This window comes from Cryptomeria japonica, chromosome 6 (genome assembly GCF_030272615.1).
Source record: "Cryptomeria japonica chromosome 6, Sugi_1.0, whole genome shotgun sequence".
Lineage (NCBI taxonomy): Eukaryota > Viridiplantae > Streptophyta > Pinopsida > Cupressales > Cupressaceae > Cryptomeria > Cryptomeria japonica.
In genome coordinates, this window is record NC_081410.1 from 40,786,723 (window position 1) to 40,858,811 (window position 72,089).

Here is a 72,089-nt window from a genome sequence, read left to right on the forward strand (position 1 = left end):
AAAGTATTGCAACACACACAAGATTAAATTGTTAAGGGACTTTAATGCAAGAACAAAAAGAATACCAATCTCCTCATATCAATACAACCCATTGTGATTAGAGGAAGATGAAAATCAGAGGTAGAAAAGGGTATCTCAAGATTCAAAAGGTGGTATTTTGTCTTTCAAAGCAAATTTGTTGGGCATTTGTGCCCTTCATGACTTGATTGGTTGTAACGACATAAACACATGGTCAAACTTGGGGACTTTCACATGTCGTACCTACAATGGACAAAGCATAGTGGACTACATCATTTGCTCACAAAGTGTTATACCAATGATAATGGAGGTGAGAATGGGGAACTACCCTATAGAGTTGAAATTTGATCATAGTCCTCTTTACATAGATATTAAAATGAAAAAAGTTGACCAACAAAGAACTAGTCCTTTACCATGTGAAAGAGTGGAATCTCAAGATAAAATTCCTCAGACTCATGAGAACCAAGATATATTTTAAAAAGTTTTTGAAAAATGGTTACATGAAATAAAAAATACTAGCAACCCCATCATAAATCAAAACATAATAAACAACGATAATTTAACGACAATCATTCACAAGACTTTCATAGCATGCAAATAACTAAGGGAAAAAGAAAAAATAAATCTTCAACAAATATGTGGTGTGATGAAGAGTGTAAGGCAACAAAAAGGAGGTTGAAAATATTAGGAAGGGAACATGCAAATATAAATATATAAAAAAGTGAGATAAAAAATTATACATGATAGTAAGAAAGAGGGGGACAATTTCTTTGGGAAGCACAACTCATGGGGTTTTTGGAGGAAAATGTAGCATACTAGAACACTCATTGAGAATAGTATCATAGATACCCAATGATTAGATTATGCTAATATTGTATGAAAGAGACCAAGATGAAATCTTTCCTCTGGTAATTAATGGTAAAGCCAAAATTTTCCCCATGGAGGATATCAAAGTAGGAATTAAAGCATTGATGATGAGCAAGGCTCAGGGCATAGAGGGGTTACAAGAAAATACTTGAAATGGGGTTTAGAACTCTTGGAGTTGTATATCAAAAGGATTTTCAACAAGGTCATTCAACATGGTTTCCCAACAAATTGGACAACAAATATTATTATTCCTCTCCACAAGAGTGGTGATGTCAACAACCCATCAAATTATCACACCATAATGATTAATATTCTCTTTAGTAAGCTCTCTAAAAGCATTGTGGAATGAAGAATCAACCTTTGGAATGAGAAGGTTGTTAAAAGGGTAAAAGGGCAAGTTGATTTTAGACCAAAGCATTCTACAATTGACCATTACATTACTCTCATGCACACGGTTGAAAAAGTTTGGGATAAAGAGGGGAATGAAGTTTTTTGCTATTTCATTGACTTCAAAAGGCATTTAACATAGTGCCTACAAACAAAATTTTGGATAAAATAGAAGAGATTCGAATATAAAAAAGTATCAACGCCTCCGTTCTACATTGCTAGCCATGCAACATTTTCATAAGGGTCTTTGCATTTTCAAAAGGGTTCCAATTTTAGGGCTATGTTTCCATAAACATCTTTAGAGGAAGAGGGTGACATTCGTTGTAACATTCGCACTTGCAGAGCTTTTCACAGAGCACAAATGGAGTATTTGTCACACAACTACAAAATTTGGGTACCTGTTTGTGATTGGGAGCTACCATTCTCAGGGTCCATTGGAAAGGAACAACTTGGGCAAATGTTCAAAACTCACTATTATCAATTCAAAAAGGGTGTGAAAAGGGTAATTGGGGATGAAATTATTTGCCCCAGAGAAAGAAGGGTAATCTTTCCGTCCCAAATCATTTCCATTTTCCTCTCTAATGCCTTTGATTTGCTCCAGTCGTTTCCTTTACTTCAAATGATTTCTGAAAAGTTTATTAAGGAGGTTTTTTTACAAGATAATAAGCTCCTCAGAGTTGTGCAAGCTTATGATTTGTGGAAAGGTCAAGGGAAAATTGGTGGTCTGTTCTCGCGCCATTTCTTGCTGAATGATAGTGCCTATATCGTTGTCTATGATGCCATTAAAGTTTCGCTGGAGGTGTAAAATTCAAACAATCTCCACTAGGCTCTTTAGAGGCAGAGGTCAGTGGTTGGAGAAGACATTACTGACCAGATTTGAAGGAAGGTGAATGCACTACTGGTCCTACTTGCACACGAGCATGATGAACCGATTTCGGCTGTTATTCCTAGTCCTCCAGCTCAAATTCCCGCAGCCCAGGCTCATGTTGCTCTGGTCATCCTTGCACAAGATAATGTCAATTTTTCACATGTTGTTCCAGAGGGCAATGATCAGCATATTGTCCCTGCTCTAGTTCCCGAGGGTGATGGTTGAAGCAATTTTCCAGTTCCTCCTTTTCCTCTGTCTGCTCAAATTCCTAATCTAAACATCCCCCCTGCATCCACAATTGGTAGTTGGAGATCTTGATGAGTAGCAGGGTGAAAATGACTTTCAAGCTGATGAGATGGAGGAAGGAGATGGTTTTTATTACAATTTTGTCACGTTCACGATGCTACTAGGGGTCTTTGTTAATTTGCAGTATATTTGCTCCATATGTTTGTATAGTTTTTCATACTTCATATTTTGGTAGTCAAAGGGTGCTAGTTTTCTGAATGTACAAACCCTCTTGTGCATTTTTCTAGCTATCAAGAGCCAACACTGCTCTATTGTTGTATTTTGTAATCAGTATTATGTATTTTGTAATCCGTATTTTATATATATTTATATATATATATATATATACATATATATATATGTATATATATATATATATACATATATATATGTATGTATATATATGTGTATATATGTATGTATGTGTATATATATGTATTATATGTACATATGTATATATGTGTGTGCGTATGTATATATATGTGTATATATGTCTATATGTAGATATATATGTGTGTATATATGTATCTATATATATGTGTATATATGTATATATGTATCTATATATGTGTATATATGTATATATGTCAGGTTCATAGGGAAGTTGTCCATAGGTTCGAGCCAAAATTAGAATAAGTTTTTGGATGATTTATCCGACTTTTGTGGAAGTGACAAAATGTCTCCCACTTTGTTCGAGTTATACATAGACAATTTAGAAGAGTGGTAAGAAAAAAGAGGAGGTGAGAGTTGTTGCTATATGTAGATGACTTTACCTTAAAGACAAAATCGACAAATAGTCTACAAGAATATCTAAAAGCTCTAGAGCTATTTAGTCAAGAAGTGGGAATGCAAGCGAACATTAACAAAACCAATGTCATGATCTTTGCTTTGAAAAGAGCTAGGAAACAAATAAATCTTGAGTTTGAGGGAAGCTCTTTGTAGGTAGTAAATGACTAAAAGTATTTGGACCCTCATTTTTGCAACAATCTCAATTGGGAGGCTTGTATTGTAGGACAAAAAGAATATAAAGAGCATGAAAAACTCCATACTTGCTTAAAAAGAAATGTAAATCAAATGAGTTGTATCATGGCCACTTTTTCACTAGTGAACAATGACACAATCTTTAATTTTTTTCTTAAACAAAACGATTTGATTAAAATATTGTTCATGGTCAACATGTCATGTTAGGATACTCTTTCATTTTTCTTCTTGATTATTTATCAAAAGTTAAAATAACATTATCAATATGATAAGATCTATATTTAAAGAATCAATTAGTAATTTAGTTTTAAACTAATATGACTTAAAGATTACTTCTATTCACTTAATTCAATGTAATAATTTAATTAATTTAGTTGGCTAATCTCTTTTTAAAAAAATAAAATAAAAGTTTATAAACTAATCACAATTATTTATTTGTGACAATATTTAATACTTAATATCATTAAATTAGATAAGAAATAAACATTTCTAATTTCAACTTAATAATCCTAAACGTCTACATAAGAATTAATTATACTGAAAATAATTTAAAATAAACATTTGCTAAATTTTTAAAAAGGTTCAAATATGCAATTTAAAATTGTTTAAGGATTTTTTTTTTCAAAAGAAAAAATCAATTGAAAATAGAAAATTATTTAATAAAACATAAATAATATAAACTAATGCTTATTATGGAAACTATATCTAACCAAATCACTCATACTTGAAGTAAGATTTGTTAAGATAAGTTAACAATATTGAATATTCTTTATTATACTTACATACGATTACATACATAATATAAACTAATGCTTATTATGGAAACTATATCTAACCAAATCACTCATAGTTGAAGTAAGATTTGTTAAGATAAGTTAACAATATTGAATATTCTTTATTATACTTACATATAATTTCCTTTTAAAATAGAACTATAAAAAATTACTCCAACAATTCATATTAATTACAAAATTAAGAAAACAATACATCTATTACTAGCCATTGATCTAATTCAATCTAAGCCATTGAATGTTAGGGCAACAAGTAAACCTAACTAAAAGATAGATACTTAAGAAAGTCTTTATTTTTCTTTCAACATTTCATTTGGTGGTAGCTAAAAACAAAGAAGGTAAGAAGAGATTCTTGGTATTCACATATGAATGAGCATTTGCACTTAACCCATTATAGATTTTAAATTTTTATGCTTTATGAATTTATTTGAATGTATTTTGTATGGTAACCTAAATTTTATTCATTTGATTATTCAAGATTTTATATGGAGGGCTTTTTGAATCAACTTTTTAGCCAAATGAATTTTTGAGAGAAGGGGGCTAGATTTTGATCTTTATCTCAAAGATTCAAATGGGTTTCTACAGTTAATTATTATTATTTATTATAAGCTTGTTGGAACAAATAAATTTGTAGCAGGTATTTTATTTTCAACGACCTGTCACAATGTTGGAACAAATAAATTTGTAGCAGGCATTTTATTTTCAACGACCTGTCACAATGTTATAAATTTGTAGCAGGTATTTTATTCTCAACGACCTGTTATGATGTTGGAACAAATAAATTTGTAGCAGGTATTTTATTTTCAAGGACCTGCAACAATGTTGGAACAATAATGACCCTCGACAATGTCAGAACAAATAAATTTGTAGGACTTGCCACAATGGAGGACTTGGGAATTTAAAAAAAAAACCCAAAGATTAGTTGATTTTGTTTTTTATATTTAAAATGAGACATCTATTAAATTGGAATGATATTTTAGCCAAATCCTTTTGTTTAAGAAAAAAATTTGAAGGCTCTACCATTGTTCACTAATGAAAAAGTGAGCATGACACTATGGGTCTGGAAAACAACAATCAATAATCCATAACAAAAGAAGCAAAACCGAGGTTGTGGCCATCACATAGAAAGAAAGAAAGAAAGAAAGAATTTAAACGTCCACGAGGCCAAGAATAGCCTATGGGACAACCTCTCCAATTTGAACCAACTTCTGAAGAGCAGCCTATGCAAGTCAATGATGAGTGCACCCAACTTCTCTATATGTTCCTTGCTGAATAAATTATACCATGTGTTATCAGCTAAGATATTGACAAACTTATCCTTGTTGTCTTTAAGTGCTTCACACTCCAATGACAAACTTATCCCTATTGTCTTTAAGTGTTTCACACTCCAAAATAAAATGTTTTTCAGTTTCCACCCTCCCGGTGTTGCAAAACAAACAAACTCTTTCTTCCCAAATCTCTTTTGGCCTTTTCCACTGCTCAGTCTCACATCGAAATTGGTGATAGTTGGTTCTAAGCTGAGTAGTGAGGATTTTAGCTCTCCAGGATATATTAGCCCTTATATAGACTTTTTGGAGATGATCATTAAAAAAAAGGAAGATTGAGAAGAACAAGCAATTTTTTGCAGATAGGGGGATATATTAGCCCCTATATAGACTTTTTGGAGATGATCATTAAAAAAAGGAAGATTGAGAAGAACGAGCAATTTTTTGCAGATAGGGGTGGTTGAGACTGAAGGACACTTCATCCTTGATTGCTCAACATATAAGAATATTAGTATTTATTGGATAGTCTCACAAAGTTTCACAATATTGTAGGTTTCTTAATTGAAAGACATTAAAAGAAACCTAAAAAAAAATTCACAATATTATAAATTTCTTAATCAAGACGCACAATAAAAAAATCAATATTATAAGAACTCTGAATATAGATTAACTATGGCTCTCTTAATCCCTTAACTAAAATTCATTCATTATACTCAATAAAAACTTTGAATCATTATTACCCTAAAATCGTACACGCAGAAGACGAAGTGGCACAAATCAATTGCTTAAAACCGAGGGTTTCCCTATCGGAAGATAGTGGGTTCAAATCCTCTCAATATCGCTAAAAGTTACTGGTTCTTGTCATACGATCGACAAGGCAACGTGTGGAAAAGCAAATTTTCATCTAGGTAATTACCATTTCACTGTAGTCTCTCCAGAAAGCATAAATATTAGTTATTGTTTAAATTAACAACTTATGAAAGCGACTCTGGAAATAGGAAGCTTATGAATTTGAACGCAACAAATCTTTTACCAGTCTTGTGTTTTAGAAAAACACAAATTCGGTTTCTCCGCAAGTACTTCTCCTTGCCTGATTTAATCTCATGTCCTAAACAAATCCGTTCGAAGCCAAGGGAATTCGAACTCGAGACCTTGGGAAAATATAAACAAAGAATTAAGACCTAGATTACGACCATGCCAAACATGACAAATGCTTCCGGCGTGTCTGAAAATACAATGGCCATAACTGTAGTAGAGTCCAACGGAACGCCTTCTAAAGCGACTTCCGTTGAAATCGAAGCTTCTGAGTCGCCGCCTCTTAAAACTGGGAGTGAAACTCTTTTGAAGTATTTGAAGTGCTTCCGGGAAATACAATCGCCGGAAAATTTACCCGCTGTCTTACCTAAAACGAAAGGCGAAGGCCTGCCGTATGCTCCAGAAGGGTTCCCCGGACCCGAGGACAAGTGGATTTGGAAGGTTGGGAAGAGGACGAATTCCAAAGGCTACTTGAATGACAGGATGCTGATTTTGCCGAAATCTTTGCAAAAAGGCCAGAAGAAGATCTTGTTTACCAGCAAGGGCGCCGTGGAAAAGTATATGAGGAAATTCTTTCCAGAGGTCGATCTGCAGACATTTTTTGCTTCATTTGTCTGGCCAATGCGGCTCGCTGTTCAGCCCAAGAATAATGGCGGGGAAGGTTAGTTGTTTTTTGGACTTTTTTCTCATTTTGTTGCATTTTGTTTCATTTTGTTTGGCTTTGGAGGGCCTATATGACATTATGATTTAGTCTGGTTGCTAAGACTGTTTTGTGCTGTGTTAAATTGAAATGTGAATTGGTCGCTCTTATACATTTGTCCAAATTAGGAGCAGTCATTAGGAGTTTTCTCTTTTTTTTGCTTTTATTTGACTTTGGACGGCCTGCAAAATCCGAATCGGCGAGCCTCATAGAATTGCACTTTCCTAGTAGTTATTAGGAGTTGTCTCATTTTTCTGGATTATTTGGCTTTGTAAGTGCCGTCTTATCATATAAGATTTGAATCTGGTTGTTGTCAAATAAGTTCACATATGTTTTTCTTTTGAGGGCCTTACTGCATTGCATTTTAATGTGTTTCCTTATTTCATTTTTATTATGAAATTGCGATTATAGTCTAGTTGGTGAGACTGTTAGTTGCTTGATTGCATTCTAGTTTTGGTTTGGTCACGTGACTGTGGGCTGCCATATTCCTTTGAGATTTGAATGTGGTTGCTTTTATATAAATGCACACTTTAGTAGTTATTCAAAGTTTTATCATTTTGCTTTAACTTGGCTTCATGGTTTCCTATTGTAGTGGCTTTATGAGCTTGGAATTGAAATTGAGCACTCGAAAGGAATCTTAATTCAGAGTTTGATTGCCTTAACAAACAAAAAAATGTTTCCATGGAAGCTTGAACCAGGGGGTTTCTTAATACACCGCTTTAAGAAAATATAGACAAAGATTGTCTACCAGCATATCGGAACATAGGCATATGGAAACTGACAGAAAACATGATCAACATCTGCCCCTATCCAAAGGGAAAAACAGTTGGAGTGTGCATCTTCAACTCTGCAGTAGGAAGGATACCCTGTAGAGCCTTGTGTTGTGCTAGAGATAGTTGCAACTGAAGGTTCATTGCTAGAGCTGTTGCTTGTGCAGCACTCTGTACTTCACCTCTATGGGGATTGATTAGAATGAGTAATTGATTTGCCTTTAAAATCACTTGACTGTTTGATAGTGATGCTTTCTTGGAATAATTGTTCAGTAGCCCTACGCCACCATGTTACATAATTCTTACTTATAGATGGCTTTCTTTATATGTACCAGTTAGTTATGCATTTCACTTATTTGGTGCGCTTAAGTTAAATTGTCTTGAAGTGTTGACTCTTATAACAAAATTCTCACTTTGATTTTAGTCATTTTTCCATACAGAATTTATTTGATTGTTTGCAGAACCAAGCACAAAATGGACAGTGAGGAATGCACCATTCTCAACAATCATGTAACCTTTCCATATATATTTATCAAAGAGAGAAAATACTTTGATAAGGAATAGTGAGATCTATATACCATAAATTTTGAGAAGTGCGAATTGTTGTTTGCTGCTCTGGATCCACCATAAAATATGCCAAAACTGTGAAGCAACATTTATCATAAAGTGGAACTTTTGGATAGCTTTCCAACTATTTAATTGAGTTAAATAAAAAAATTGTATGACAAAGTTATGGCCTTTAGAAAATTGCTTAATAATATTTCTAAAATGCAAAAAAAATTCTAATTAAATAATCACAAATCTAATATGAACAGTCAACCTTAGTCATGAATGCTTCAAGTGGCGGCTTCTGATCCTTGGAATGTAGATCAAGTCACTGTCTAAAAAACCTGTGAGTTACTCCAAAATTTTTCCATTTTGTGGATGTGAACAAATTTTTCAACAATTTTCCATTCTAAGCAAGAACTATTTTATTTCTTTATGTTTTTTTAACATTATTTTGTAAGTTATTTAATTTTTTAATTTATTTATAATATGTTGAGTTATCGTATCTGAGTCTGCGACAAAATTTTGGCTTGTCCACTCTGAGTTGTTGTTTGATGGATACTTTTTTTTCTCTAATTGCCTGCTGGTTGTGTATAAGTAATAGTTTTGATTTTTGCACCTTGTTGGCACTTGGTTTGTCAGATTTTCAACAGTTGAGTGGCAGTCACAGAGTATGATGCTGATTGGTTCACAAAACACAAAGAAAACAGAAGATGATTGACTAGATTCAAACTACCAACATCTAAGTTCCATGATTACCAAAAGTATAAGATTTTATGAAAAAATGGAGAAAAAATCAGATTCAAAAAAAAAAATGCCAAAAAATGTATAGAAAGAGACAAAGTACTTTTTTATGAAAGCTAAGGGCATTTCCAGAGCAAAGAGATATAAAGAGCAAATAAAATAGAGAGTTTAACCCATGAATTGTAGAAAATAGGATTTTGTTGTTTATATTCATATTGCTGATTACATTGCATTGCATACTTCATGGTACATAAATTTTAATTAGATGGGTACAGTTGACAAAATTTCAATTACAATATAGTTTGTACAAAGTCAACCTATAGTTCCAAAAAATCAAATGTAGCCAATGACTCTTGCTACTACAAAGAGAGCTATGCTCGAGGGCTGCATGTCCTAATGATGAAGCTCTTGGTTTAGAGCCTCTCTCCCAAGTCATTCAACCTCACGACTATCCAAGTTGGCCAGATCCTCAGACTCAAGAAAGTTATTAAAAAGACAGTTTTTCTTTGCTGAGCAGACATCATAAATTACAAAACTTGTAATATCTAGAATAGTGTCTAAGAGAACTATATTAATAGCGTGAAAGGGAAATTGCATGAAGAAGGAAGCAGTTGCAAATTTCAACTTGATAGGTTTTGAATCAAATAGCTGAGGATAGAGTATTAGAAAATGCTTTTAAAATAGAATCATACATCTCAAAAAACTATAAATCATATCGTAAAATCCTAACTTTTTGCCTTTCTTTTATATTTGAAATATCAGACATATGACTTTATAGTTTTCTTGTTTTTGCAATGGTAATGATAATTGTTTGGGCATGTTTATATTGTAAAATTCTTTGCATGTAAACTCATAAACATATGAAGAATAAATAACTTGTATAACAGAAATAACAGTGATTTTCTTTATTTAATTTTCTGCTACAAATTTACAAAGACACTGGACTGAATTCTGATCTGTTACAATTGCTACAGCATTCTAAGAACTTGAATCAGCCACAAGGATCTGAATCACCCAGTATAGACTTGATTTGCAAACAAGATATGTTTCCAGAACATCTGCTAAGTCATTCAAACCTTCAAATAATAGTCACAAGAGCAAATAGAAGTCACCACAATCCCCACGACACTGCTTCCCAACAACCTTCCAAACAATCACCTTCCAAACAATCTTGTTCCATGTGTAAAATCTTCAATGATCAGACCCAAATACACGTGGTCAGCAGAATATTAAATTTCTTGCATGAAATACTCCTACGACTACCATGTAGAAGTCTCACACTTGCGTTAGAGGAGGTATTAGTGGCTAGAATTATGATGCCTCCCTTTTTCAAACCCTTTACCGGTCTTGCCTTCCATGTCTAGAAGAATATGATGCCAAGTGATTAATACAAGAAGTCAATTGCCTAAAATGAAGTCTTCACACGCCACATTCAACCTCATTATTCAATCGCCTGACCAATTTTTTAATCAACGTGGTGTCCAAGATAACCTTAGAAGCACTCCTCAATGCATGGCGTCTCCTTTCCAAATACCTCACTTTTTTTCTTTAGCGCTCAGCCAGGAAGGTCAATAATGGCGTCCCAAAATCTTTTGCATGTAGCTCTCCAAGAATCTCAAAAATTTGTCTAAAGTACAAACTTCACAATTGTCACAAGAGGATTATTAATGGCATTCAAAACTGAAAATATTACCAAATACCCAAAATCTGAACTAATTCAAACAATAACTTATCTTTGAAATCCTCAGCACCTATGCAAACCCTGCTCGGAATTGCCTTTGAATTTGCACCAACAACGAGGGTTTTCGTCCTCGCTGAAAACCTTCAGCACTCCGTTGACCCCTGTATAGAACTACTATGGGGAAGACAGACGGTTTTCATCCTCGCTCAAAACCTTCAGCACTCCGTTGACCCCTTTATAGAACTACTCTGAGGAAGACAGATGGTTTTCGTTCTCAGCTTCAAAAAACTATTGGGGTTTTCGTCTTGCTGATAAGACTTTTGCCACAAGGACAAATCTTCTAATCTCTGTAGAGAAATTATCAAGCTTCTGAATCTTCTATATCCTTCAAATGTTTATAACCATTTTGAGAACTTTCTAGAATTTTCAATTTAAAATCACTTTTATAATATTAATCAACCTTATTGCTCCAAAAAGTGATTTATTTCTTTATTGGATTATTCAGGCCACTATAGTCACTTTATTAAGCGTTCAACATTTAAAACTTTTAATTCTCATTCCAACGAGCTATTATACTAAGGTTCTTTTTAAATCTTTTAAATAAAAATAAGAAAACCTAGTAAAATAATTAACTTATAGCTCATTAATACATTCAAGTTGCAAAAACTGTTGGAAAACATCAGAATCAAAATCTAACTTTTTTTGCTTTGAGTGATATCGATGATGAATAATGAGAATCGGACCTGATTGGGTAAGTTACTATAAATAGATGCTTTCTCCAAGAATCTTGGAGAACATATCAGAAGTCGAAAATCACTATGAAAAGTGTCATAGGAGTTGTCTACACCAACATGAATATATGAGAAAATACATTTGCCCAATATAAATCAACATAGAACTATAATAAAAGCAGCTTCAATTGCAAATAATAATTATGTAACATTGTATATGGTGAGGAATTATAAAACATGAGATGCAGATTCCACTAAGTAGTGGCATGAAGGTTTTAGAATGCAGTAAAACAGAAATAGGAACTATGACACAGATGCAAATAAAACCTGCAGTGAAAAACTGGCGCTAACAATGAAAGCACAGGAGTCTTAACCATCTCTGATTAAAAGACTTCTAATGGTTGGCACAATTGTATAAGGTATGTAAACATGTCAGAGAAGACGTGCAAAAGTTACTTTATTATCCATGTAAGATTACATCTTATGGCTGGCGCAAGAGAATGAGAAAAATAAATGTGTCAGAAAAAATGATGTGCCAGTGGTTGAAAGGGATGTTGATGTGGAAGGTGGGGCTAGGTTGAATGTTAATCGAGATTAAGATCTACAAGGAAGATCATTTCATTTTCTTGTGCAACTAGAGTAATTGATTTTGTTATATTTAAAATTATTGAGTAATGATTGAAGGGGAAATAAAAGATAGAGTGACGATTTGATGGAAAATCACAAGAGGGGACCATACAAAAATAAGAAAAGGGGTGGAAATTTTTTGAGCTTCTAATGTTTTAACATTTGAAGTCAAAAGGGGTGGAAACTTTATTTATTCACTGGAAAATAAGAAAAGAAGCCTGTGTGGGCTAAATCATGAAGGCAGCTCATTGTGTTAAAAGTAAGATCTATTATTTTATAAAGTGAGCCCAACATAAAGTCAAATTCATATATTTACGGGTACATTAAAACAAAAGCTCCTGTGCCCTATGTTGTTTTATGATCAGATGTTAGGGTAAGCAGATGTAAAACAATTTAATCAAATTTGCACAGCATGTACCCTGGGAAAACCCTTCAACATGAGGGAGAAAAACCCATCTACAAGTATCTCTATTATAATTATCAAATAAAAACAGCAAGATGCTTTTACAATGGTCAAATACAAGGACCAATATGAATCACTTCGCTCCTTGAAGCAAGATAGATAACTCGATCTGATCTTGAGAGTCCACGATCTGCTCTAGGTATGCGAATTGTTGTTGAAGACTTGAAGTTATGCAATTTGTGCTTGATGTCATTCAATGCTTATGGGAAGAGATCCGATCCTTATTTATATCCAATTGAAGACACCCTTTCAGCAAGGTTCGGCCTCCTTTGAAACAAGGCGACTTTACACAAGGGTGGCGGACTTTTGCAAAGTCGGCTACTTAATAAAATAAATATATTTTATATAATGAAGCGCTATTTAGGGTCAGCTTAAACAAATATGCAAAGCCAACGACTAATTGCATATTTGGATGTATTTGGCCAAGGAGACTCTCGCTGCTACAATCGTCAACACTCCCTCTTAGCTAGGGAGGAATCCTTCCTGATATCTGTGTCATGGAATGACATCCACCATGGCTACTCCCAGAGAGTGGAATTGAGTTCATCATAGACAAACCATATTCTACGTCCATACAATCTACCGATTACCCCTATTCATCGCTATGTCATGAACAATCACTACCAAATCAGCACAGTTCTCCAATGTCCATCGTACACATCATCAGTCCAACCAAGTCAACGCCAATTCAACTACGGTCCACCTTCAAGTTCATCGACAAGAGAAACATTATCGACGAACATCTGAGATCTCAAATCGATAGCCCAAGTCTCCCCGACGTCCTTTAAGAAACACTGAGACCATGAGCATTGACAAGAGTCATACCGATCTCATTGTCAGCCTTATGGGCAAGAGATCAACCATCGACAAATGTCTCATCGAAGTCACAAGTCACCTCAATGACCAACAAGTCAATAGCAGTCCAAACGATCTCATCGGCAAGAGTCACACTGATGTTCAACAAGAACAGATCCATCGACAGGACTTCAATTGTTGGGCCAACATTCTCAGGTCTTACCGAAGACGAATGTCACACCGACTCCCCAGATCGGCAAGAGTCTTCCCGATAGAACTTATCGGCCAGACTTCTAGCATCGATGTGATTAGAAAACTCACACCGACAATCTAGGTCACACCAAAAGTCCCCGTTAGCAAGAGCGAGTACAAGTCTCACTGATCCGATCACTTCAATCCTTTAGAGTTAAACTACCCGTTGCCAAGACATCTCAAGTGTCTCACCGATTTTGCTCTTCCAAGAGATTTAGGTCAGTAAGTTTGAGGCACTCAACGTGATGACATTCATCATGGCTACTTCCATGTATGAAAATGAGTATGTACACAAGTGCCCATCACGGAGTCACTCAATGTGATGTCGTCATCTCATCATGACGTTCACCATGGCTACTCCCAGAGGGTGAACAAACACAAGTGATGTTGTCATGGAGTCTCTCAACATGACATCCACCATGGCTACTCCTAGAGGGTGGAACAAGGGCTTTCACCTCAAACTTCTCTCTCACAAAGAAGAATGCAATAACAAGGGCTTGTACCTCAAATTTCTCTCTCACAGAGAAGGATGCATTAACAAGGGCTTGCACCTTAAACTTCTCTCTCATAGAGAAGGATGCATTAAAGTACATCTCAAGAAATCACTGATGTTGAGACTCCCTCTCAGCAAGGGCTTCATTCTCTACAATTCCAAGTTTATCTCGAAAATGCACAAACTTCACTTTGGCAAGTGGCTTGGTGAGAATATCAGTTGTCTGATCGTTAGTGCTAATGTACCTTAGCTGAATGGCTTTCCTTAGAATCATATCTTGAATGTAGTGGTATTTGATCTCCACATGTTTCGTTCTGTCATGAAACACATGATTGACAGAAAGCTTCACACAAATTTGATTGTCATAGTGAATGACAGTAGGCTTTATCGATTGTCCAAACAATCCTGCAAGGAGCTTCCGAAGCCACACTACTTCTCGAGCTGCCACACATGCTGCAATATTCTTTGCCTCTGCGGTGCTCAATGCCATTGAAGACTGCTTCCTGCTACACCAAGAAATCATAGTAGACCCCAAACTGAAGCAACAACCAGATGTGCTCATTCTGTCAGTTACACTACCAGCCCAATCAAAATCAGTGTAACCTTGTAGATTCAAATCTGCACTGGAAGTATATCTCAACCCATATCCTACAGTGCCATGCAAGTACCTCAATATATGTTTTGCTGCAACTAGATGAATGTCTTAGGTCACACATAAATTGACAAAGAGCGCTCACTGCATAGCAAATGTCAGGTCTAGTATTGACTAGATACATCAATGAACCAATCAAGTGTCTGTACATGGTAGGATCTACCAAATCTGAACTAGCTGAGACTCACTCAACTTCTTCAAATTTGTCTCCATAGGTGTAGACATGGACTTGCAGTCCATCATTCCAAATCTCTTCAAGATATCTATGGTATAATTCCCTTGATTTAGAATAATCTCATTGGATCTTTGCCATACCTCCAATCCTAGAAAGTAATTCATAAGACCTAGGTCCTTCATTTCAAACTCAGAAGCTAACTCCTTACATTTGTCAATGAGATGATCTTCTCTAGTAATAAATAAATCATCAACATAAAGAACCAATAGAAGAGCCTTGCCATCAATTGCCTCGAAGTAGAGATTTGGATCTGCATCATTCTTGAAGAACCTCAAGCCCATCAAGTATCGATTGATCCTCTCATACCAAGCACGAGGAGCCTGCTTAAGGCCATAGAAAGCCTTCTTTAGTCTGCAAACATGAGACTCCTTCCCATGAATCACAAAACCATCAGGTTGCTCAATGTAAACTTCCTCTTCGATCACACCATTAAGGAATGTTGTCTTCTCGTCCATCTAATGTAGCTTCCATCTCTTTGCTGCTGCAATGGCAATGATAGTTTTGATGGATGTATAGCGAGCAACCGGAGCAAATGTCTCCTCATAATCTATTCCTTTTTTTTGAGAGAACCCTCTAGCCACAAATCTTGCTTTGTACTTTTCAATACTTCCATTAGCTGCATGCTTGATCTTGAAAAGCCATTTGGAAGACACAACTGATTTTCCTTCAGGTCTCAGAACAATGTCCCAGACGTCATTCTTGATAATAGATTGATATTCTTCATCCATATCATCTCTCCATACATGCTGCCTTGAAGCTTCCTCAACATTGGAAGGTTCAGATTCAATGATATCACTCATTGATGCAACATAGCTTGAAAACTTCTGAGGTCTTCTGCTTTCTCTAAATGTGCCTCTAGGAGCTACAAAATTTTCTGCCTCCTGCGTAGTTTTCCTAGCCCAAAGAGGTCTCTTCCGACTTATGACAATACCTCTTGGACCATCAGTAGGTTCCAAGGGCTCAATTTGATCAATAGGCTCTACTGGTTCAGTAGACTCCCTCTGAATCTAAGGAGTATGATCAACATCCATATCTTGAGGAGTCTCCTGATCTTCATTATCTATCTCAATGCATGAACCTTTAGATCTTCTGAATGCAACACCTTCTTCAAATGTATCATCTCTGCTAACCTCTACCTGTTTCTGACTTGGAATGTAAATCCTTTAGGCTTTTGAAGTTTCACTGTAGCCCACAAATATTCCTCTCCTGCTAGAAGGTTCTAACTTGGTTCTTTTATCTTTAGGTACATGAACATACACTGGACAACCAAAGATTCTCAAATGACTAATTTCAGGTTTAACCCCTGTAAAGGCTTCTTCTAGAGTCATATTCTGCAATATCCGATGGGGACACCTAGTTTGAACATATATTGTTGTTCTAGAAGCTTCTGCCCAAAGAAAGGTTTGTAGGTCTTGGTCATGAATCATGGCTTTAGCTGCTTCAACTATGTACCTGTTCTTTCTTTTTGCAACCCCATTTTTTTGTGGGTTGTAAGGAACACAAAACTCCCTCTTAATTCTTGCCTCAATGTAGAAATTACGAAAGCTTGCGGAAGTGTATTCACCTCCATTATTAGACCTTAGGACTTTGATCCTTTTTCCAGACAAGTTTTCTACTTGGCCCTAAAACTCTTTAAATCTTTCTAGGACTTCTTCAGACTCTTTAGACCTCAAAAAGTAAATCCAAGTCTTCCTAGAGTAATCATCTATGAAAATTACATAATATTTGGACCTCATAAATCAGAATGTACAAGATCTAATATTTCTTTTGACCTACTTTCACTACTATGAAATGGACTCTTAGTATTTTTACCCATGGCACAACCTTTACAAGTGCCATCATGCTCATGGCTAGGCTAGGTATGCCTTGAACCATTTTTTCCAATGATGGAAGGGCCCTGTAATGCAAATGAGCAAGTCTTCTATGCCATAGCTCACTGGAACTGAAAGAGTTATGTAGAAGTGCTTGAATTGGACGGATGGACAGCTTGTATAGACTCTCATGTCGGTTGCCAATCACACGTGCTTTCTTGATGCTAGAGTTCTTTGGCTAAGCAAGAAGTTTCCCTTTTGAAAATGCAACTTGATAACCTTTGTCTTCCAAGGCTGAAATGGATACAAGGTTCCTCTTGATTCCTGGCACGAACAAGACATCACTTAGATGGAGGGGGATGCTAGATTCTAAGTTGAGAGAGATGGCTCCACAACCTTCCACAGAGCAGCATGCATCATCTCTAATTATCACTTGAAGATTGGTCTTCATTTCCACCAAATCTGAAAGATGTTCCCTATAACCTGTGATGTGTCGAGAAGTGCCACTATCAATCACCCAAGCGCTCTGTCGGTTGGAACATTGCTTGATAGAGCAAAGATGAATAGAAACCCTTCTTTGTTGTTTCTAGATTCCTTTTGAGGAGATACTTCACCAACATCCGCCATAGAAGCATGTTGCTTTGGCCTTGTCGAACAATCTCTTGCATAGTGGCCATACTTGTCACAGCTGAAACACTGGATGTGGGAGAGGTCTTTCTTCTTCTTAGAATCAGGTGTAGAATCTGATCTTCTATCTCTGTTTCTCTTGAAGTTGCCTTTCTCCCATCTCTTCCTTTCTTCTTTGTAGTTTGAGTGGCTAGAATATGATTGTCTTCATTGTGAGAGCTTCGGCCATTTCCTCTTGCAACCAACCTAGATTCTTCTTGGATACAATTAGCACGAAGACGATCAAACTTGGGCAATTTGGATCTCTCACTAATACTTTGAATAAATGGTTTCCAAGATTGAGGGAGACCATTTAGTGCCAACATGACTAGATCTTTATCTACAACTTGATCTTCAATGGCGCATAATTGATTCCTCAACTCAGTAATCTTCATGAAGAATGATATGACTGTTTCTCCTTTCGCCATTTTGATTTGATGAAGTTGTTGCCTTAGAGCAAGGGCTCTACTAGTGTTGTTGATCTCATAAAGTCCTTCCAAGGTTTTGAACATATCTCTAGCAGTTATCATCTTGGAAATAAGTGGCACTAAATGATCCTTCACTGAATTAATCAAGATCTTCTTGGCCTTTATGCCATTCTTCTTTATTTGAAGTTTCTCAGTTTCATCAGTTGGTTCAGATATTTCATCCTTTTCTACGAACTCAAGAAGATCATTTTCTTCTAGTGCAATAAGGACTCTATATTTCCACAAAGTGAAGTTTGATGCACCTTCAAGCCTATCCTCAACCTTGAGTCCGTTAACCATTTTCGATTGCTAAGGATTACTCCTTAGGATGAGAGTAGAGAACTTCGCTGCTTTAGAGAAATCTGATCAAGATCTTCTTAAACCCGCTCTGATACCATGTTATTTTATGATCAGATTTTAGGGTAAGCAGATGTAAAACAATTTAATCAAATTTGCACAGCTTGTAACCTGGGAAAACCCTCCAACATGAGGGAGAAAAACCCAGCAACAAGTATCTCTATTATAATTATCAAATAAGAACAGCAAGATGCTTTTACAATGGTCAAATACGAGGACCAATATGAATCGCTTCACTCCTTGAAGCAAGATAGATAACTCGATCTGATCTTGAGAGTCCACGATCTACTCTAGGTATGCAAATTGTTGTTGAAGTTATGCGATCTGTGCTTGATGTCATTCAATGCTTATGGGAAGAGATCCGATCCTTATTTATATCCAATCGAAGACACCCTTTCGCCAAGGGTCGACCTCCTTTGAAACAAGGCGACTTTACACAAGGGTGGCAGACTTTTGCAAAGTCGGCCACTTGATAAAATAAATAGATTTTATATAATGAAGCGCTATTTAGGGTCGGCTTAAACAAATATGCAAAGCCAATGACTAATTGCATATTTGGATGTAGTCGGCCAAGGAGACTCACGTCGCTACAATCGTCAACACCCTAGTCCCATAAATAAAAGAACTGTCGCCCTAAAATAAAATGAAGTTCTTGAAAGAAGGAAGACTTGAGCAGGAAAGAGAAGTATGGCAGCCAAGGAAAGGGGTAACTTTGTGTTTTGAAAGAGCAGTTTCTGGATTAGGTTGTGTAGTAGTTTTTGCATCTAATCTAGAAATTGCTTTTTCAAATCTAATGGATTATGAAAATTTGATGTCTTCAAATAACTTTGAGTTTCAATTGGAGATTGAGAAGGTGGTGTATAATACTCATCACCCAATCTGACAATTAAGTATGGCTGCTTTCAAGCAGTAATGGGCAGTATCAAGATTTTGCAGTTTTGTACTGTTTAGGTCAAGAATTTTTCAAGTGTTCATGCAATTTTTTATTTTTTTTAAATCGCAGGGATTTTTAGCCTGGCCTGCACCAGGAGAGGCCACTAGAGGGACCTCTTCCCTAAACCCAACAACGTTCCTCCTTCACCATTGCTCACCCTACTCTCTCCATTTCTCCCTGCTACTAACTTTCTACTACTGCTCTCCTCTTCTTCAACTCTTCCACCATCTTCTATTTTTTCCTCCTACCTCTCTCTTCTTCATCCTTCTCTCTCGTCTCCCAACTTCCTTCCTACTCCTCCATCCTACTTGCTACTAACTTTCCTTCCCTCCGTTCATCCTCCTCTTCTACTTTCGCTCTTTGTCTTCTTTGTTTGCTCTTCTCCCAACTACTCCAGCCACCCCCTCCTCCAACACTTCTTTCCTTTTCTCTTCCACACTCCCTTCTCCTTCCTACCTTTATTTGCCTTTATTACTTGACTTCGTCCAACTTCCTCCTGCCAACTCCTCTCAACCTGATTGGCTCCCTCTGCTGCTCCATCCTCCATTTTTTGCGCCATCCAGCTCACCCCCATTGTGTTTGCTCATTTGCTCCCATGCATCCGTACGACCTCCTACACTCCTTGAGGGCCGACACCATCCTATTTTTACACCTCTCGGCTCCAACGTTGCGCCTTCTACCTCCGGTTACCTCCATTGTTCTTGCCACAGGGATTTCTCTACTAGGTCCGCCAAGCTCTCTGTGCTCCCTCCAACAACCACCACTGTCGCCAACCATGCCCAGTGTTCATGCAATTTTTATGAGAGATTACGGGTATTTGTTTATTTTGGCAGTTTTCCTTCTCACTCTTTCTTTGGAATCCCTCTTCTCTTATTCTCCCCTTTTTGGATTCCCTATAATATGGAGTTCATGTGTAAAAGGAAGGTTAGAAGGAATTTGCAGGCCCATGCTTTTGGAGCTATATTTGTATTTTTCATATTGTGCATTTAGTTTAAGGAATATAATATTCTTGTTTATGCCTATAGAGATTTGTATGCTCTTATTTTCTCTTTTGCTTTCATTCTAGTAGCCTTCATGTGTCCTAAGATGCTCTAATCTTCATGAACTATGAGTGTTTTGAATTAGTCGATCAATATGTAGGGTTGTAATGATTTTCTCCTTCATCTAGTTGTTCAAATATTTTGTCTTCTTTTGTATTGTGAAGGTTAAGTCATATCTTTTGTTGACTATTGCTATGCACATTGCTAGGATGGAAGTAATCATCTCATCTAGTAACCGTTCTTTGGCCATTTACTTAAATTAGTTACATTTATGCATTTTCTTAAGTTTTCCATTTCCATTTTCCCCTCAAGTGAATTTTGAGAACTCATGCAAAATTCCACAAGGAGTTGGCTTCACAATCTTGGAGGTTGTCTTGTGAGTTGCATTCCATGCTTGATGTCCTCACGAGTGCAAGTTTATAGTGAGTGTAAACTTGGACATCAGTAGTCCACTTTTTTTTCAAGAAATGACTAATTGATCAAATCTTTGCTGAATTATTGAATCCCCAAGGGGAGGGAGAGAACTCCTGTCTAGTAAGCTACAAGGTTTGTGCTTTGAGAAAAAGATTTGTTTGTTTGTGTGTGTGAGAGAGAGAGAGAGAGAGAGAGAGAGATAATACTCAAATAACACTAGCATTTGAGTAATCAATGATAGATGAGACACAACTCCTATGTTCTAAGAGTTTTGAGTTTGTTGGGAAAAATTGTTTTTTATTTTTTCAGAGTCTTGGGATAGTGAAACATGGGGAGGGGTATTGGGGATGGGGGACCAAGGACCTAGTTGCGGGGACAGTGGCACACACATATATGGTACTTAAAAAATAGTTATAAAAATTGTGTAAGGAATAACAAATGAATCTCTGAAATGCTTAAACATGTTGCATTGAACAATGAAAATGTTTAATTAGTATATTTATATTCTATTCAAATGATAACTACTTTCAAGATTCAAATACAATTGCCTAAAGTTTTCACCTAGCTCCTCATCACTAGAATTTTGAGACTTCTCAAGGTTTGTCCCAAATCATCATCAATCTAGGCTGGCTCCTCTAGCATTACATCCTATTTGGTTGTTAGACTCTCCATGTACATAAATAAGTGTGTTGTGGTCAATGAGACACAAGGTGCTATTTACCTCTATAGGTTTCTTTGCCCTCTTGTAGATAAGTTTTTTCCTCTTAACAAGGTGGATGAAGCAATATGTAGACTAATTCCTCTCAATAGTTGAAAAACTAGAAACTTGGGACAACAAATAAATGGCTAGTGTGGTTGTCAAAGAATTAGGACCATGTATAGCCACCATAAAATTGGATCCTCTCGTGTCATTGTCTCCCTATCCACCTTGGCCCCTTTTGGATATCCTCGAAGAGTGGCAGATTTTTCCACTTAATGCAAATGATGTTGGCCTATGTAGAATCATTCATCTTCTCCATGGCCTTCATGAAGCTCACCTTTACCTCAACATCTTGTGTAGAGTTAACTTTGTTAGGCCTTTGCATGTATCACTTTGGGTTCAATGTATAGGCAATCATGTGCAAGAGAGTTTTGAGCTTCTCCCATGGGGGATGAATGATTGGCTGAGTATGTTAATTGTGGAATCACGATGTGGGATCTTTTTCTTGATCAATGGTCTTCATTTGGCCAAGCATACTATCAATGCGCACTCATACACTCTCCAAGGCTAGGTGCTTTAGTGTCCCCATGTCTGATGACGCTGAAGATTGTAATAATGATGGTAACAATGTATCTTGCATAAACCCAAAAAGTGTCACTCTTCACCACCTCCTTCACCCTCATTCTCTACTATTACTTAGAATCAAGCCACCAATTCAACCTTGTTGTTATGACCATTAGTTGCAGTGCTTCTTGCAATTTAAGCATCCTTTGCAAGATAATGAAGTATGATGCATATCTAGTCTCTATAGTTTTTAAGAACTCCTGCTTTGAGAAAGTTCCGAAGAGTGCATATGAAGTGTAGTTGTTGTACATAAACATTGGCACATGTTTAGCAGCATTAACTACCTCTTTGATCCATCTGATTTTGCCCATCTGCTTGAGTGCATTATTCATGACATGCACTCAAGGAGTCCACCAAATATGCTTGTAGGCCACTTCAATCAATTTCCATGTAGCTTTGCACACATGTGACATCCTTCACTACTTGTATCACATTTTCTAGCCTTGTTGGGATTAGGTGCTATTCTCCTTGCAAATCCTAGACAAGTTGTAATAGTTTTATTTAATATTGTTGGTAAATAATTGTTATGTCTCAAAAACATGGAGAGGGTTGACTTGGATGCTCCTCATTTATTAATTATTTATGGTCACATGTAAATGTAGTGGCATTTAAGTTGGAGTTATTGTATTGAGAATTCGGTAAGATCAGGATATGTAGAAAGATGCAATAACATCTTCAATAATTTGATCTTATGACAGATTTGGCCAATCTTCTCATGGAGTGTCTAGGATTGTGATCTTGATCAATTTGACGAGAATCTATGTTGTTTATGGTGTATGAGGTGGATGTAAGGTGCAAAAAAAAGAGTTACTATTTAGGGGTTGTTGATTGTTTTGGTGAGGTGTGAGATAGTCCACGAGGACTTGGATGCCTAGTTTTGGGTGTGTAGTATTGGCCACTTGTTTCGGAATACAATTTATGGTATGTTGTATTCATCTCTTTTATATATTGGTGCCTTGGAATGATAGTATTATTAGGTTGTTTTGTAGGTCATTCGAGCATTGTTATGTTGTTGGAGTACAAAGGAATAAGCTGATGTATTGTAACTTATTTATATCATTAATACAGTCGTGGGTTTCTTTGGGTGTGTAGATTTTTCTTGAAAAGGTTTCTTCATGTAAATATTTTGTGTTATGTTTTGCATCTTCTTAATGGTTGATATCCATTTCCATTTATTATCTATCATTTCTTATTGTGTTTGGTTGTATTAAGATAAACCTATCTCATTGTATGGTTACATTTTGTTTTTACTAACCCAACCTCTTCAATTACATCTCTATGTATTTGAAATTGAAAAATAGCATCCTTGTAGTTTCTTGAAGGATTGATAGCCCAATGAAGTAATGGCCCTCTTTACATGCAACCATGATGTTGATGAGTGAATGATGTATAATGCTCGTCTACCCATCCACGAGTATGTTGTATCCTCTAGTGTCTTGCTTTTAATCATGGAGTGGTTCCCATTTGAGATAACATTTTGTTCTCAATTCTGTCTCCCTTGGTGGCACATATGATGGTCTTGCTCTTATTATTTTTGCCACAACCTCCTTATAATAAGGAGAGTGAGCCACATGGAATGGAATGCCATTGGCAAAGAAGAATTTGCTAATGGCATCATTTGCTTCATCCTTGCTTTGCTCATCAAAGATTCTATGATTGTGTTTGCAACATCATTACTAATAGTCGTTTTATGTTCCTCTTAGGCTCTACTACTCTTGAACTAGATGGAAAAGTAGTATGAATTCTTGGATCTTGGGAAGCCGTAATACTAGCAGGAGTAGACTCCTCAATGGTATAGTAGGTACAAGAGTTTGGTCATCACTACAACCCCAGATTTATTTCAGTTCTTTCTTCAAGTGACAATTCCTTACATACAACTACACCTTTGCCTCAAATATGGAGGTTCTCATTCACTCATATAATGCTGCCCTGAAATTCAACTTTAAAAAAATTAAATTTACATAGCCGAGTGTACCATGTTGCTCTAGGGCTTGCTCATATTTTTGTTACAAATTGTTTTAAAGGGAACTTTTTTATAAAAGGAAACATTGGCAAATTATTTTAATAACATGGAAGGGGAATTAAAAGAAGCACTATCCATAGAACTAGTTGCTTGACCCCCTCCCCCACATCTATACTTAGAAGAGTCTTAGATTCAACTCCCATAGTCTTTGCCTCTTGCTAACCCTCCTCATCACTCATGCTATGAGAATAGAACTCATACCGACATTGCAAGAAATGAAATTTTTGCTTACTATACATGTCACAATGTCATTCATTTATGCATGGGCTCAAGACACACGGATTTTCTTTATATTTTTCTTATGGTTGATTGATGAATAGGTCATACTTGCTCTTCTTGTTTCCATTACTCTCACGCATCTTAATGCTCTCACTTGACTTATGAAGACTTGGCAAATGCTCTCACTCTCCTTGTTGCTCTCACTCTTGCAGCTTGCTGTTGCATCTTTCAGCCTTGCTCAATGTTGTTGAAATTTGGGAGTGATTTGGAGTGAGGCTGAGATCTTTATTTGTAGTTTTTGTGACTGCTTAGGGTGATGTTGGAGCCCATAAGCCACATCAGGGTTAGGGTTATTGGTACAAGCAGTTTTTTTTATAATTTTTATAATTTATAATTTTTTAAATTTGCACTTTTTGAGTTGAATGATATGAGGGATGTGAATGAGTCCCTTGAGGGTCCTAGGGATGTTTTGATGTTACCTTGCAGTCTTCAAAGCAAGAGGGTGCGCTAGAAATACCCCTCTTTGAAGGAGACATCCCTCGGTATGGCAAATGGATGTTTCCTTGCAGCTTCTGCACGTGACAAGATTTTTTGGAGGATACTTTTCTGCAGAACACTAGTTTTTTAGAGCTGTTTGTGTGTGTGTGTGTGTGTGTGTGTGTGTGTGAGAGAGAGAGAGAGAGAGAGAGAGAGAGAGAGAGGTCCAACATTTGAATAGTCATTAGTAGAACTCCCATTTTGTAAGCTACAAGGTTGTGTTTGGCGAAAAAAATTGAAGCATGATTTAAAACTTTGAATTAATTTTCATAATAATGTCATATGGATAAATTTAGCATTTTAATGATTTTATTTAGAAAAAGGAATACATCACTTATAAACCATGATACGTTGATCAAGGTTAGAACATTAAAAACTGAGATACTGGTTTTTGGGGAAAAAGGCTAGGTCCGGGTCCTAGTTCTTGCCTGGTCCTGGTCTGAGCCTGGTTCTATTTGGGTTCCACACAAGACCCATAGAGAACTCGGCCAACTGGGCAGGACCCGGGTGGAACCCAGGGAGAACCCAGGCGGACCCGGGAGAACCAATGGCAGGACCCAGGGAGAACCCAGGGAGAACCCAGGTGGACCTGAGAGAACCAAGGCCCGTGAGTTCCCAAATACAGGGCCCATGGGTCATAGAAGTAAAAAAAACAACTATGTATCATTTATTTGTTATCATTTATGTATCATTGTATGGGAAGTTACATTGTATGTTTCATATTTGTATGTTTGAACATATATATATATATGTGTGTGTGTGTGTGTGTGGGTGGGTGTACGGACGTACCCGTATTCGTACCCAATATTTTATTTTTTTTGCCGAATCCGTGAATCTGTATCCGTATCCGTACTCGAATTGGTAACTTAGATTAAAAACATGTAAAATCACAATTTTGAAGATTACTTCTTTTCTCAATAAATAATATAATAATTGATGATAGAATTACCATTTTATAAGCAACAAGGTTTGTGTTTGTTGAAAATTTTGAAACACTGATCAGTAAAACCTGGAAAGGTTTTCATAGTTAAGTTAGCTGAATATAAATTGGCATTTTTATCTTATTTGCAGAAAACGAAATAAATCCACAAGATTGTTTAAACTTAGAATGGATAAATATTACGAAATAGATCGGAAAACTATAATAAGATGTTAAAACTTATAAATCATGGTAAGTTGATCGAAATTAGAACCTTAAAAACATGTAAAGTCACAATTCTGAAGATTATTTCTATTCTTATTAAGTGTTGGTCCAGACTTTACACTATTCAAGAGTAATCTCAAGCTTTCGATGGCCTTTTCCCTTTGTTTTGTAGTGATATTTTTTGAAATGTTCAAGAGCACGTGGCTGAGTATTACCATTTTTAGAATCACCACCAAATTAATCAGAAATAAGTCAGGACCATCTACATCTTTTGTGTATTTTGGGATGGGTAAGGTAAGGGAGCCTTTGTCACAATTGCAAACTATTGTGAAAATAGACAAGGTTTTTCAAACTTCTAGATAATTGTAAAATTGAATGTGGTCAAATCATCTGATACTCATTTCACAAGCTGGTGAATTTGATCCATGGGTCAATATTATGTTGGCAGAGCAGCGAGGTTCAGCATTATCTGACTCCACCATATGTATTCAAGAGCATTAACACTGCTACTATACCAAGCACCCCTTTTTTTGACTTGTAATTGCAACATTGTTTCTGAATTTATTATTAGTGTCAGATCTAATTCACACCTCCCAATGGCTTCGATATTAGCTTGCCTTTAAGGCTTTATCTATACGCAATAGTTTAGGCTAAAATAACAAGTGGCTGCATGCAAAGAGTTGGGTATCATTTTCTATCTCTAATATATTTTTCTCATACCCTGATGTAGTCGACTCTCACATTATTGAACTTAAAAAAATTGAATTGCTATTTAGAAACGTTCTATGCTCTCACAAAGAATACAGACACAAGAGTTTCAACATCAACAATGTAAAGCATTACAAGAAATGTTTTAAACTCTTTTCAAATCTCTGTCTTACTCTCTCAAAGTGTTGTTCTGAACGATCTTTCTTTTGGACTTTTAGAAAGAGTTATTATATTAGATTTGTTTTCTCTTCAACCACTTTTTTCAAATCAATGTGAAATGAGGCACATTTTATTTCACAAGATTAAGTCCTTTGATGAGTGACGTGGTTTCAATCTTATGTAATTTGCAATTACACCCTCCTTTCTGAATCTCCTCATGCGCCCTTTAGAAATCTAGCCAAGTTTTGATGCATCAAACCAAGAGAATGGTCTGCACATGGGTTCTAATTTATATCGGGGTGCTTCTCTATAATTTTGTTTGTAGCTTCCTAAAATTTGTGGTAGTATCAATAGCAACTAGAATCATATCCACTTTACCCACTTCAAGAATGAATTCCTCTAAGATATTGAAAATATATTTAGTTGTTTTCTTTTGGTTCAGTGTCAATTAGCTTTGAGAACTCTACACCTTGAGGGCAACCTGGCAAAACCTTAACCAGTGGCCTCTTAAACACTTCAGATCATCAACCACTCAATGTGGTGCTAGGTCATTTTCTCTTGACTTATTGAAAGAGTTGTTCTTGCTTTAGCATTTGAAGTGGGAGGTGCATAGCTTTTGCCAAATTTGGCAACCCACTGAATTGCTTTCTTAAAAATGTGGAATCTTGGCTACAGTAAAAAGAATGGAACTTGAATAAGACAAATCATCCAATGCAACATTCACATTATATTGTATTGATTCCCAAAGGTTGTTCAATGTTCCTCTTCGTGATCCACCTATCACAGCCTTGGAGATATTTTGTCATGCCCCCACCTAAACGTTCCTCATTAAATTAAATGACCATTGATTCCAGCAGATTTTAAAATATTAACAAAATCAATTACAAATTCTAGGCGGCAATTAGAAGGCAGTCGATCTACAATTAGATATTATAATGCAGCAATTACTTGTATAGTTTTGATTTCTCAAAACAAAGAATAAATAATAATTAATTAACTAGAGGTCAAGAGGTAACTGAATGGTTATGACCATCAAAGAAGAGAGCTATATAAGAAGTTAAATCAAAGGGAAGGAAGAGCAATGCGATTTAGAGATGGTGCCAAAAATAGGAGATGCTAGCATAAAAAAGTACTTAATTAAGATTACATTAAAAGCTTATGGCAGTGATTAAGATTAGAAGGGGTATGACTCCTTCGAATGTGAAAGGTTGTGACTCACTCACATATAAGTTGTAAAAGGGAGATCATTGTGAAGAAATGTATCAAGCAATCAGTTTGGAAAATATGAAGTGACTTGCAAATAACCAATTACAGTCAAAGAGGATGAAACCCCTCTAAAGTTTAAAAAGAGATTCGAGGACGAAAACCCTTATTTCTCATATAAAGTTTTGGACGAAAACCCAAATTTTGACCAGCCAAGGAGGATGAAAACCCTCCAAGTCAAATTGAGAGTTTTAAGTACAAAACCCCCTAAATTCTCTTAGCAAGTTAAGAACAAAAACCCTTAATCTTGCTATTGCTGAGTTAGGGATGAAAACCCCTGATCCAGGCAGATCTGAAAGCACTTCCAAAGTAGACATACAAGAGGAAATCATCAAGTTTGGAGGAGAATTACATCAAAAAATCAAGATAAATTTTATTTTTGAAATTATTGTATAAGTTATAAATTTAAATATTATAATGAAATTTCATCATTTTAGAATATATATATTTATAAATATAATGCAATTGTCATTTTAAGTTGGAATTATCGTTTCAGGGCATAAATCAGAATTTTTTTAGAAAGGAACATAACATATTTGAAGAGGAAGACATAAAAGGTGTGGTAAATGTAGACTTTTCCTCTTGAATTTTGCCCTTTTTGTTCCGATTCCTGTTTTTCTGTGGCCCAAGAGGCTTTGCCTTTTTCTAAAGTACCTCTAATTTTGAATGGACACTTTTGCATGCAATAACACCTCGTGCACGTCAGCGCGAGAGGCCAATTAGGTGGTCCATTGCTATTGTTATATTGTTATATCACCCACGACTATACAAGTGACTTTTGATATGATTATTGTCACATGTTTGTTTGTAACTTTCCAACTCTCTAGCATTGATACTGGGGGTGCTGGAATGCAGAGAATGACATGTAGCATGGGGAAAAAAAGCACTAGATTTTAGCACCTTAAATTAGCTTTACAGGAAAAGATTATAGGCATCTTCTTTTGAGATTTTAAATATGATTAACCTTATCTTGGCCTGTGTGAAATTTGCATTTCCATTAAATCTTTTTATGTACTTCCATCTTAATTCAAATTTGTCCAACAGTTTACAACTCTTGCCTTATCAAGGTAAAGTCCTAGCGAGAGAAGGGTTCTATTGTGTATTCCTCTTGCTATTGCTGGTGGAGAAAGTTCATTCCACTAGTAAGTCTTGCAAGTCTTTTACTTCTACTGTTGTTAATTGCTGTGGATCAAATTTTTCTTTCAGATCCTACTAAGTAGACAAATTTTTTGGCATATTAAATATATTTTTTGAATTTTTTATTTTTGCAGGTATGAGTAATATAGTGTTTTATGACTCAGAAATAGGCTAGAGGATGAAAAGCCCAAAATGCTGGATTTTACATAAAACACTGTAACTTCTACATACTAACTCATTGGAAATAGTCATCATGGTGATGATTGAGTGTAAACAAATACGCACATATTGTGAAATCCCACTAAAAACATTTAAATACTTGTAGTCATGTTTTAGTTTGTGTCGCCGTTTAATTACATTTATCTAACATATGCAAGGATGTAGATAAATAGTAACATTTTTTTAGCAATACAAAGAGCGAAGTGTAAGTTGTAGAAGCTTATTTCTTGCATTGAAGAATATATGATATTTTAAAATTTAGCACAATTATTTGTTTGCTGCAGAGATGATTGGTTCTTCTGCAAAGCGTCTGAGAAATTCAGACATTAGTGTTCATGGAAGGACACCTGGCATGAGGGTTTGTAATGCTGGTAATGCAAAGTGCTGCTTGGAAACTGGAAAAGGAAAATTTTCTAAATCCATGGATTGTGACATATGCTGTGTTGAGCATGGCTTTTGCCGTGAATGCTCTTGTATTCTTTGTGGCAAGTGTGTTGATCATGATTTGGATGAGTATTACTTTATCCAGTGCCAAGAGAAGCTGAGTGAAGAGTTCATTTGTGGGCATGTAGCCCACATGGAATGTGCTATTATTTGTCAGACAGGAGGAGTTGTGAGGAGTATTGGTTTAGATGTTGAGTATTATTGTAGGCGCTGCGACAAGAAAACAGATCTACTGAAGCATGTTTTAGGTTTGATTACCACACCAGGATCTGGCAAATTGAGGTCAGATGTTGAAAAAAGTTTGAATTTAGCTCTACGTCTTATTCAAGGTACACAGCAGGCGAGGTGCAAAAGCCTTGAGAATTTTATACTGAAAGGTGTAAAGAAGGTATGCTTGTAGTTCATAATTTCATTTGTTGTATCTTGTCATGGCTAGTTTGTGATACAGAACTCTTAGATTGTAAATTAATTAGTGTATATAACAATACATTCTAGTTCTTAAACTATTTGCATTATTGAGGGGTTCATAAATCAATAATATTGGATACACTTGACCATGTTGGTCTGATCTATATAAACCAAGACAAGAATCTTCAATTTCATTCATTACTTGATACATATCTGGTGCTGATGATATTTTATTCGAAGGGGCATTCTTCTTATGTTTCTATGAGGGACTTGTGATTTACATTGATTAGTTGTATATCATTGAGAAACAAGCTATAGGTTTGTTTAAGCAGCATAGCCATTAACATTGATTTATTGCAGCTTCAGAGTGGAGCAGAACTACAAGATATCTTTGGGGATGCCCAATATAATTCAGGGACAGTGAATGCGGGTTAGTAATTTTGAAACACTTGAAATTATCTTTTTGTTCTTTCGCTTTTTAGCAGTCACTACAAGAAGGATGTTTTTGCTGCAGAATATATTTACCTAGTGTTTTGGTGTATCAAATGTTGGCCCTCAATTTAAAAGTGCAAGTCATGGGCAAATCAGGGGGCAAATCAGGGTTTTGAACCTGCAACCATCATCCATGTCTTTCAATGGCACTTAACACAATGCATATAAGAGAATTAAAACTAATTAATTAGTATTTCTGTTCTAAGATTTTTTTTTTGCAGCATATTGATGACTGCAATTACTAATTAATAAATGTAATTGTTCTTTTTTGGACTATGGATATAAATCATTTGGACTGACCTTTTTTGCATAGCTTAGGCAACACAAGGGTCATTGATTCTATATTCCCAAAGAGAATTTTTTGTTTTAATTTGATCAGGTTATCCCCAAAATAATACTTTTAGCTCCACATATAAAGCTTGAGCAACTTGATGCCCAAGGTTGCACAAGGTTCTAGGGAATTCAGAGCGGTGGCCAATTGTAAGGCTCCCAAAGTGGAAAACTCAAAGGAAGCCCTAAGTCTATCAAATTAAAATGTTTTCCACCTCATTCAAATTCAAAAGTTCCAAATGCATTCATCTCTTGAAAACAATGTATAAGACTAATTTTAAAATCATGGCCATCCGTCTATTCACTACATGGAGTGAAGGTGAGACCTTTCAGTGCCAGGAGAGGCAAACATTGAATAAAAGTGTGTTGAACCCAAAATTGTACCATTGACATGATGCCACCACTCAAGGATTCCATCAATTAAAAATCAGTCAGCATTCAAAATCAGCACCTAAATTTATGAAATATAGTAAAAAAACTAAGTTACTGGGTTTGCCGGCTGCCTGGCCTGCTCTGGGTCTGCTTCGCTCCGGGTCCGGGGTACTGGTCCGGTTCCCATACAGGTCCAGCAAATTTTTTGCGAGGGGAACGACTTCTTGTCCCGTGAGTATCCATGTACCTGTGGGTCACCTAGCATAACATAGCTTGCTAGTCTGTTGATTCCAGGGCTTCTCTTGCTCTTATTCCCATGGATCATCTAGCATAATGCACCTTTTTAGACACGTAGATTCCATATGAATCACCATGATCATCTAGCATAACATAACTTGCTAGTTTGATCCCTTAGAAAAATATGAGTATGATCTTGAAGTGTTGGTCAACTAGTATAGTGAGGTTGACTTGTTTGATCATTGAGAACTGGTAATCTAACTTAACACATCTTGTTACTATGATTGTCATTGTTGGTTACCTATCATAATAAAGTTTTCTAGTGTAATCATTTGTTAATACACAAATCACTCAACATAATACACCTTGTTGTTCAATAGAATCTATTCCTCTTTCAATGGATCACCTAGCATAATACAACATTTTAGCCAATAGAATCCATGCCTATAACGAACCCAAACCCCAACCGGTGCCCGAACGCGAACTGGCAACTTAGTAAAAAAAAAATCAGAAAAGGAGGTGCTACCCTATCTTGATTGTCTAGATTTAGACATTCAAAGCAGGGGAAAGCCTATATATATATATATATATATATTGTTTTTATACAAAACGAACCCAAACCCTTTTCAAAATTTTGTCGAATGGGCGAACCGGGTTCTCAAACCCGAACCGGTGCCCAAACCTGAACCATCAACTTAGTTAAAAAAATATCAGAAAAGGAGGTGCTACCCTATCTTGATCGTCTAGATTTAGAGATTCAACGCAGGGGAAAGCCTTTTTAGGCTATTTTGTAGTGTTCATTGCCTCTTGAAAAAAAAGAAAGATTAGAGTTGCTATAAAAACATATTATTTTATTATTATTTGAGCCCTAAGAGCTGCCTTTGGAGGCCTATAATTGTCTTAAACACATTGTATGAAAGGATAACTGATGCAGACATATGTTTTAGAGATTGTCATTTGAAAGTGGGAGTCAAGTCATTGTGCTTTTGTGTAGTGAAAGATAGCCAATGCTAAGCCTAAGCTCCAGACAAGCAAGGGAAAGCCTTTTTAGGCTGTTTTGTAGTGTTCATTGCCTCTTGAAAAAAAAGAAAGATTAGAGTTGCAATGAAAACATATTATTTTATTATTATTTGAGCCCTAACAGCTGTCTTTGGAGGCCTATAATTGTCTTAAACACATTGTATGAAAGGATAACTGATGCAGACATGTTTTAGAGATTGTCATTTGAAAGTGGGAGTCAAGTCATTGTGCTTTTGTGTAGTGAAAGATGGCCAATGCTAAGCCTAAGCTCCAGAAATTGTCCAATTGTTGAATCAACAATTGTTAAATCCACACATGTAATTCTAATTTCTTGAAGTAAATGAATGTAGATTACTTTAAGTCAGACTTTGTATTGACAAATTGTCTATTTAAATTGTAGCTTTGAATGCAGTCTAATTATTTCCTTCATGAAATTGTGTGGTGTTCATGCTTTAATCATCTTATGTTGATGTAGAAAATTGGTTTGGTCTTTGATTTAGCTTGCAGTCAACATCCATGGTGTTATTTCATTAAACTTTGTTTACAACCAAACACTGGTCTCTAATTTATCTGATGGAAAGTTGTGTTTTTTCATGCTGAGTTGTGTATTTAATTTAAAATTCTTGTTGTAAACCTTGACTATTGACAGTCAAGCATTTCATCCAGGGAAAAAATGTAGTCGATTAGAAATTTACTTTTAATGCAAAATGCCCATATAGTGTGTATAGCTAGTTTTAGGTTTATTTAGATCTCAGGGAGCTTCCCTTTATAACTTAAAGAATGGTTTTACTGTACACACTATTCCATTTTGTAATTGATTATTATATTCATTGCAAAACCTCCATTGAAATGTATGGTGTGCATACTAAAAAATTCTATCAGTTTTATCTCTAGTTAGATCTCAGGGAGCTTCCCCTTATAAATTGAACGATTCTACCATACACATTTTGTGCTGTCTCAAAAGAGATAAATTTAAATGCTAACATCTCCTTGTTTCTTGTTAAGATCCTTAAGAAAGCATTGAAAGACCGCTGTAGTCATTAGAAATGATAACATTAATTTTTGTCATAGAAGTAAGGTGAGCATAGCCAGTCACAATGATGCATGTTTTTGTGCAATCTAATAAATTGGATGATGCCTTGGCTGAAATGGATTGTCAGTGGGATTTGGGCAAGCATTTATATTTTGCTTGAACAATCTATCAAATTCTACCGAGCTTTTACTAGATTATCGATGCTCAACGTAACTCTTGCATCAAAAAATCTTTCCCTGGATACATGTGTGAGATTACAATGGTCAAGTTGTTAGTTTTAGCAATCAGATTAGCAGTATAGAACAGAAAACCAGAATGCAAAGTAAATCATACGCATAACACACATGTACCCTGGGAAAACCTCCCTCTTGGAGGTGAAAAACCCAGCAACAACTATCTCAGATTGTATTATATTAACCACAGAGCAGATTTACAATATAGCCTTCTAGGGCACAAGCACAACTTATCTGAGATTTTGGCAGCTCAAATTTGAGTTTGTTGTCTTTATATGAAGTTTACTTAGCCTTGCAAGATGTTCGCTCAGTTTTGATAGGGTTCGCTGGGCTTTAACTCTACTTTGCTTGCTGAAGATTGCAGATCAGAACGTAAGGGCAGATTGTCGACTAGTAGTTCGCTCACAGCTGGAAGGAGTTCGCTGACCTCTAGATGGGATTCACTGGCACCTATGATTAGCTCGCTGACTTTGTGATTGAATTCGCTGACCTTTGAAGTAGTGCAGATCACATTCGCTATTATCTATATCTTGTGACCTCAAGCCACTTCCTTTATATACATGCCTTTAACCCTTATGTCTAGGTCGGCCTTGGTGCCAAATTACAAATTCAATTTGCAAATTACATAGAACCTACCCCAAGTTACAAGCTACATATTCAATAGGTCCCGACCTATTGAATTACAAGTTACACAATGAATAGGTCTTGCCCCATAACCATTATAAGTCACATAAGTTGAGCGCCCAAATAAGGCCTGCCCTTAACATACACAAGATACATTGATATCTATTTGGGCTCAGCTCAATTACAAGCTATCCAAATTGGGGCTCAGCCCTAATTATATCAATACCATTAATTTTAAGGCCAAGGGCCACATTAAAATTAATTACGCTAGGGATTCAACCTAGCTACATTTCAACACTCCCTCTTAGCTAGGGAGGATCCCCTGAATAATCAAGTTACAACATGACCATGCTTCATGGACTCTTTCCATGATATCGATCATGCATTCCCACAGAGGATGGTTCTAAGATACATCATGGATTCCTTCCATGATATTCACCATGCATGCCTGCGGAGGATGAATTCAATATACATTATGGACTCCTTCCATGATACCCATCATGCATACCTGCAGAGGATGGATCCACCTTGCATTGCTCGCAGAGGGTGGAAGAGGTCTTTCACCTCAACTTCTCCCAGAGAAGAATACAACACCACCTTACGTTGCCCGTAGAGGGTGGAAGAGGTCTTTCACCTCAACTTCTCCTTGAGAAGGATCCAATGTCACCTTGCATTGCTCGCAGAGGGTGGAAGATGCAACTTAGTGCATCACTGGGATTGAGACTCCCTCTCAGCCAAAGCTGTGTTCTCAACAACTCCAAGTCTCTCTCTGAAGTATTCAAACTCACACGAGCTAGAGGCTTGGTGAGAACATCTGCAATCTGCTCATTAGTGCTGACATATTTCAGTTGAATGGCACCTCTTTGTACCATATATAGTGATAATGAGTTTCCACATGTTTTGACCTGTCATGAAACACGGGATTGGCAGACATCTTAATACAACTTTGGTTGTCACAATGAATGACAATGGGTTCCCAAGGTTGTCCGAACAACCCAACAAGAAGCTTGCGAAGCCACACTGCTTCACTTGATGCCACACTTGACGCAATGTACTCAGCTTCTGCAGTACTTAATGCAACTGAGGACTGTTTCCTTCTGGCCTAGGAAATAACAGCAGAACCCGAACTGAAACAAATTCCTGAAGTGCTCTTCCTATTGGTTACACTTCCTGCCCAATCAGAATCAGAGTAGCCTTCAAAGGTGATGACAATGTTGATTGGATACTTCAACCCGTAGCCAACTGTGCCTCAGAAATATCTTAGAATATGCTTGGCTGTAACAAGATGAACATGCTTCGGTTTGTTCATGAATTGGCTGAGGGCACTCATTGCATAACAAATATCTAGTCTAGTGTTAACTAGATTCACCAAGGATCCAATCAGCTGTCTGTACTCCGATGGATCTGCAAAATCAAAGTTAGTTGTAGAAACACTAGAATCCATTATTCAAGATATCAATTCATTGGATCCTTGGCATACTTCTAACTCTAGAGAGTAATGCATTAGGCCTAGTTTTATTCCAAATTCTGAAACTAACTCTTTTTAGATAGAAATCGTATGTAAATCAGAATTAGCATTTCAACATTAAACCGATAGGATCAGCATCATGCTTACAAAAAATCCTAAGCTTATAGAATGTTGTCAATTCTTTCATCAAAACATTTTACTGAGGATTGTAGGGAACATAGAACTCTCTCTTAATCCTTAATATAAAGCTGTGACAACCATATCTTAAGAATCCACTAAGGAAAGCAACCATCATGAGTTTTCATAAGTCAGAATGAGAAATGCTAATTTTTCTTTTCCCTTACTTTCACTTTCTACGAAAAGGATCCATAGCACAATCATTATGAACATGGCATGCCTTCAACCATCTTCTCAAGTGAAGGAATGAGCTGAAAGCTTGTATAGGCTCTCATGTCTATTCCCAAGCTCCCTCTGAAGCTTGAAGCATGATAGTTCAAGACTATCTTGAAGAGAACCATCAATCAATCATGATTCAACATCCCACACAACATAACATGAAAATTCATGAATGATTCAAATATAAGAAATCTTATCTCTTTATTGGCTAGACTCCCACACAATCCACCAACGTTCTTAAGCTGTTCCATTTTCAAGCTCATGGATCTCCGATGGCTGCGTGGCCTTTGGCCCTTGCCATCGCATATCATCTTCCTTCAGCTCAGCGACGACGTATTGGAGTTACACGCAAGGGTCACTTGGAACTTCACCCTTCAACACTATGAATTTCCTTAATTCAAATTTGGTGGCTCTCTCTAGTTGATGAATTCAATGTTCGAGTCAATATATCCACTGACTTCTCAATGAGAGCAAACTGTACATTGCTAGTCCAAGGAATATGAAGATGCTCACAGTCATCAATCGCTCTTCCTAAATGAGGTCCCTGTGATATAATATGATCAATTCGAATACCTTCAATCGTAGTATAAAACTACACAACATTCTGTAAATTGTTGAACAAATAACAGTAAGATAACCATGCCTGTGCAAAGAACTGAAAAATGTCATATGTTGATCACATCTGATCATATTATTGTATTATTGAATTGCAAAAATAATGACTGATCAGAAGAACTAAAACAAGTGTATGTCTTCAGAAAAATAGTGTACATAAGCCAAGTTGTCTTTCCAGCCAATGCGTAAAACTAATCAGAAGGAATATAGGATAATTATGTAAGCACCAACCACTCAATTGAAGAGACACATTGCATAGTTGAGCACAAACATATGATTGATAAATACCAAAAAAAAGAACTGAGGCCACAAAATCTCCATGGTGGGAGCGGCCACATCATTCTAACTGGATAATGTTTGTTCAATGGATTAGATACTTCTATTCTGCATTGTTCTTAGGTTTCGTCATCAAGAAATTGAACAAAGTATCAAGTATATTCAGCTTTAATAAAAAGAAAGCAGAAACCAATCAAGCATTACGATTTAATAAATGTTTACTTCAAAATGAAATAGGAAGTGTTCCCCATACAAACTAAATACCAAGCATATGTGCCACGATGAATGAAGAAGAATATACCACTATATATTATACGTTTCCAACTTTATGATATATTCAGATCACTGCATCAAAGCATCATCAATATTCAGATCAATAACATAATTGATATTTGGATCATTGCATATTCCTCATAGCAAATCATGGATTGGGGTTAAGAATAATGTTGAGGTATGCATACTTAGAATAGAGAATAACCGAATACCAACTTCCATAACTCGAACTAGGGTTGAAACAAATTCTTAACACAGACAAAGCTCGAACTAGGGTGATAGTCACAAACCCTAGGATGACAATTATACAAACCTTTAATAAAATACAAGGAATACTAGGGTTTGAAGCTAGAAGAAAACAAATGCACAAAACCAACATATCTTTGATGAGATAGTTAATAAACAAGAAAACCCTGCGTTCTAGTTAAGACCCCAAACTAGGATTACAGCTAAAAGAACTAATACCAATAACAACAAAGCAAACAGATACAAATCCTCAAACTAAGCGAACCCTTCTTAACAGAAGTAAACAAAAGAGAGTAGAGGAATAAGGACACCTGTATTCTAAGATTTTATTTGAAGCCTTCATACTCTTGTTACGGCCCCATCGATGCCCTCAATCTTCAAGCTGTTATGTTGTTGTAGAATTATCTGATACAATAGATTCTAAACTTCTTCAGCCCTAGTCTGCAAAAAGAATACAGGATCTACTTTCAAGCTGTTAGGCTTTATAGAAGGAACCTGCTCTGATACCATGTTAGTTTTAGCAATCAGATTAGCAGTATAGAACAGAATATCAGAATGCAAAGTAAATCATACGCATAACACACATGTACCCTGGGAAAACCTCTCTCTTGGAGGTGAAAAACCCAGCAACAACTATCTCAGATTGTATTATTTTAACCACAGAGCAGATTTACAATATAGCCTTCTAGGGCACAAGCACAACTTATCTGAGATATAACAATTTGAAGAATCAAATCCCTGTAGCTCAATTTGGCAGCCCAAATTTGAGTTCGTTGTGTTTATATGTAGTTTACTCAGCCTTGCAAGATGTTCGCTCAGTTTTGATAGGGTTTGCTGGGCTGTAACTCTACTTCGCTTGCTGAAGATTGCAGATCAGAACATAAGGGCAGATTGTCGACTAGTAGTTCGCTCACAGCTGGAAGGAGTTCGCTGACCTCCTGATAGGATTCACTGGCACCTATGATTAGCTCGCTGACTTTATGACTGAATTCGCTGACCTTTGAAGTAGTGCAGATCACATTCGCTATTATCTATATCTTGTGACCTCAAGTCACTTCCTTTATACACATGCCTTTAACCCTTATGCCTAGGTCGGCCTTGGTGCCAATTTACAAATTCAATTTGCAAATTACATAGAACCTACCCCAAGTTACAAGTTACATATTCAATAGGTCCCGACCCATTGAATTACAAGTTACACAATGTATAGGTCTTGCCCCATAACCATTATAAGTTACATAAGTTGAGCGCCCAAATAAGGCCTGCCCTTAACATACACAAGTTACATTGATATCTATTTGGGCCCAGCTCAATTACAAGCTATCCAAATTGGGGCTTGGCCCTAATTATATCAATACCATTAATTTTAAGGCCAAGGGCCACATTAAAATTAATTACGCTAGGGATTCGACCTAGCTACATTTCAACACAAGTCATATCTTATTTTCTTTTCAATGTATAAGCTATATGACTTGACAAGAAGACATAACTTTATGAACTAAAGATGGACATTTTCAGGAGATTCGACAATAGGGGTACACATAAATGCATTGATTGAAGTTCCTTCAACAGACAAGATAGTAAATGCAGACCCAGTTGTGATTATGTACCAACGTAATTATTCTTGTTGCTCAGCATGTATTTGTTTTATTGGTGTATATTAGGAATATATTTGTTTTGCCTATGGGCTTCTTAGACATTGTGTTCAATTTTGTGTTTTGAAATACAGACAAATGAATCACTTTATTTTTGGGCATATGCTATTAGTCTAATTTTCAGCAGGAAGATTTGCAATCTTTATTTATTAGATTTAAAATTATATGTATTTTTTTTTCTCTAATAAGAAAATAGAGCTATAATTAGTTATAATTATCTGCTATATACTTGCCCATTTATACATCATTATGCCTGCGAAAGACTTTCAAGATGTGAATTTGGTCGTGAGATTCTATGGGATAAAGAACACCATTAGTTACCTAAACGTACTCTTGTATTTCACAATCACCTGGGATGCAAAATATTAATGCCAAAGTCTGTTCCAGGTAACAAAGACCCAAACTGAGTTGCTTTTGAGTAGAGGTCCATAGTTTTTTATGCTTACTAAGACAGTTTTTGTAGGCGTGTCCATATACACAGTTTTGCCTTCTCTTGTAATTTCTCCAAGTTATTTGAAGAAAGAAAAAAAAAATTTAAATATAAAACATGTAGAATTATTTTCAAACTTAGAAGGGAAAAAAATTTAGATCAGCACGTTCCTAGGAAAGGAACATTCATGAAAGCAGAACTTTTAAATTGACCAAGGTATATAAAGTATCAAAGTGTTATTAGCAGCAATGTCAAAATGTATTCTTTTGTTTGTCACCGATATTTGTCCCATTGCACCTTTGGATGATAACTTTAATATTTTAATGGTATTAGTACGATTCTCACCTTGATTTAGAAACTATTAATTCTATATTCTTGCAGAATCCTTAAACAATCTACCTCAGGTTAAAAGCTGGGGGAAAAAATACCAAATTTGTGTCCTGATGCATGTTTGGAACGATGAGATTAATACATTGTTAGGATTACTATGATTGTTGCGTTTATTTAGAAAATTTTACTTCTATATTCTTGTTGAACCTTTAACAATCTATCAGGTGTAGTTAAAATGTGGGAGAAGAATGCTCCTTTGGTGCTTGGTTAGATTGATGTAACTTAATTTTACTCTTTTTAGTTTTTGATTGGCGTACAAGTCCATTTTGCCCTTTTTTTTTGCGTGAGAGAGATATTTCACTAGATGTGGCAAGAACCTTTGAATATTCAAGGATCGTGCACGATTATATCATGGGTATCTTCGTTATAGCTTCAGAAGCTTTACACTCTTCTTTTTAGTTCTATTTCTAAATGGTCTCATGCATGCCTCATTTTAACTTTCAAAAATTATTTTCAAAATTTTCACAAAATTTGTTCCATGACCTTTTTTTGTAAGTTCAGAGATGAAAAATAATGAAGGTTAGGCCGTTGTCATGTTATTGTTGTGTATTTAAATTTTCTCTTGTACCATCCTGTAGCTTATGAAGGTTTTCAGTTATTTATTTTTATTTTATTTTAAATACAACACATATCATGCTAAAGTCATTTGGAATCCCCGGCTTTGTTTTTCATTTTTCTTGTTTTTTTTTTTGCTTTAATTTATGCTAATATTGCTGTTTCTGTTCCTTGAGGAATATGGTTGGTTAACTTTTTGGTATGCATTGATGTGCCTAATGAACAAATGAAATTCTAGCCAAGTTTCTTTTGGGGAAATAAATCTCAGAGCTTTAAAATTCAGTTGTTTTAAAAAGATATGTGATGATAATTCTTACGTTTAATGATTTTAAAGTTAACAATGTCAAAGATGTGAAAGAAAATACTTCTCTGCTTAAGCCTTAGAACATAAACACAAAATTTTCCAACAAGTCAGGTTGTAATGGGGACATTCTTCAAATGTCACAATACCTTAATTGTTTTCTACAAGATCCAATATTTTTATGTAAATTGAAGATTTATTTTTTCTAAATGCAGGTGAAATTTTACATCAAGCGAATTCTCCTGTTTGTACCATTGGCGACATGAACGAAGGATCTGAAGTAATATCCAAGAGTCTATTTTCATCAAGCATAAGGCGTTCTTGTCGTCTGCAAACAAGAAGTTCTACACCTGATGTATTTTCCAAAAAGGAGAGTGCATATATTTTCGATCAATTCCATCAAAAAGAATCTATTTCAGAAGATATTAGCACAACTTCTGATTTGCAAAATATACCTGCTAAGTTTAGAATTTTAGAATTTGAGAACAAGATTTACCAGGCCCTTAACATCTTACGACAGTCTCAGGAAAGAGAATACAAGATTGCACAAGAGAAACTATTTGCTCAGAGAGACTTGGTTCTCGCTCTATTCCAACAAGTGGATGAGGCAAACAGTAAATACAAAAAGAATACCGCTTCCATTGAAAAAGCTGCTCAGAAAGAACATGAAAAACTCGTGCATATGCTGGGAATTGCAGATGGGTTTGGCAGCACCTCAACAGGGTTCCTTAATGGTTCTTTACAATGATATGAGGGGGTTATTACAAATTCTATAAATATGTGTATTTATTTTAATTTTCCTTCCTCCTAGGGAAAAGAAGTTTTGTTCTTGTATAGAGGCAGCCGTTCTTTTGTTAACAACCTACATGAATCAAAAGGGAATCACAATGTCAGCAAATGTTGATAAGTTTTGATCCGATTTTCTTTGCATGAGCAAATTTGGAGTATGCTACTGAATCAGCAGCAGTTCAGGATTTGATAAATTGTTTATTCATTTTCCGGCTATGATTGCCGACTTGCTTATAGGCACTGGACAATACAAAACCATTCTTTTGGATAACTTAATTATTTGTCACATACATGCTAGTTGCAGTGTTGCATTCTATGCAAGTTTACGTGTGTGTTACATATGTTTACCTCCTACAATGCACCTACTAATACTTAGAAATGCTCCAAACTATTCCGAATCATTACAAGATCGATTTATAATCCTTTAACAACTAATGCTTTATATGAAGTATCTAAAGCTTGAACTTGGAAACATTAAAAACAATTTAAAAGGGAAGTAACCCAGATGAGTAAACCCTAGACAAGTTGGTGGATGCAAGCCTACTTGATAAATTCAATCCCGTAGGAGAAAGATCGACTGTAAAAAATGACCAAAAAAAACCGATGTAAGGAGAACTTTAGTATGCATAATATCCAGGAGAACAAGAAAGGCGAACATCTTTGTTGATGAACACTAACATTCTCCTTGGCTACCTTGGAGTTAAGGTTTGGCATAACACATGTAGTTGACATAAATGTCCATCAATATGCCTACACAATGTGTTATAATCCTAATCTATCACGCATGCACTTCTATTACAGGATGAGAGAGTTCAGTCACCATTTTGTTCATCTTTCTCTTACATAGAAGATGGATTGTGGTGAAATTTGCATACTCGTGTCAAATAAACTGTGAAAAAAATATTATTATAACGGTGAGATCTGCATACACATGTCAATAAACTGTGAAAAGAATATTACTACAATGGTGAAATTCACATACTCATATCAATAAATGGTAAAAATTTAACTACTATAATGATAAAATTTGACATGTCAACAAGTAGTGAAATAATTACTACTATAATGAGTGAAATTTGTGCATGTGCACTTCTATTCCCAGTTAGTTTTGGTTTTGTTTAATTGAATATCTTAATATAATTGCATATCAACAAGTGGTGAAATCATTGAGCAAAGTTAGGCTCATTACCAAATCCTTTACTCATTTTATTATGGCTATTATTGCCTATTTTTAGATATTCATTCTTATTAATATTGGAATTTCCGATCTTGTCGTTTGTGAGAGCAATCCTATGCCACATGGAATTGGCTTGTAATTCAAAACTTTGAATCCAAGTTTTGCCAAGTCATGTCTATAACACTAGTCATTATGGGTTGATTTGGTGTATATTTGTGCAATTAATTGTCTTGCACACAATGTTTATTTATTCATATCAATTATTAAGGTAAACTATTAATTTAGTAGCATTTCACTTTGGAGCACTAAAATGAACACAATTCAATATAAAATCGTTTTCTAAGAAGTTTTCATATATTCTTGACCTTTAAGTTTTAGTAGACATTAGAGAGTGAAGTGACATTGTTTTTGCAATGCACATTCCACAAGCACTTTCACAAGTTTTGAATCACTTCCATGTGTACGTTTGGTACCATAAAGAATGAAATTGATCTTGCAAGCCTTGAATTCAGCTGGAAAAGATTTTGGCGATTGTTATAATCTTTCGTCATTTACCAATTTGAGAGCACTATTTTCTAATATCGAGGCAATGAAATTTTAGGTCTTCATTACTTGTTCCACAAGTTAAGTGCACTATCCTTTAGCATTCAATTTTTGAATTGACATTTTTATCCACTAGTTTAATTGCGTATTTAATTAATTAACTTAGGAAGAATTTAAGGAAATGAGCTTATTTTTCCTATACATTTTTGTTGAACTTGCCCATAGATTTATGGCTATACCTTCAATTTTTACAATTCTCAAATTTAGGTTATGTTAGAATAATAAAGAGCCCATCATGAAGCTGCAAACTTCAAGGATCAACTAAGAAAGATTCTAACTATAAACGAATGTTCGAACATGAGCTAGAATGAACAATGAGATGATTGATATGATACAATGTACAAATGAGTCTTGTGTGGTGATGAGGTAGGATTACAACTACCATGATACAAATATTAAATCTATGATGCATTATGAAACTAATATTAAATAATGAGCTATTGACTCATATCCTCTAGAATGCCACCTAGGACAACTAGCATGAACAATAGTAAATGATAAGTTACATGTGACAACTAGCGAGCTAGCCTAAGTAAATTTAACCATGTGAATAGGTTCTAACTATGAACTAGTTAGGATATAACCTCATTCACACCAATGCCCCCCCTTAAGTGCAACTCAGGGAGTGAAATTATTATGCAAATGATGCAAGACTAATATAAGATGCAATTTTGGGGTCCCAACAATGAGGTCGTGATAGCTACCCATGCACAACTAATCATACAACTAATTTCTCACAAACAGAGAAAATGAGAAAACCTTGTGGGACAAAACTCTATCAATGAAATCAATTTTTATCTTTAACATCTTGTTGTCAATGCACCAAATTGGCCAAAATAATTTGTGGATCAATATTCTTTTTAAAATGTTGAACAAATGCATTAGTCAATTTTTGAAAAGTATCAATTGAATAAGGAGGCAAGGAGCAAAACCATTACAAAGATTTTTTTTTTTCTTAATGTATGGGTGAATAGTTTCACAAGGAGTCTATGGTCAAATTGGAAATCACTACACAAAGTTGAAAATGTTTTCACATGAGTTTGGTGGTTACCTTGTCCATCATATTTCTCTAAATGGGGCTCAATGTGTTGTGCAAGAAAATCATGAAGGATATCAATGGAAAGTGGGCTAGCAATAGCATATGTAAGAATAATGGATTTGGATTAGGTTATGGAAGCTGATTGTTGTAAAGAATTTTTTTTTTGGATCAAATGGTTTATGGTGGCTTCAATGGATGAATTGATTGAGAAATGTTGGATTGTGATGGAGGATTTGAAGTTGTAGTTTGATAAGTAGGTGGAACATTGTGATAGGTAGGTAGAGGAGATGGTTTGGAAACAAATGAAAGATTGGTTGAATGTGGTATGTAGGAATATTGATTGATAGGATTCCCCTCTCTACTAACATGTGTAGTATTAACATTTTTTGTAGAGGTAGCCATGATGACCTATGGCTATCTAGCCTTATATTTAGCACATCACACAAAGAACAAAAAAAAAACTTAGTCTCTCCATCGTATGGCATGCTAAATATAAGGTTGGATAAACGCTTCCGCCATGATGGAAGATGTATATGTAGGCACATTACACAAGGATGTGTGAATAAGCATGGATATCTCAACTTGGTTTTGAGGATTTGAATGTCCAAGCATTTCGACACAACTTCGCAATGTTATAATGTTGTCATGCCCAATATGAGCTATACCACACAACACTTCCACACCATTTTTTTTCATTTTGAATCAACCTCCTTAAACCTTCAATCAAGGGGATTGTCTCTCCACCCAAGTGTTCTTAACTTACAAATTGTTGAATATATTTCAATTGCTTGTCAATCTTCCCCAATTTCTCAATAGTCACCTGAGTTGGAGAGTCATTCTCATCATGAGAAGCACGAAGGGAAGGATTCTCAACAATTTTAGGCATGTCAGGTATTGGATCGAAGGAAGAGGATTCGCCCAAAAGTTAGTACACTCAAGCTCAATACCCTCAATACCCTTAAAGTTAGTACACTCAAGCTCAAGTTGTAAGTCTATAACTTGTTCTCATCGAGATATTGGATTCAAGATACCAAATAATGAAACTCATACACAAAGAAGGCAAAGCTAATGAAATCAGTTTATACTCACAATGCCTCTTATAGAGTTGTAATTGATAATGCAAACAATTATAGCAAAATAAGTGATTAAACAATGCAACATCCTAGTAAAAGGATCAATTTACCACTTACTTAGGCAAGATGAACTATAGAAATGATAGATTGCAGGAATTAATGTTTCTAAATGTGAAAATGATATGCAATAAAACTCATATTTGAACACCTACATCATAAATTATGAAATAAAAAGTTAGGTTCACCAAAATGTAGAGTGGTGGAATTGGGTTCACTAGTCCAAACATGCAAACTAGGAATCATACCCATTCACATCAACTAACATTGGGGAAACAACCAATAGGCCCAACTATAAACCCTTGTGAGAGTAGGGCACAATGGATTGATTGCTTCTTGGCTAAGTGTAGATGTAGTTAGATAAGATAGAATGATGAAATACGAGAATCGAGGCTAATGATGCAAATTTGAAATTAATAAAAAAATAAATAGTAAGCTACAAAATAGTTATGTAGACTTTAAGGGCATATTTGGAAATGAGATAAGATAGAATGATGAAATTCAAGAACTAGGGCTAATGATGCAAATTTGAAAGTAATCAACATAAATTGCAAGTTATAAAATAGCTATGTAGACTCTGAGGAGAGATCTAGAAATGAGAATAAGAGAGAAACTTGTATCTGGAATTTAAGCTTGAAAGCGTTGGACTATGTCAATAGGCATCCTAGTCATAAAGGTGTCTGATGGAAATATCAAAAAAAAATTCAAGATCAGGATGTCACTTAAAATATCTCCTTGAAACTTACTTGAAAAAGTGTCAGACTATGTCAACAATTGCCAGTGTCCAGGGTTTTCTGCTTCTTCAAAGTTCGGATCTCTTCATCTTAGTTTGCATTTTTTGAATCTATAATCTTTCTCTGCTAAACCTAAAACCTATGCACACAACTTAGGAAAAAATGGTGTTGGGTTTATAAGGGTTTACTTAGGTCAAACCCTAGGTTTGGAATTAACTCTACAATGAAGGATTGATAGAAAATAGAGCTTACCCATGCAAGGAAGAGACTAGATATAAAATGAATTGTTGAGTTGAAATCTATGCCTTTGCTAATGAATCTCCTTGCATTGAATTTTACATGAAAGATTGATAGCATTGCTAAGTGGAAATTTATGCAGGTCTTCACATAAATTTGATCATGAATGCTTGAAAATTTGAATACCTTATCTAAGAAGGAGACACCAATCCTCAATCAAATTTACAAGCACTAACCTATAGGAGACACTAATCCTCTAATCCAAAGAGTTGATCACCAACTCAAATTATGAGGCATCAACCTCAACTACAAATAAGATGTAGGAAATACAAAAGATATATGATGCAAACCTTCCAAATCCATCCTTCATCATTTGTCTGATTTGATCTTCTTTAAAACACTCTCATTGTGTGTACTGGATATGCATATTAGTTTGTACATTTCAACACAAGTACTTTTCTTTATTGAGTATCCAACTTGCACAACTTTTGCCACTACTCCATAGACACCTATTGGAATGGAACTGATTGACATTGTATATGCATTTCAATATTAATTGCATCTTCATGTCAGCCTAGAACTTATTTCCAATGCTCATAAGTCAACAAGGATACATTCTTTAACCCAAACGTGTAGTCGGCTGGTCCTAACCACAACAAGTTACTTCGGGAGCACAAACACACTATGTGATTCCGACATTGAACTCAACTGGTTCAAAAATACCTTCAAACACTAGACCGATCTAGTACACATTAAAATTCACTGGCATATCCAATAGGAACATTTGCATTTGAATGAACTAGCATTGTGAGTACTTCGTCATCTCTAACTTTCTATATATTTGTCCAAAGCCTCTAAAACATTGGAATGTGTGTCTTCATGTATAGCCTTACTTATCTTCCAAACCATAAGCCATAATACTCCACTATGGTAGAATGCGATATCACAAAAATCAACAATACAACTGGATACTTGTATAGTTAATATACATCACAACTATTAGAAGCTCATTGCAAACACTTCCAGGCCATTGTAGGTATAAGAGAGTTTATCCAAACATTACTAGATTATGTTCTTTATTGTTCTCAAATAGTATGACATGACTCAATCACCTTGAGATCAATAATCTTTGTGATATTATTACCAATCTTCTTGACATCAATGACAACACTATGCTCAACAATTTCCTCTTTTGTCATTGATGGCAACAACACAACAACAAAATGCTCCCATTATGAATGACACTCCATCCTACGTCAAAATATCCCCCTTTTCAGGATGTCCTCTTTAAGGAATTCTCCCTCCAATGCATTATTCCCTCTCCTCTGATGTATTTTGGCATTCTCTCTCCCCCTTTGAAATTAATGGCAAAAGAACAATTAGATCCTTCCTCTAAGACTTTCTCTCTCCCCTCCTATTTGATATAATCCATGCATTGTTACAAACTACACTTCACTATAAGATCATTTGTCTACTTGTGGTAGGGAGTCAACACTCCCTCTGAACTTGTACTTCCTATTAAATTAAGAGGAGGGAGACAATACTTATAGCTTTTTCCTGAGATATTCAAATGTTTCCTTTGGAAGAGGTTTCATGAAGATATCTGGAATCTGTTACTTTGCCTAAACATACTCTCTTAATTTCTTTATTCGTTACCTTCTCTCTTAGAAAATGACACTTTATTAAAATATGTTTTGTCCTTGAATGCATCTCTAGATTATTTGAGATGTTTATGGCACTTGTATTGTCACAAATAATAGGAATAGGCTCATCATATTCAATTTTCATGTCCTTTAGGGTTTATTTCATCCAAAGTACTTGAGTACAATATAAAGCTACAACAACATACTCCACTTCTACGATAGAAAGGGATATTGACTCTTGCTTCTTATTCAATCATGACATAAGACTATCACCAATAACGAATACACCACAACTAATTCTCTTTCAATCATCAAAATTCCAACCTAATTTGCATTTGTTGATGTTGTCAAACTAAAATCATTGCTTTTAGGATACCAAAGACCAAAATCTAAGGTAGCTTTTAGATATCTAATTTTTTTTTTTACTACCTTCACATGTGTTTTCTTAGGCGTGACTTGAAATATTTCCACCATAGATATTGCTTGCATTATATCTAGTCTAAAAGTAGTCATGTGCAACAAATTTTTAATAATTGATCTATACAAAGTCTGATTTGTTAGAGAAGACTAATCATCTTCAGTCAACTTACACCCTATAACCATAAGTGTGCTAACCAATTTGCAATATTCCATCTTAAACTTCTTCAAAATCTATTTTACATACTTGGTTTGTGATATGAATATACCTTTATCCAACTAAGGAATTTATAAACCAAGGAAAATGATAATAAGAATTGACATCTCAAATTTTGTTTGCATTTCATCAAAAACTTTTGTGCACATTTTATCACAACTACCTCCAAAGATAATATCATCAACATAAATAACAATAATTAACCTGATGATCACCTTCAATCTTGATGTAGAGGTTAACATCCAAAATACCATTCTTGAATCCTTGTTACTGCAAATACTTGTCTAGTCTTGAATACCATGCTCTAGGGACTTACATGAGTCCATAAAGAGATTTATCTGATCTACATACAAATTTCAAATTCTCTAATAATTTAAACTCTTTCAGTTGCTCCATGTATACATCTTCTTCTAATTAATCATTTAGAAATGATGACTTCACATCCATCTAATATACTTTGAAGTTATTGAATTCTTATAAGGCTTAAATAATCTTGATTTCCTCAAATCTTGCTATCAGAGCAAATGTATTTTAAAAGTCAATTTCTTCCACTTGTGCATAGCCTTTGCATACTACTCCGACCTTATTTATAGTCACTTTCCCATCTTCATTCAATTTATTTCTAGAAACCCATTTTGTGTCAATGGCATTCTTGTCTTTAGGTCTTGGGACAAGTTCCCAAGTTTCATTCTTCTCAATCTCATTTAGCTCTTATTTCATTGCCTCTAGCCAATTTTTAATCCTTGCTAGCTTCCACCAAATTTGTTGGTTCAAATTTTCATAGTAAAACAAAGTGTACCTGATCATCTACTATTTCTAATCTTCTCATAGTCTGAACTTTGCTATCTTTGTCTCCAAGAATTTAATTTTTAGAATGATTTTCTTGAACATACTTTGTTGGGGTCTTTGCAACCATTCTCTCAAGTTCACTTTCAGTGGACTCTTCACTCTTGTAGAATGATCATGTAGTGTCATAAAATTGCGATCCTAGTAATTTACGACTACATTAGGGTCCTCACGCATGCGAAATCTAATCCTCTAGCCTGATCAGAGATCGGAGAGTGCTCGACTTGCAAAAACAAATTCTTCCTTGGCCTTTGCATCACCCCGACCGCATTCTACCCTAGAGAAAGTGGAGGACAGGGATGTGGCGCCACTTTCTCCTCTTGGATAGGGGCGTGGCACCCTTGTCCTCCTAGGACAGGGGCGTGGTGCCCTTGTCCTTGCCCTATTTTGGGGCAAGACCTTCCTAGAGCATGCATTGTGGGTTGTGTAGTGAGCGGGAAAACTCTCTTGATGTTAGCCCGTGACGAAATTCAAATCCTTCAAACATGTATTTAAGGGGGCATTCGCTCTCTCATTTTCATAAGTTGGATAAGTTGAAGTTGGATAAGATTGGAGTGTGTACAAGAAATCAAACATTTAAGAGCATTCAAGCATTCTTTTCCAGCATTGAGCATTCTCAAGTCTCTGTTCAAGGCTAGGTTTTGCATTCAAGTCAAGGATTCAACCATTGAAGAGGAGATTGATTCCAACATTCAATTCTATAGGAGCACTTCTATCAACATTTCTACTACAAGCTCCCTTGAGGTGATTTACAATTCAATCTTTCATTTACATCTACTTGCAAGTACTTTCTTTCATTACCTAGTTAATTCCAAAAGTGGGGTTTGACCTAAAAGCAAACCCCTAATCCCAACCCATTTTCTTCTTTTTTCAGTGTGTAGGTTGCAGGTACGCAACTATACTTTCGGATTCAGGCTCCATTTGCATAGGCGGAAAAACCCTTCGTTTCGTGGATTTTCAGAGGACCGTGTACATTCCTGCCACAGTTTGGACAACTTTTCATCAAATTCGTAGGGCGACTTCGTCTTGATATTTTACTGCTAGATCCAGGTGCACAACTTCATCCCATATTCCGATCTCAAGTTATAATCAGTTCTTTGTCACTTTTGCACTACATAATTCAATCAAATTCATTTCCAAATCAAACAAGGAAAAGGGGGATCATCCTAACATTCTCAATTCATTTAGAATTCAATTTACCATCTTTGTGTGGAGAGATTGAATCTAGTGAATTATCTCATCTTTTTCTTCCTAATGTAATGGTGAAAAGTTCTTGAAGGGTAATCAATAGTGAAACTCTCATCTCTCTTTGAGGGTAAGGGTAGTTTTCCTCTTGATCCATCATTCATCATTTCCCACCATTACATTTTGGTGAACTCGACATCTTGCATGCTTTCCTTTGAACAAAATTGCATATTTTTCATTTACAAGTTTCAAATTTCTACAAACTTAGTGGTTAAATCATCCAAAACCTTAGTTTTTAAAATTAAAATTGAACTTGTGATTTGTAAAAATTGTTTGTGGTTATCTTAGATTTGGAAATTGCTTTGTTTATCAAATTCAATTTCCTCTTTGTCTTGTTCAATTTGCAATTAAAATTTAAAAAATTAAGAGGTTACTTGTTAAAACCCTAATTTTTTAAAATCATCTTGAACTTGTGCAAAAATTGGATTTCCATTTAATTTTCAGATTTTTGATTACTTCAACTCCTAGTATTCCTATTCCTACTTTCACATCTAACATCATGGCTACTTCAACTCAAAATGTCATTCCTACAACCATAGGTAATGGGGCCAGTCCATCTTCTTCATTTAATCCTCCATCGTTACCTATGTCTTCTATAAGTGTTCCTACTATTCCTCAACCAATCAGTGTGACACAAGGGGGCAATTCCTTTAACAATTTTATTCCTCCTTTAAGTGTCCCTTTTCCTACCCAATCTTCACCAATGCCTACTTATCATAATGTCCTACCACCTTATCCTTAGTCCATGTCTTTTTTCAACAACATCACACCACCTTCTCAATCACCTATGTCTAACATCAATTCTTCTACCGAGATGACAATTAACAATCTTGCTCAAACCGTGTCTTCCTTACAACAACAAATTGCTTCCATGAGTCAATCCAAATTTAGTGTGCCCACCTTTGATGTTGTGAGCCCACTTTCTCTTGATATTGTTAAAGTTGTGCCACCTAAACATTTTGATATCCCTCAATTGGAACTCTAGAATGGAAAAGGTGATCCTCATACGCATGTCAAAACATTCCAAACCTTGTGTACTAATTTTGCTTATGATTAATGATTGCTTGCAAAATTGTTTGCGAGAACACTAAGAGATAAGGCCTTACAATGCTATTGCTCTCTGTCTTCTTATTATATCACTTCCTTTTAACAATTGGCAAATACTTTCATCCAACAATTTCAAAACAACATTGGTCCTAAAATCACTTTGACTTATTTAATGCATTGTAAACAAGGTGTTAAAGAAAAAGTGACTGATTTAATTGGTAGATATAAGCATTTGTGTGCTCAAATCTCTTTTCATGTGCCTGATAATGATATTCAAAGAATTTTCATTTCTAATCTGCAAAAATATATCAGGGAAAAGCTTCTTTTGTCTGAGTTTACTTCCTTTCCGCAGTTGTGCACAACACTCCACAATTATCAACTGGTTGTGAGTCAAATAGAGCAATTCACTCCTATGGCTCTGGGTGATAAGAGGGAGAGTGTTCAACAACCATTTGTGGAGTTCAAACCAACAAAAAGCTTCATCAAGTTCAATGATCCAATCAACCACAACCATGTGAATGCTACTATAGGTGTGCCTTCTATTTCTAATTTTTTCCAAAGAGAAAGGCAGTTTACTCCTTTGAAATAATATTTGCATAGTATTATGTCTTAGTTGTTGCATAGAAATGTTAGCAAAATTCCTCCCATAAAACAAATTGATCCTTCCAAACTTGCCTCTCCTTATTTTGATAACAATTCCTTTTGCCAATTTCATCGTCAACCTAGTCATGATACTGAAAAATGTTTTGCATTGAAAAATAAGGTTCAAGACTTGATTGATAATAATACATATCTGTGGAAGGTGTGAATGATAAAGGGAATAAATCATTTTCTCCTCCTAATCAAAATCTTAATATTTTCATTGATCCCTTGCCATCTCATACCTCTAACGTTATTGACATTGTGCCTAATTCCCTCACTTCTGAAGAATTCACTTGTATGGCTCCAAACTTGGTTAATATGGTAGAAACATAGAATATGCCTAAGGATCCTTGTATTACATTTGACCCTAGCGAGACCATTAGAGCACCCAATGGCCCTTTATACATAGTTGCGAAGGTTAAGGATATCGCTTCCGTGGTGCCATGATTCATCCCTCTTGCATGATTAATGTTATAATTGAAGAGTATCTTTTCACTTTATGGTTGCATAAACCAATATATGATGCTTCTAATGTGGTTGTGAAGTTATTTGATGGCTTCTCTTGTCCTACCATTGGCTCTATCACCCTTCCTGTTGAAGTTCATGCTAAATCCATGGATGTTGACTTTGTTATCATAGCTTCTTCTAAGCAATTCTGTGTGAAGTTGGGCTATCCTTGGCTATCTTCCATGAAGGCTATTGGTTCTCCAATCCACAAGTGTCTGAAATTTTCCCATAATGGAGAAATCATAACCGTGAACCATAGCTTATTTCGTCCATCTGAAAGAAGCCTCGGTGTTCCTATTGATCTCTTTTGGCCTCAACAATTTCAATCTCTTCAATCAAGAAGCAATGCTCTTTTTCAATCTTATCAAAAATGGAAGAATGATATGATCTTATCCTTAATTCAACCTAGAACACCAACACTTGACATTCCTATTATTCTTGAAAATGAGGTTCTTCCCCTCTCAGATAGAACTAATCTCCCTCCTAAGGAAAATTGTCCACCTACTCCTATGGATGTGACTTTACCTTCTCTTAAGGAGAACAACAATATTCCTCCTAAGGGTAGACCTATACCTCCTCCTTGTGATAGACTTGGTCTCCTCCCTACACCTATTATTCCTCCTTTCTATGGCACAGATCCACCTCCTTCCTCTTATCAAGAGAAGAGGCCTGCTTCTCCTATTGTTCAACCAAAAAGACCTCAACCTAAACCTTCCACTATCAAGGAGACAAATGTTCCTACTTTTTCAAGTGTTCCTCCTCCTTCTTAGCCTTCCACTAAGACTCGACGAAATCATTGTGCGAGAGAATGCCGACGAAGATGCCATGTTCGAGCTCCTGAAGCTATTTCTCAAAATACTCAATCTCCTTAGACTCCAACAGTTGACATGGTTCCCTTTTCTCCTAAGCAACATGTTCAACCAACATCTCCAAATCATAAGTTGCATAAAACATGTGATGGTTTTACTCCTATTCATGTTCTTTCTCCTCTTTCTTTAAACTCTGATAAAGAAATAGGTGAAAATGTTATTCATAATGGAAATACAACTCCTAATGCTTCTGATAGTGAGTATGAGTATGTTGATGTGGACAAACATTTATCGAAAGAGTTTTCACAAACTCTAATCCTAGTTCCTAGAATCGAATAAAGTGACTTACAACATGAGCATAGTCCTTGTTTGGCTCTTGTGATAGCTCCATCTATTGTGCTCGATGTCGCTCCTTTGGCATGTTGCTCACCTTCTCGAAATAGTGATCAACAATATTGGGAGGCGGATGTCGTGCTAGATTAGTGATACTATCACTATAGATCTTATTTCTCTCTCCTTTCTTTCTCTTTTATGACCATTCTTCTATTGTTCCCTTAATGTCTACTTGGGGATCATGCAAAGTATTGAGATATTTTCTTGGTCTCTTTCATGTTGACTCAAAAGACATCCACTCTTCCCTTTCTTCTAAGGTAGTGTCCTTATTTGGGGAATGAAGATTATTATATGCATATACATACATGATATACATGAGTTATCATACATCATACTAACCTCGAGGAAAGCGACACTACCTCGTATTTTGTGTTCATTATCCTTGGGTTTATACCTCGATTGGGGGCTAAATCCTTGCGATAACATGCTCCCTTTCTTTTCTCTCTCTTGGGTGTATCCTACCTTAAAGCAATCGCTCCCAATAAGGCGCGTGCGATCGCTTTAACGTGGGGGCATACACTCCGCTCACACTTTCCTTCTTATGATACTTGGAATTACTTAGTGAACTTTGTTTTGGTTTGTAGTCATTGGCATCCTTGCTTTCATGACTCATAGTGAAGGGAACTTTGCTACTTGCAGTCATGGTTCTCCCCTTCTCTATCTTCCCTTTTACTTTGTCAATTGAAGTCGTAAGATCCTAAGTCCACTGGGGGCTTGGTGCATCTTGCCTCCCTGACATGGTAAAATTCTTTCAATCTTACCAGAAGTATTGGCATACACTTATACTCCTGCTAAAGTGGGGGCTAATTATAGTGTCATAAAATTGCGACCCTAGGAATTTACGACCGCACTAAGGTCCTCACGCATGTAAACTCAAATCCTCTAGCTTGATCAGAGACCAGAGAGTGCTCGTCTTGTGAAAATAGCTTCTTCCTTGGCCTCTACAACACCCCAACCGCATTCTACCCTGGAGAAAGGGGTAGGAAAGGGGCGTGGCACCCTTGTCCTCCCAGGATAGGGGCGTGGCGCCCCTGTCCCTGCCCTATTTTGGGGCATGACCTTCCTAGAGCATGCATTGTGGGTTGTGCCAATTCAAATCCTTCAAACATGTATTTAAGGGGGCATTCACTTTCTCATTTGCATATGTTGGATAAGTTGAAGTTGGATAAAATTAGAGTGTGTATAAGCGATCAAGCATTCAAGAGCATTCAAGAATTCAAGCATTCTTTTCTAGCATTGAGCATTCTCAAGTCTCCCTTCAAGGCTAGGTGTTGCATTCAAGTCAAGGATTCAACCATTGAAGAGGAGATTGATTCCAACATTCAATTCTACACAAACACTTCTATCAACATTGCTACTACAACCTCCCTTGAGGTGATTTACAATTCACTCTTTCATTTGCATCTGCTTGCAAGTACTTTCTTTCATTACTTGGTTAATTCCAAAACTGGGGTTTGACCTAAAGGAAAACCCCCAATCCCAACACATTTCCCTCTTTTATGTGTGTAGGTTACAGGTGCGCAACTGTACTTTCAGATTCAGGCTTCATTTGCAGAGGTGGAAAAACCCTTTTCGTTTCGTAGATTTTTCGGAGGACTGTGTACATTCCCGCCACTATCTGAACAACTTTTCGTCAAATTTGCAGAGTGACTTCGTCTCGACATTTTACTGCCAGATCCAGGTGCACAACTTCATCCCATATTCAGATCTCAAGTTATAATCGATTCTTTATCACTTTTGCACTACACACTTCAATCAATTTCCTTTCCAAATCAAACAAGGAAGAAGGGATCATCCTAACATTCTTAATTCATTCGGATTTCAATCTATAATCTTTGTGTGGAGATTGAATCTAGTGAATTATCCCTTATCTTCCTAATATAATGGTGAAAAGTGCTTAAAGGATAATCAATATTGAAACTCTCATCTCTCTTTGAGGGAAAGGGTTAGTTTTCCTCTTGATCTATCACTCATCATTTTCCCATCATTACAGTAAATAGTGCAAATATTTGATAGATTGCTCTTGATATTTAGAACATAATGTTGTGTTTATGAAATTGATCTTTCTTTATTATTTTTGTTTGTATCTGTAGACACCTAAAATTGTCTAGTCTAATTAAATAAATATTTTATTTATTTAATTATCTAAGCCTAATTCTTCTATTAATTAAATAAATCCTTATTTATTTAATTAATTCATTTATCCTCTTCTAGCCTTATTTCTCATTTAAATAAATACATTTATTTATTTAAATTATCCCTTTCCTAAATTAAATAAATATCTTATTTATTTAATTGATCCCACTTCTTCTATTAATTAAATGAATCTTTATTTATTTAATTAATTCATTATCTTTTTCTACACATGACACATGTCATTCATCTCTTAATTCATACACTACCTACCTCTTTCATTATTTTGGTATTTCTTTTACCTACCCTCTAATCCTAGCCGACCTCTCTTTTTACACCTCTCAATCTTAACCCTCCATTTCTTATTGTGTCTTCTATTTAAGGAGATGCTTTCTTCATTGTCAAAACTTAATGACACATGCTAATGACTGATTTTGGAGTACTTGGCTACACTACGATCCTACTTGCAACCACATTCCGTTCTTTGTTGAGCTCTTGTGCATACAAAAATCTGAGAGCAAGCATATCAAACAAGATCAATGGAGATAGGAAGAATGGAGATCAAAACCCTATTGGACATGTGATGGTATAATCTTTATGATTTTGAGTTATTTTGCATTGTCTTAGGTTATCTTCATATGTTATGGTGGATCTTTGTTGATTGTTAGGCTAGGGTTTAGTGGTTGAATTCATTTTAGCCTTTCAATCTTGTTATTATTGTTATCCATTTTCACCATATACATTTTGGCACGCCCGGTGGGACTCTTGTCCCTTTGCATTTAACATTTTTGTTGCAGATTTTGCATTTTTGAAGTTGCAGATCGGATGATTTCGACGACATTTTAGGTTTTTTTCCGCGTCTGTGAGTGTTCGGATCGCGTTTTTGTGTTTCAGAAGCGTCTGTGATGTCGTGAATCGCGCCTGTGGTTTTGCCAGATTTTTATTTTTGCAGGTTTCTGGAATCGCGTCTGGGAATTTTAACTGCGTCTGTGACTGATATTATCGCGTCTGAGTTAGGGAGAGGCGTCTATGGTCTCTGATCGCGTCTGTGAACTACAGAACCGCATCTGTGTAGTTCAGACGCGTCTGTGTCAGGTATAAAGGCGTCTGTGCTTTCTGTTTTGCAACTTTTTCAAGTTCCTTCGATTCGGGTTTTCGGATTTTGTACTTAGGGTTTCAGATCTGGTTTATTTTCGGCTAACCCTTGCAGATCTAGCTAACCTGGTTGTGTGCAGCTTGCTTTGGAGGCTAAATACATTTTGTTGAAGGCCCCTTTTCACAAAGTCTTTTTGGGTTTTTTAAAATTTACCTAACTTGTGTGCTTGCAGGAAGGGGTTATCATTTGAAACAACCCAAACTACTAACAATTTTGTTGCAGGGCCTTAGCTAGGGTTTTGTAATTTTTATTGTGTGCCTTGTTTCATAGCTTAGCAAACACTTCAATTGGTGCACTAAAATTGAATCATTGTCTTTTGTGTCTTAAGCAATAGGCTCTTTTTGTTTACTCTTTAGAGGGCCTGTCTTCCCGTGTGGTCATTAGGACTACTAGTGAGAAGAGAACGACCCAAGTGGTAGCGAGGAAAACCCACCTCATCCAAACCAATATAATCAAATGTATTCATGGTGAAAACTATGGATAACGTGTGCTGATTAGTTCATACCGACACTATGTCTCCCCATAAACCCGTTTGATCAAATTTATTTGATCATTTGTAGGGCTTAACCCCTACTGGCTGGGAGCCTTCTGTATTTACAGAGCTGAAAGTGCCGCATGTATGGCCACACGAGCGGATGCCCTTACTAGCACCTCTTTGTTTTAGATGCCCAAATCCTTCTAGTTGTTGAGGCAGGAGGTCGGACCTCTGGTAGCGGCCCACACACATACGGTTCTTAGTAGAGATACAAAGTTCGCCATGGGGAGTTTTCATGGGGACTGATGCTTGGCTGACCCGAGAAGTGAGTGCCGAGGGTGGAGCCAGTGAGGTCAAGCATCTAAGTATCCGCTCTGAATAGCGTAGCCTCGGGGGTAAAACCCTATGTGGGATCAACAACTATTGTCTTGGCCAGCCCTAAGATTTGTGCTTGTCTTATGCTAAACACTCAAACATTCAAGACAAAACAACAAAACATTGTGTCTTTTGTGTCTTCAAGTGTATGCAAAAACTTTTTACATCAAACAACACACTTTTTGGAGTCTAAACAGTTTGCAAACATTGAGTCATCAACACTGTGTCCTCTTGTCACGAAAAACAGTCGAAAAATCAGATTTGGTCACAACAAAACAACTTCACAGATAGGAAAAATTGCACTAAGGTTACAGAAACGCGTCTGTGTCTGTTCAAACCGCGTCTGTGTCGGATAAGCGCGTCTGTGAAGTACAGAATAGCGTCTGTGTTTTTAACAGCGTCTGCGTCAAACAGAGTAGCGTCTGTGTCTTAAAACCGCGTCTGTGAAGTATACAGAGGCGTCTGTGTCAGGATTTGAAAACTTTAATAGTCAAGCAAACAAAGAAAATCAGTTTCGGCATACTTGAGCTTCCTAGGTTGTCTCTTCAGGTTTAATCTAGCATTCAGCCTGTTCTAAGGTCTTACACAGTCTATCATTGCTTCATACCTCATTTTACATTCACAATTGTTTAAACTTGAGTCAAAAGGTCACTTGCTTGTCCTCATCATACTTGGTCAACACACTACATACAACTACACTTTGCTGAGTGGTCCCTCATCAAGGTTTCTTACCTTTGGGTCTCATTTGGTCTTACTTAGAGTCAAGGTCAGCTTACCTCATCAAGAGAAACTATCCTCTCTTTGGAAGTCACACCTACTCTACTACTTACATACTTGGTCTTACACTTTGGACATTGCAAGTACACCTCAAGATTCATTTACACTCCATACAACTCTTGGTCTTCCATACTCTTGTCATTTTCGTCTAGTCTCTCACATATTGGTCTAACACCTAGTTCATGGTTGAAACCCGCCTTCAAAAATCTAAGAGAATAGCTAAAGAAGCTCAAGAATCCGTAAACATGAGTTCTTATGAGTATGACAATGATGTATTCTACAATCCTGAGCACACTACATTACCAGACATGAATGTTTATAGACACAATCCAAATGTGGAAAGCGCAAACACTATAAACAATGCTACACACAATGACACAGTGGACAATTCTTCAATACTATCAGCAGACATACAAGAATCTATAATGGACCCTCAATTCAATAGATTGGTTGAAGAGATAATGAGGAGAGATCGTCAATATTTTCTAAACTTGATGGCACAAAGTGGAGCCAAAATACCGCATGATTTTGACTTATCTCAACTTATGGAAAGTAGACCTTCACAACAAACTCAACCTAACATGGATCAAAGGAGACCAAATAGTGGAGGACCAAATAATATGATGCCAGAGTCACCATCAGTTTTGCTTCAAAAACCAGCAATACCACATACACAAGCTCAAATATATGATACTTACACTCAAAGACCATCATGGAGGCCTTATGCTCAAACACATGCTCAAGATATGGGTCAATTAAGACAAGTGGATTTACAAGGACATCCTCAAAATTTTGACACAAGGAGACCTCATGTCAAAATTGGGGGCAACACAATGGAAAATGAAAGGCCTATTGAATATGGTTTATATACGCAAAACAGATATGGGGTCCCTCAACAAGAAGTTATGCCAAGTGCTCCATATATGTCGCAACAATATAGACCTCCATATGGACATGTCTACGATCAGTATCATCCATATATGCAGCAAGTTCCTCCTCAAATGGGTGTTTCAAACATGGGATATGCTACAAGAAATCCATCTCCTCCCAAAAATAATTTTGAGCAACAAATTAGAGATCTACAAAAGAAAGTGGAAGACATGGGCACATCAAAACCCACATATACTATGAGAGATATATGCCCTTATCCCTTCGATAAGAGCATTCCAATGCCTCCGTTTCCTCCGCACTTTGTAACACCAAAATTTGACAAATATAGAGGGAGAGGAGACCCCAAGGCACATATAAGACAATTCTTCATAGCTTGCATTGAGGTAGCCGCAGAAGAAACATACTTAATGAGGTTGTTCCCACAGAGCTTAGGAGATCAAGCGATGGAATGGTTTTCTCAATTACCTCCCGGTATTAAGTCATGGGGCGACTTAGCAGAGGCATTCATTCAGCATTTCTCTTACAACATTGAAACAGATGTCTCAGTTACTACCTTGTGCAATACGAAACAAAAGGAAGGAGAATCTTTCGCAACATTTTTACAGAGATGGAGAAACTTAGCTAGCAGATGCTCTTGTGAGATCCCGCAAAAACAAATGGTGGAGATGTTCACACAAAACGTTAATAAAACTATTGGCTATGATCTCAGAAAAGCTTGTTTGTCTACATTCAAGGATGTCATTGAAAAGGGCCTAGCAGCAGAAAAAGTCTTAATTGAACAAGGAGTTATCAAGCTATTCAAAGAAAACAAAGAGGACTTCAAAGGAAAGGACAAACCAAAATTTTGGAACAAGAACAAGAACACGGTTAATGATGGTGTTGTTGATGCCAATACAGTGAGACCAAAGTTCGTTTTTTCTGGTTCAAATTCTACCAACAATCAAGTGAACAATCAAACGGCTGCTAAACCACGAAGGAAGTATACTCCATTGGGAGAACCACTTGAATCAGTATTCAAAAAGCTTGTAGCAAACAAAGTGATCACGGTCCCAGATTTTCCTCCATATGAACCAAAGGTAAAACCGAATTGGTGGAATGATGATGAATTTTGCGAATTTCATAAGAGCAAGGGTCATAAGACAAGTAATTGCCATCGATTGAAAAACATTGTACAAGATCTCATTGACAGAGGAGATATTGAGATTGAGGGACATTCATCTAACCAAGAGCATGAGGTGTTTAAGGAACCATTCCCAAAACATGACAAGGGAAAAGGCAAAGTCACAGATGATCAAGCCAATTACACTAGAGCATCTTACAATTATGATTCCACTATTAATCACATCTCAATGGACAATCATATTTCTACCATTACTATCAAAAACAAAAAGCCTGAGAATCCTTCTCAAAGACCCAAAATTGTCCTAAAAGGTGTGGGATCTTCGTCCGCATCTACCTCTGAATGTCATGTTACAACCCGTCGAGGTAAGAGCACATTGCCAGGTGCCTCTACCAAGAATACCAATCTTTCATCTACCAAGCCTGAGTACGACCTTGTAGAGCAATTAGGGAAAACACCCGCACTCATCTCTATTCTTGAGCTCTTACGTATATCTCCTGCACATAAAGCTATCCTTGATAAAACCTTGAGAGATACTGCTGTCCCTACTGATCGGAACATGGACCAGTTTCAAGCCATGGTGGGATACTTATCTGTTCCACACTCCCTCACATTCACAGAAGCCGATGATGCCTCCATAAGTCAGCCTCATAATGCACCTCTACACATTGAAGCCTTCATACATAAACACATAATAAAACGAGTCCTGATAGATGGAGGAGCAGGTCTTAATATTTGTACATTGAGCACCATCAGACAATTGGGATATTCTGACAAAGCTGTGAATTCTACAAACCAAATCACTATTAAGGCTTATGATGATGAAGAGCGTTCGTCCAAGGGCACGGTCATCTTACCACTAAGAATAGGGCCAGTCACAAAGGACGTGGTTTGTCAAGTCCTGGATCTAGACCTCACGTATAACATATTGCTAGGACGTCCGTGGATTCATGAAATGAGGGCAGTCCCATCAACATACCACCAATGCATTAAGTTTCCTCATAATGGAGTTGAGGTAACGGTCAATGGTGATCCAAATCCATTCATATATTGCAATAACTTGAGATCACATACTGAGACTATCATTCCCAACAATCGTGAGGCTACTCCTTCTTCAGCATATATTGATCCTGAGTCATTAAAGCCCTCGACATCCAAACAAGGTGAACTTAGAGCCAAGTTTCAAGACAAAGGCATGGGAGAATACACTCTGAATCAAACAATGTTCTTACGACAAGTCATGAACTCCCCCAAGGAATATGGGAGGCCACATCCTAATAAGCAAATCTCCCTCATGCTACTCAAATGGGATACTACCGTCTTTCAAAAATGGGGCGAACTAGAGGAAGAAAATTTATATAAAATGCTATATAAGGACGCTGAAGAGGATACACATGATCAAATTATAATACCCTGTGAGAACTATGGCAAAGGTTTCAAAATTCTGCAAAGATTCGGGTATGATGGAAAAAGTCCTCTTGGACTACGCAAAGAAGGTGTCATGGAGCCTTTACAACCTGAGCTAACTACAAGAAGGGAACGCTCCAAGGGGCTTGGTTTTCTAAATCCCAAGATTCACAATAAAAGAACAAAACAGATATGGCGAGACAAAGTGGTTGAAGTTCAACAAGAAGATGACTATTCTACAGATTCCAATGAATGGGAATGGGGTTCAGACAAATCCTCCAGCGACTATGAGCTCAATGAGACATTTAGAGAGCCAGAGGAACCTACAGAGGAGGAGGAGTTTTACAAGAAATTCAGAGTTGGTCAAGAACCGACCCATAAGGATCCCGCACAGTCGACGTTTCAAGGCCCTAGGTCAAGATCACATAGGATGAGGACACCTGTCCCTGAGGGTGCTACTAGTGATGATAATTTGGACTCACTCACGATCGAAACTGATGAGGAGAGTGTCATTGACGACCTCGATGACTATCTGGACATACCTGAATATAACCACATCTTCACTATTAGCCTTGCGGACTCTAAAAACACTAAAGACCTTCCCCTCGTTCACCCCCAACTCATTGACTGGGATCATGACGGACCAGCACAGTTTGATACATTTCAAAATGACGAAGCTATTGTTGATTATCTTGGTATTCGCGATGATCTTCCTCCTGGAGACCATAAAGCAGGATACGCCATAGAGCTTAGTAACATGGCATACTTTGGTGAGGGTGTCGGGCCTTCTAGTCGCAAAAATGTGAAAATAAAAACAAAACAAGGGTCTTATGGCGAAAACCACACTGTGGCGCTATCTGACTCTAAAAAAGTAAAAAGAAAGGACGTATCTGAGGGTGAAAACCTCTCTGAGGCGCCCGAAGACGGAAGGCTTGACATTCTCCCAGCATCATACGAGGAAAAATCATCCATGTTGGTAGAGGAGACTATAAAGACAAACATTGGTACAACAGAGGTTCCACATAACATATTTTTGGCTCAATCATTGACAGAGGCCGAGAAAGCAAGATTCATAAGCTTCTTTAAGGAACGACAAGTCAACTTCGCATGGTCTTATGTTGATATGCCTGGACTAGACCCGGGTTTAGTAATGCATCATTTAACAGTCAAACCGGGGGCAAAACCAGTAAAGCAGAAATTAAGGAAAATGCATCCACAAGTGGCATTGCTAGTCAAGGCAGAGCTGGAGAAATTACTGGATGTCGGATTCATACGCCCAATTGATTATCCCGAATGGATTTCCAATCTAGTACCTGTCAACAAACCGGATCGCAGCATCCGAATATGTACAGACTTTAGAGATATCAACAAGGCTTGTCCAAAGGACGATTTCCCATTACCAAACATTGACTTGATCGTTGATCTCATAGCAAGTCATGAAATGCTATCTTTAATGGACATATTTTCTGGATATAATCAGATCAGGATCGCACCTGAAGATCAACATAAAACATCATTCACTTGTCCATGGGGAACCTTCTGTTGGAATGTCATGCCTTTTGGGTTGAAAAATGCAGGCGCTACTTATCAAAGAGCGATGACTACTATCTTTCATGATCTCATGCACATAACCATGGAAGATTATGTTGACGATCTTTTGGGAAAATCAATAGACAGAGATACACACTTGAACATCCTTTCAGTTGTCTTTGATCGGCTGGAAAAATATAAGGTAAGACTAAATCCAAAGAAATGCGTCTTTGGAGTAACCTCCGGGAAGCTCCTAGGATTCATTGTGTCTAAAAGAGGAATAGAAGCTGATCCAGTGAAGGTCAAGGCTATCTTGGACATGCCGCCACCCAAGAATATCAGTCAACTTCGGTCTTTACAAGGGAGACTCCAGTCCATACGAAGATTCATAGCACAACTTGCAGATAAGTGTAATCCTTTCCAGCACCTGCTACACAAAAACATCAAGTTCAAATGGGATGAGAACTGTCAATAGGCTTTTCAGGCGCTCAAAGACTATCTTTTGAACCCACCAGTTTTGATGCCACCAATTCCAGATCAACCATTGCTACTTTACATATCGGCTACTCCGACAGCACTGGGGGCACTCCTAGCACAGCACATACCTGACGGCAAGGAAAAAGAAGTCTACTATATCAGTCGCACATTGGTGGGATATGAGCTGAACTATACACCAATTGAGCGTGCATGTCTCGCTGTGGTCTTCGCTTCACAAAAATTACGACATTATATGCTCACTCACAAGACTAAGTTGATTGCCAGAATTGATCCACTAAAATATCTTCTCAACAAAGCTACACTTACTGGGCGGCTAGCCAAGTGGGTAATGATCTTGAGTGAATTTGACATTGAATACGTGGACAGAAAAGCTATAAAAGGACAAGCAATTGCAGATCAATTGGCAGATGCTCCCATGATTGATGATGTTCCTCTACAGTCAGAATTTCCAGATGAGTCCATTCTAACAATATCACCTGCAAAGCCATGGCAACTATACTTTGACGGCTCATACACACAGCATGGGGCAGGAGCGGGTATACTCTTTATAACTCCTCAAGGCGATTCTATACCAAAATCATACCGCTTGTCATTTCCGTGCACTAACAATATAGCGGAATACGAGGCATTAACAACTAGGTTAAGAATTGCAGTTCAATGGAAGATCCAAGAACTTCGTGTTTTTGGGGATTCTCAACTGGTCATCCGTCAAGTAACTGATGATTATCAAACAAAAGATGAAAAGCTAATGCCTTACAAACAACTGGTAGATGATCTGAAACAACACTTTGCAAAGATAGAGTTTGAGCAGATACCAAGAGAACAGAATCGTGCTGCTGATGCCATGGCTACAATTGCTTCGCTCATTGATCTACCGCAAAATGAGACCTGCTATGAGTTCCTGGTAGACAACCTGCTGATTCCTTCATATGAGATCACTCCTACGGAAATGATATGTGTTGTTGGTCCTGAATCCCAGTTATATGGTTCCATATTCACATACCTTCACGACAATATCTTACCTCCCGATCTATCGAACAACCAACGCCGCACTTTCATTCGCCAATCTTCTCGATACGTCATTTTAGCTGATATCCTATACCGACGAGGTCTAGATGGCACCCTTCTTAGATGTTTAGAGAGTGACGAAGCTCAGATTGCATTACGAGAAGTGCACGAAGGGATATGTGGTCCGCATACTAGTGGTCCTACCTTGGCCAAGAAACTCATCAGGACTGGATACTACTGGCCTACTATGGAAAAAGATGCATATCAGTTTGTCAAAAAGTGTAAGCAGTGTCAAATTCATGGAGACCTTATACATGCACCAGCACAGGGACTACAGCCACTTGCATCTCCTTGGCCCTTTTGTCAGTGGGGACTCAATCTCATAGGCAAGATTCACCCTCCTTCTTCCAATGGACATAAATTCATTATCACAGCCACAGAATATTTCACAAAGTGGATTGAAGCCGTGCCTCTCACACAAGTTACTGGGAAACAAATCGCTACTTTCATCCTGAACTACATCATTTGCCGATACGGGATTTCTACTTCCATTATTACCGATAACGGGCGTCCCTTCAAAAATCAGGATGTTCGTGAACTCTGTGAGCGCTTCCATATCTCTTACCGTTTCTCCACACCATACTACCCCCAAGGTAATGGCCAAGCTGAGGCGTCTAATAAAACAATTCTCAAAATCCTTAAAAAGACAGTCGACGACGCTGGCCGTAACTGGCATGTCCAACTCAATCCCGCACTTTGGGCCTATCGTACCAGTGTCCGCACACCTACAGGAGCTACACCCTACTCACTTGTCTACAGCGCTGAAGCCATCTTGCCTATTGAGGTTGAGTTACCTTCTTTACGGGTCTCCTTGAGAAACATAATCAACGATGAAGACTACAGGGTCTCTCGCTTACAAGAACTAGAACTGCTGGAGGAACGACGACACACTGCTTTTAATCATCTCAAGGCTTACCAACAAAGAATGAGTCGCAGTTACAATCACAAGGTCAAGCCTCGCACATTTGAGGTAGGTGACTTAGTCCTCAGAGAGAACCCCAAGAATCAGCAAGACAGAGATAAGAAGGGCAAATTTGAACCCAACTGGCTTGGTCCTTACATCATCACAGCAGTATATGGCTCTGGGGCATATCAGCTCTCAACTACAGAAGGTGAACCCTTGGAGGATCCTATCAACAGCATGCACCTTCGCAGATTCTACACATAAGCTCTTTGGAATATCCTAATGCAAAAATACAAAAAAAAAAATCAAAAAATTTCAAAAATACAAAAAAATTATAAAAACAAAAAATCGTTACTTGGTGAAAACCTGGGAAACAGGCGCCTTGTGACAACAAAAAAAATTGAAAAATCAAAAAAGTAAAGAGAAATAATTTCGTCCAATGGTGAAAACCACTTCGGTGGCGCCCTGGGCAAGTACCATGGTGAAAACTGGGTCACCAGCGCCATGCGTAGAGAGACTTTGCTCCTCCCTCCTTCGGGATTCTCTTTCATCTTTCACATTGCACACACTCACAACCTATTCACTCACCAATAAACTTACCCATTCCCATCATGGCTTGTTATTGATCTACCCAAGATTGGTTAGCCATCCATAACCCTCCCTTTTCACTCCCTTTCCATCCATAATAAATCAGATCCTATCTGTGACTAAGGCAAATCCTACGTCTAGTAATGGATGTGGAACTGAGAACATCACATGTTTCGAGGAATACAGTTTCTTCCAGCTTCCTTCAAGTCTATCCGCGCACAATCCGCAATAAAGCAACATCTGCATCGCCAGTCCACAATAAAGTTCCATCTTCTCCACAATAAAGTATCAGTTTCATGGATTTAGTCAGTTTCAGATGAGACACAGCAGCAACAATGAGCTTCAACAAATCAAATCTTTCAACAGACTCAGACAACATATGGTTCAGTGCTATCTATCCTTTTTGTGAAAGTAAACATTGTGACCACAATCAAATAAGACTTATACAAGTGACAAGAGACACTAAACTTGAGGACTACAGTAGATGTTGGTGTCGAGTCTTGGTTATCTTTTGATTTTATCTTTTGGTGACATGTCTTTTAGCTTTTCCAGGATGTCTTTGACTAGAGATTCTATCTCCAGGATGTCTTTAACTAGAAAGGTGAGGATGGGGTATCGTCACCTATTTGCATTTGCTGTCTGTGGATTGTCTCTTAGTAATGCTATGACTTGTCCAAGGATATGAGGACACTGTGAGTCTAGTATGAACTGGGGCATTCCTTGTTTGTGACTGTCTTATCTCCATGCAAACAGGTACAATGACTTTCTGGGTCGAACAAATGTCTCGATTGTTATAACCTATTTTGCCATAATAAGCTCAATGATGATAACGCACAAGAAGCTCTTTCACGTTCATATCTTCTGTCTTCCATCCCCCTTTCTTGATTGACTTCCATTGTCCTTCTCGAGTCCGCGTAGCCCGCTATCACATGACTGAGTATGATGACACACCAAAAACATTTGCATTTCATATAGTTACACCTGCATTATCACATATAAGCATTTCATACATACATATAGATATCACAATTGCATCACATCCTGCATATAACACATGTTAGCACATCTCACATTTTCATTATGTAAATAATCATTTGCATTATCATATTCATTTGCATTACATACATTCACATTTGCATCATGCATCTCATATACAACATAAAAGAACAAAAATATATTGCATTGCATCATATAAGCATCCATATCATAAAACATATACATCATAGAAGCATCTCATCACATAAGGTACACATGCATATAGTTGCCGCAAAAATGAATCATCTCTCATATATAATCACAATGTGTCATGATACAATGATGTCAAAAGAATCATATGGCTACAAAGAATCACCCGCAGGTGTCTACAATACAAGAAGTGATACATATACTGATACAATGGGAGCCCACTATAGCTATGAGGAACTCCCTCCCTCGGAGCCGCCTGGCCTCGACAGAGTCTGAGTTGTAGATGGTCCCGCCCCAGGATCCCCCTATCTCTCTGGTGGTGGTGGAGGCCCCATGACCCCACCGCTGGATGCCTGCCTCCTGCGACTCCCTCCCGTAGCCGTCGCTGTGCGCGATGATCTATGGAAGCTCCTAGCCCGCTGATCTGCTGGCACGGCTGCATAGTATAGATCCCTCCAGTAGGCGATCTCCTCTCCGGCTCGCAAGACATATGCGTAGCCTGCCCCTGCATCCTCTGCTGCCCGCCTCCCTGCCCTCAGAGCTGTCTCGGCCTCAGTATATCTCTGGATGGCCTGATCCCTCTCCCGCTCTGTGTCTCTGACCCTGATCCTGAGGTGATCTCTCTCCCACTGCCAATCCTCGTGTGGCCCTGCCTGGACACAAATACCCACTGATGGCTCCCCCAATAACTGCCGACAATGCTAAACCTGTGGCAGTCATGGTATCCCAGGCTACATGACCTGCTCGCATCTCCAACCCGGGATCCTGGAAAACCCGTCTCAATGCCTCCCTGTCACCGTCACGGTCATAGGGAATCAACTCTCCATCAATAGGGATATGCAGAATCCTGTAGACATCCTCTAATGTAACTGTCATCTCACCCATCGGCAGGTGAAACGTGCACGTCTCCGAGTGCCATCTCTCAGCTAACGCAGTCAGCAACCCCATGTTTGCCCGAAACTCAGGCACATAGAGCACATGTGTGAGACCCATCTCCTCAATGGATATCATGTCCTGAATCGACAACTCTGGTCGCAGTCTCTGAGTCGATGGGAATCTCTCCCGTGACTCTAACATCGGCAAATACTCCTGCAGTCACATAATCAATTTTGTCCGTTATCGTGGCATTCACTGTTTATCACAAAATGCTACTTGCTACCTAAATGCATCTGGTTATCTATCCTAGTGACACTCATTGTTCATCACAAAGTGTTGCTATCTACCCTAGTAGTGCTCCCTGTTCATCACAAAGTACTACGTGTGTGACATTCCCTGTTCATCACAAAGTGTCACTCACATTCGCACTCCCTGTTCATCACAAAGTGCTACCTATCTTGGTGCTCCCTGTTCATCACAAAGTGCCTTGATCTATTCTACTCTTCCTAGAGGACCTGCTTGAGTGTATCCTCTCAGCAGCTTATCCAATCGACAGCGGATGTTCACCACAAAACTGCCGATTTGACCTAGAAGACTAAAACCATGCATTTAGACACACAAACGCACTTTTCACTCATAAACGCACTTATAGACTGCATAAACGCGCCTGGACCCGACACAGACGCGCTTGTCGGACACAGACGCGCCTGGCACTGACACAGACGCGCCTGGCACTGACACAGACGCGGTTGCGCGATTTTGCATTTTTCAACTACCCTATTCCTAGCGCATTTATTGCTACTAAACATGCATTTATGACAAAACTCAAAATGCGTGAAAGTATGAGGAGGTTTTCGGGTACTTACCGACTCTCCTGCATCGGCTGGTCGCTGGAATCGGCGAACACGGTCGAATCTATGAATGGATGCCATCGCTGCTGACTGCTGCTGCTCTTTTCTCGCTCTGCACTATGATCTTCTAAGGGTGTAGATGACAATGAGGATGTATTTTCCCCCGTGGTCTATCTTATAGATTGCCCTCGTCTTCATTTCCTGGGTCAGTATTCTTCATCCCGTGACTTTGTCACTTTATTCGCTCAACCCATTCTATCCCATCTTTCTTATCGAGAGATTGTCTGCAATCTTTTCAGACATTTTCATCCAATCTCTCGAGGGGGCATATAATTCCCATACTGGGGCAACTTTGTATCAGTTCATCTTATCTTCTTTGAAACAACGCGACAAGCCGCATTGTCTCAAAGAGGGGCAAAATGTAGACACCTAAAATTGTCTAGTCTAATTAAATAAATATTTTATTTATTTAATTATCTAAGCCTAATTCTTCTATTAATTAAATAAATCCTTATTTATTTAATTAATTCATTTATCCTCTTCTAGCCTTATTTCTCATTTAAATAAATACATTTATTTATTTAAATTATCCCTTTCCTAAATTAAATAAATATCTTATTTATTTAATTGATCCCACTTCTTCTATTAATTAAATGAATCTTTATTTATTTAATTAATTCATTATCTTTTTCTACACATGACACATGTCATTCATCTCTTAATTCATACACTACCTACCTCTTTCATTATTTTGGTATTTCTTTTACCTACCCTCTAATCCTAGCCGACCTCTCTTTTTACACCTCTCAATCTTAACCCTCCATTTCTTATTGTGTCTTCTATTTAAGGAGATGCTTTCTTCATTGTCAAACCCTAATGACACATGCTAATGACTGATTTTGGAGTACTTGGCTACACTACGATCCTACTTGCAACCACATTCCGTTCTTTGTTGAGCTCTTGTGCATACAAAAATCTGAGAGCAAGCATATCAAACAAGATCAATGGAGATAGGAAGAATGGAGATCAAAACCCTATTTGACATGTGATGGTATAATCTTTATGATTTTGAGTTATTTTGCATTGTCTTAGGTTATCTTCATATGTTATGGTGGATCTTTGTTGATTGTTAGGCTAGGGTTTAGTGGTTGAATTCATTTTAGCCTTTCAATCTTGTTATTATTGTTATCCATTTTCACCATATACAGTATCTATGGTTAATTATGGATGAGTACTGAAGTAATACATCTATTATTAAAGAAATGCATACTTTGTTAAAATAATTCAAAAAAAGAAAAGAAAAATCATTCCAATTATCACTTATACAAACAAACAATTTTTTATTTTTTTTTCAAATTTCCTTTATCTCAAAGA

At 36.9% G+C, this 72,089-nt stretch overlaps 1 protein-coding gene across 2 annotated transcripts; it reads left to right on the forward strand.

Annotated features, from left to right (window-relative positions):
- The first annotated feature begins 6,176 nt into the window (after window positions 1-6,176).
- LOC131072133 (protein OBERON 2) lies at window positions 6,177-42,532 on the forward strand. 2 transcript variants are annotated; one of them, XM_058008201.2, is made up of 4 exons: window positions 6,177-7,158; window positions 29,893-30,440; window positions 30,827-30,890; window positions 41,622-42,532. In XM_058008201.2, exons 1-4 carry the CDS (start codon window positions 6,657-6,659, stop codon window positions 42,152-42,154), a joined length of 1,647 nt encoding a protein of 548 aa, XP_057864184.2. In that variant the 5' UTR covers window positions 6,177-6,656; the 3' UTR covers window positions 42,155-42,532. The 2 variants fall into 2 exon arrangements, with proteins under 2 accessions (XP_057864184.2, XP_057864183.2); XM_058008200.2 differs by having other exon boundaries at window positions 6,178-7,158; window positions 30,821-30,890.
- The last annotated feature ends 29,557 nt before the right edge of the window (window positions 42,533-72,089 follow it).

Excerpts from the sequence above, each read along its gene's own strand:
- LOC131072133 (XM_058008200.2), top strand. The coding sequence starts at position 6,657 with ATGCCAAACATGACAAATGCTTCCGGCGTGTCTGAAAATACAATGGCC. Across the intron at positions 30,441-30,820 it reads TACTGAAAGGTGTAAAGAAG|CTTCAGAGTGGAGCAGAACT; the intron begins GTATGCTTGTAG and ends GATTTATTGCAG. Across the intron at positions 30,891-41,621 it reads TTCAGGGACAGTGAATGCGG|GTGAAATTTTACATCAAGCG; the intron begins GTTAGTAATTTT and ends TTCTAAATGCAG.